General features: G+C 46.8%; 1 pseudogene across 1 annotated transcript; it reads right to left on the reverse strand.

The window, feature by feature from the left end:
• Positions 1 to 21,096: 21,096 nt before the first annotated feature.
• LOC311105779 (olfactory receptor 11A1-like) lies at positions 21,097 to 45,219 on the reverse strand (annotated as a pseudogene). The gene is made up of 3 exons: positions 44,385 to 45,219; positions 21,361 to 21,437; positions 21,097 to 21,212 (listed from the first exon to the last, which is right to left on the reverse strand). The product of its transcript is annotated as an olfactory receptor 11A1-like (transcript).
• Between the last annotated feature and the right edge of the window lie 26,870 nt (positions 45,220 to 72,089).

Here is a 72,089-nt window from a genome sequence, read left to right on the forward strand (position 1 = left end):
GCCAGAGAATTACAAATCCCCTGCGTGAAATGCCCCATCCCTCTGCAGATTCAAGCCCTCAGTGAACGCTCCATCAGCTCCTGCCAGGTGGAATACCAGACCAAGCCCATTCTACAGCAGATCGGGGGGGACCACTCAGAGACTCTTAGCTTTCTTTTGATCACTGCCCCCGAATCACATAACCGAATACGAGTACAGACCAGAGGGTGTAATAAAGGCAGCGATTTCATGTGCCCTACTCATCAGTGGCACCTGCCAATAGCCCTTTAACAGGTCAACCTTGCTCACAAACTTAGCTGCTCCGACCTGATCAACGCAGTCCTCCATCCGAGGAAGAGGAAATGAATCTGGCTTAGTGACACTGTTTACCTTACGGTAATCCGTACAAAATCTGGTTGTCCTATCCGGTTTACTGACCAAGATACAGGGAGAAGCCCTGCTTGAGAAAGAAGGTTATGCAAAATCACTCTCCAGCATGTACCTTATCTCAGCATCCAGACAACGCCGTTTCTCTGAAGAAACTCTATAGAATCGCTGACGGATGGGGTCAGCATCCCCAACGTCAATATCGTGTTCTATTAAGTTTGTACGAGTAGGTGTATCAGAAAACAAAACTGGAAAACGCTGAATCAGACCAACCAACTCGTCTCTCCTATCAGCAGGTAGATGAGTGAGAAGGCTATCCCCCCAAAAAATTTCTATCTACCCTGCAGTACATAATCGTTTGGACCAGGGACATCCTCCTCACCATGCATGGACTTAGCATGACAAAAAGAAGAACCCAGCGATGTAACAATACTGGCCAAAAGAACAGGTTTACCGTCCTCTGCGTACTCACTCTTCGGCCCCAGAGGAACATGTGTAATTGGGTTTTAGCAGATTTACATGGCACAGTTGATGCGCTTTCCGCCATTACGGAGTGGCAATTAGATCGTTTTGCTCAGTGCACTGGTGCACAACCGTATATGGACCTTGAAACTTGCCGTGAAAAGGAGAACCAACAATTGGCAGCAGAGCAAGAACCTGGACTAAAGTGACGAGGCTCAGCTCGCCGATGAAATATGCCTTTCATCTCTTTAGCCATCTCACCAGCAGCGTACAGGCGTCACCGGAAATCAAATACATAAGATAAGAGACTGAGGTGGCTCAGGATACTTCCAGTCATCCTGGAGCACCGCTAGAAGTCCACGAACACTATGTCTGAACACTAGGTCATTTGGACTGAAACCTGTGCTCTCCTGTGAAAACTCCCTGGCGGCTAACAGTAACTAAAGCAGCCCCTCCTCCCAATCCTTATCCATCTCTGTACATTAAGCTCTCAACAAAAACTTAAGTGTTTGATGGAAATGTTCCAGTTCTCCTTGACTCTGCGCGTGATAGGCGCTAGCCAAATTATGTTTAATATGGACCTGTTCCAGAACCTGACCAAACAGATTAGAGGTGAAATTAGAACCTTGATCACTCTGAATGACCCGTTAATTGACAGGTGTGACAGGTTTTGATGAACGCAGAAACATCCCTCTTTAACCTAGGCCAAAAGAAATGTCTCAGTATGCGATTGTAGGTGTTCTTCACACCCAGATGTCCAGCAACATTGTTGTGGGAAGTTTTCTGCACCAACTCACAAAGCTTAACTGGTACCACAACCTGACTAATTGCCTCCCCCACAAAACTACTACCATGAGGCACCCATTTTCTCATCAGGCCATCATCCTGGAGAAAATAGCCATGGACGACATCTCCCAACTGTTCCACAGGCACAATTTTGTCACGCAACTCTTCTAATGTAGGGTCAGCCCATTGATCTTTGATTAGATCAGAGCGAGGCACACATAATGGGATAACAGGGAAAGTAATGACAGATTTCTTTGTACCATCATCATTAGCCGGCGCTGTGACCAGGTCACCACGGCTCATGGAACACGTCACTACACACGCAGAGAACACCTCTGGGAAACTCTGCGCGCAAACATCAGGAATCCCTACAAATGACGGCTTACAGGAAACCACTAGAGATAGACACGACAGGCCATGCACGTTCACCAGCCAAGTTATTCCCAAGGATAACGTCGATACCCTCAATAGGCAACGAAGGATGCACCTCTACAACTACCTCGCCTTTCACCAGTTCAGAATCCAGCATCAGTTTATGCAATGGAACTGACAGTGTTCAAACCGATTCCCCTAATTAAAACACTATTCCCTGAATCAGTCTCAGCAGAGAAGGCACCTATGTCCCTTATGATCTTCACTGGCACTAGGTCATTACTTCCTAACATAGACACAAAACCGTCCATAATGAAAGGTAAATAATCTGGGTCAATTGGGACTTTCACATGCACCTGGGCATGAGACGGAGCGACAGGAGTGAACTGATGTGGGACAGGTGCTGCTAACGCCTTAGGCCTAGGTTTAACGTTAGCACGATTATTAAATGTACTCTTATCCTTAAGAGGCAGAACACCAGTGATTAAACTGTGAAGATAACTCTCGCGCAAACTCAACATGAGTCTGTCGGCCCTTTTTAAAGTTCTATATCATTGGCGGTAAGCCTCAGGAACCAATTCGTAAATCTGTAACACAGCCATTTTAACCTTATCATAGCTGACACTGTCGGCTACAGCAAGAGATGAATATGCTTCCTGCGCTTTACCAGTCAACACACAGTGCCACATTAAAGTGCGATCAGAGTCAGGCTAACTCCAAGCATCAGCAACATGCTCAAACAACGAAAATAACATCTCAGGGTCCTTCTCATTAAAGTTTGGCAACAGCCGTAAGTTTCCAACAATATCAAATGTGTCCGGGGTACGACCGAGGGAGGAGCGACCCCTAGGTAAATCAGGGTCACCTTCCCAGAGCAAACTCTCCCCCAAGAGCATTCCTTCCCTAACCAATTCTAACCGCTCTTGTTGCAGCTTGATTTTAGCACGCTCCAAATCCTGTTTAAATTCCAATTCCTTTTCATACTTAACACGATCATGCTCTAGCTTAACACGATCATGCTCTAGCTGTAACAGAAGCAGTTATTTCTGCTGTTCAAAATAAACACAACTAGGGCTAACAGACGGAGCGGCCATTGTAAAAAAACGGGGAGACGACGAGTCCTCGCCAGAGGCTGCCCCAGTGGTAACTTCCAGTATACCACTCTCCATCAGATTGGCCTTCAATATCAACTTAACAGAATTTTAGACGTTTATCACCCATTTCAACCCTGTAGTGTTCAGCGATCTTCAACAGCTGTTCTTTAGTACATAATTCTAACAGTTCCTCTGATGCAATGTGAATGATCTCGTCTACATTAGATGCCATAGTCACAAAGAAATACTAAAAAGAATCTCGCTCTTCCCTTCTGCTTAGCACACCAGACCGGACCACAACAAGAGAAAAGCCAATCACACTGGACACCACAGGAGAGAGATATATATGAGAGATATATAAGGAGCTTCCCCAAATCCTACAATAACTCAACCCTAGTCTTCATGCGGATTCGCGGTGGGTAATTACGCACTGTAGCCCGCTGGCATGGGAGAAAAAAAAACAGCACGCTGGCGGATTCCACCCAAGCCATGGATGTGCCCCCGAGACAATTGCTCCGTCCACGGACACCACACAAAAATAACAAACAAAATAACCATGCCCAACGTATTCCAAAGTGGAACACATTGCTAAGCCTAACAGGGGAAAGAAAGGCTAAAGCTCCGGGTAGCAAATAGCACTACCCTACCCAAATCTCCCACTGAGGTACACAGCCGATTGTACTCACCTCCTCGGACCAATGTCCCAACAGCGAGTAGAGCAAGAGTTTCCAGCCTGGGCAGGGGCCTGGAAACTAACCAATGTACTCTCTCCAATGCAGCACACAAAACTATTCACCACAGTGGCTAGTTTAACAAACAAAAGGCAACCAACACTGGGCCTACCAAACATCACAACTCAAAAGTTGTACCAAAATATGCAAACAAAGCACCTAAAGAGTTTATCGAACACTAACTCCACATTTTCTCTCAAACAAAATACTCTAACCAGTTAGCCAAACATTAGTATTAGGCCTACTGGCATACTTTACCAAGCAATGCACCGTTTGATAACGTCACCGGACAACCAAAATCCCTCTAAGGCACTATACCAAACACTTATAAGACTATGCAGTGAATAGCAACCAAAGTGCATCCCAAGTAACATTAACCCATCATAATACAACAAAATACTGTACACCAAAATGTCTAGGAACCAACCTTATGATGATGATCCCAGACGAGCCTCCACTTGTCACGAACTGGCTCGCAGCCCTTATCAAATAGGGAGACAACATGGAGATAAGGAATAACAAAATATATCTATTAACTAAAGCAAACTATATACAATTAACAATGGTGTGTGTAGTCAGTAATCAGTAGTGTGAGTGGATGCGTGCATAGATGTGATAATGACTGTTGAAAGGTACCAAAGCAAGCAAACAAACAATGCAGCCACAACCAAAATCCAACAGTGTCTGCATGGAGAGAGTCTCCACAATGAAAGGGGGAAAGGTATATTTATCCCGGGACACACCCGAGCCCAGGTGTGTCCCATTTCTCTGATGACACTCCCAGCTCCGCCCACCGACATCCTATTAAGGAAAACAAGAACAAAGAGAGAATTTGGCAGACAGAGTGGGAGGGTCGTCACACCCGGGCCTTACTGAATACCTCCCGGATGTCCTGGTACTCCGTGGGAATGGCGGAGAGGTCCGAGGCAACTTCCGAGCCCCACGAAAATGTCCCGGGGAAGGCTGCGCTGACTTCAGGCAATGAGCGTGGCATAACGGGCTCCAGCCCATGATGCACCAGTAGACCAGTCAATAAAGGGGTTGTGTCGCTGGAGCCAAGAGAAACCCAATACCACGGGAACCTGACGAGATTTAATTTGCAGGGATTGGATTGTCTCACTGTGGTTCCCTGATACTTGTAGGTTGATGGGGGTGGTATTGTGGGTGACCCGGCCTACAGAGCGCCCGTCCAGCACTCTAACGTCCATGGGAATGGAGAGGGGCTGAGTGGGGATGCCCAGCTCGGACGCCAGGGTATCGTCCATAAAGCTCTCATCGGCCCCAGAGTCGATGAGTACCCGGAGAAATTGCCTGGTTCCCCCACAGCAAGATGGCATGAAAAGGGGTGCGAGTAAGGGGAGAGGAAAAGTTCACCATATGGCCCACCAGAGTACTCGTTCCTACCGGTGAGCCTGGTCTTTTAGTGGACAGGTGGACCCAAAATGACCAATATTCCCGCAATACAGGCAACTCTTCGTGTGAAGCCTGTATTGCCATTTGGCTGGAGACAGCCTAGCTCTGCCTAGTTGCATCAGCTCGTGAAGAGGTGGATCGGCAGACTTCTGAGACTCTCGGGGGAACTCGAGTAGCCTTGGGTTCTCTCGGCAATGGAGCCGTCGGGGTCTTCCGGGATGCCTCGGAGGTGAGGTGGAATCGGACTTCCTCTCCTTCCTACATTCCCGTAGTTGCCTATCGATCCGAATGTTCAAGGCGATGAGCGAGTTGAGATCTGTCGGTAGTTCCCGGGCTGCAAGCTCGTCCTTTACTTCCTCCGAAACTCCATGTAGGAACGTGTCGAACAGCGCTTCCGGGTTCCAGACACACTCAGCTGCCAACATGCGGAAATCCACTGCATAGTCTGCCTCACTGCGGTATTCTTGCCAAAGCTGGAGTAACATCTGGGCAGCCTCTCTCCCGGACAATGAAGCATCGAAAACCTTTACCTCCTGCATGAACTCCTCCAGACTGAAGCATACGGCCGACTGTTGTTCCCACACTGCCATAGCCCAGGCGAGAGCCCTCTCGGACATCAGCGTAATGAGGTACTCTATCTTAGAGCGGTTCGAGGGGAAGGAGGAGGGCTGCAGCTCGATAATGAGCGAACACTGAGCAAGAAATGCCAGACAGGTTCCTGACTCTCCAGCGAAGCGTTCCGGGGAGGTAAGCGGGGTTCTCGGGAAACCGGGGTTGCCGCGCTGCTAACAGCCATTACTGAGGGGCTGGGTGGTTATCGTCGTGGTAGGCTGCCTAACAGACAACCCACGGAATTGCTCCAGCAATGTGTTAAACACTTGGTCATGGCTTTCGGCCTAGGTCTGGAACCCTTCAATGAGACCACGAAGCAACTCCTCATGCCTTCCAATGGTGGCTCCTTGGGAGGAGATGGCTTTGTGGAATGGCCCAAGTCTGCTGGGTCAATCATGGCCAGTTCGTACGCTAACGTTTCAGGAGAAGACCCAGATGCAGACAGTGTCGAAGTAACAAAAGTTTATTACAAAAACAGGGGGAAGGCAAACAACAGGTCAAGGGCAGGCAGAGGTCAGTAATCCAGATCAGAGTCCAAAAGGTACAGAATGGCAGGCAGACTCGGGGTCAGGGCAGGCAGAGGTCAATAATCCAGGGTGGTGTGACAAGGTACAGAACGACAAGCAGGCTTAGGGTCAGGGCAGGCAGAATGGTCATAACCGGGAAAACAGGAACTTGAAAAAGACAGGCGCAAGGGGAAAAATGCTGGTAGGCTTGATGAAACAAAATGAACTGGCAACAGACAAACAGAGAACACAGGTATAAATACACTGGGGATAATGGGGAAGATGGGCGACACCTGGTAGGGGGTGGAGACAATCACAAAGACAGGTGAAACAGATCAGGGTGTGACAGCATCCAGACAAACAACAACACTGCCTGTTCAATCTGAAAGAAACAAATTAGAATAACAAATCAAAATAGAATTACAACTCTTGATAACTCCATATGGAAATAATTGTATCCCATAGGTAATGCTAAAATAGGCTAGAGACAGGTGTCCCTCATTCAGGGGCAGCGCTCTCTCTGTCCTTCTCGTGGTCCAAATCACACATAGGACTATTGATAAATGATAAACTTCTTCTAATTATTAGTGTTTACATTGCCAATTTAAATCTCACCCAATGTCTCCAGTCTTTCTAGTGAGGATGATCAGGCCAGAACAGAAGTCAGAGGTCAGTCAGCCCTATTAAGTGAGTGTTTGTTTTCCTGTACATCAGACATTATTTAAAGATATTTTGTGTATTGGGTTTACATTGGGTTTTTCAGTACATTTCTTCTAATCAAGAGAATTTACGTGTGCACCCAAAACTCTGAAAATAGAAACTTTCATTTTTGTACAGCATCCTTTCTAACGTGAAAAACCCACAAAAAAACACTAACAAATATTCATTCATGTGTGTATTCAAACCAAATGGCCAGGACTTACTTGATTTGGGAACTCCCTTGACAGCTGGATCCAGGTACCTTTAACTGCTCTCCTAAGGCACTTGCCTTAGGAAGCCTTTCAAAGGAAGAGATACAGAATAATTGATACATAAAAAAAAAACTTGGTAGCGGACATTCCATCAGTCGTACACAGAATTATACTTCAAACACATCAGATGATACAGTATCTCGTCAAGATGAATAGGCACCTTCCAAAGTAAACATTCCCAGAGCTCCTCTCTTGTAATCATTGTCATTTTGACCTGTTGCATGTTCTGTACAAACTGTCCCTGGGCTATAAACTAGTCAAAATATGAAACCTGTTGTTTAACAAATCTGTTAGGACCTTCAAAAAGTTGGTGCTGGCTTATCAGCTCAATATTCGGTACTTAAAACATTTACTTGGATCTACTTCATTCTGGACACAATTCCACATAATGGAAACATATTATTGTTTTAGATGACATTACCTTCTTACTTAAATCCCTGGTGCTACCCAAACTATAGAATTGAGAAATAGTAATTGGAAATGGTCAAAAACGTGTCTTATTCAATTATTCATACCTCTGTCCCAAATTTCCCCACTGTCTCTCTTACAGCCTGTTTGAGTTCAGTGTGTACTGGCAGCTGTCTATTTTTCCACAGTTAGCTTATCTCTTAACCCAAACACCAGATGGCTTAAACACGAGAGCAGTGGACCAGGCCTTGAAGAGTGAGCGGCCTCTAATTTAAATTGCAATGCTCAATCCCTCTGTCTTATTTCTTGAAATTACTAAGATATTGCATTATTGGGCTATCTGAAAGCCAATTACCACTCAATTGTTACTTTCACTAGTCTCCATATCTGTTTCCCTCAACTTGGACTTCCTTCCCAATAGCAAGACATCAATCACTACTGCTTAAACACATGGATCACTCTCAAACAACATTCTGCTTTTCCCCCTATTGCAAGGTTTAAAACAAAACAAACATGGTAACTTTCTCCATATTGGAAGGCATTGTCTTCATCTTGGTATACCTTTAAAGGTTACTCTATAGTTATTTCAAATGGCTGTTGGATATTCACTTTCTGCTTAAAAATTTATTAAATTTTTATTATTTTAAGATTCATATTTCATGCTTTGGAGGGATCAACATGCATTAACTGGGTTGCACTGTCTATCAGTCCCCTGTAGATGGCATGCTCTGTCCATAATAAGTATCTATACTCTCTACAGTATCTATAGTCTCCGTGTCATACTGGCCCTCCTGTAGCTCAGTTGGTAGAGCATGGTGCTTGCAACGCCAGGGTTTTGGGTTTGATTCCCACGGGGGGCCAGTTTGAAAAATGTATGCACTCACTAATTGTAAGTCGCTCTGGATAAGAGCGTCTGCTAAACGACCCAAAAAAAAATAGTCTCAGTAGTATATGTTACGTTCCCCAGTTTCTGTGTTGTAGGTTGTGTATTTTCATGTATGTATTTCAGGAAATGGGTTCCTGAAATTCCCCAACAAGCAGCTGATTGGTCAAAACATTGATGATTGGAGAGCTGACACCGCACCCTCGTCAGGACGCAGCTGTCTCCAATTTACCAACTCCTCCTGAAGCTATATAAGCCCCAGTTGCTCAGAAAAGGCAGGAAAGAGGGGAACCAGAATTGCTGAGAGTTATAGCATGTTGGTTGTTGCTAAGACATTTGGTATGTACTGTGTAGTTGTTGCTGTGAGAGCTGATTGAAATGTTTTGTGTTAGTTTGTTGCTCAGATAGTATCTTTAATGTCCTGAGTTAGTTTTTTTCTCAGGTTTTGTTGTGAACCAGTTTGTATTATTCTGTTTCATTTGTTCCCAAGGGGGGAAGGGGAATGCACCTAGGGAGTGCTTAGGCAAGAGGCCCGCGGGCATACATTACCTGTAGAAGTTGACTGTCTATGCACACTAGGAAAGACCTGGGCGGACCATCCCTTGTATTTTGGTTAGTGCTCCAGGTGGTTCTAGTTAAGTAAGTAGTGGGTAGGCAGGTAAGGTAGGAGAGGGGGCTTTGATATTTACTTTCTTTGCTTTGGTTCTGTCCAGCCCCTTTTCCCCAAACTTACCGTGCGAAGGAATAAATTCCCTGTTAACGGTATTCTCTGCCTTTTGTCATCCTTACTCACACCTACAGTCCCATACCTCTTTCACACCACGGAGAGTTGAGTTGTAGCAGGGTGTTGCGTTCCCTCTTCCGAGAGGCGTGCGTAACATAATGGGGGCTCGTCCGGGATTTCATTAAACCCACCGGACCCTGCTGCACTGAGCTCTCTGAGTTGTGATTGAGGTGTGATGGTAGGTTGTGAGTTTGGGTGACTTGTTTAGTTTGTGTCTATTCAGGAGGCTGCTGTATACAAGATGGCTGCCTCAGCCATCTCCAAGTTCATTGAAGCGCCCTCTGTTGATAGTTTGGTGAGGTTTCGGAAAACAGATATTTTCGCTATTGCTCACCATTATGGAATTGTTGTCCCTGAGAAAGCCCTAAAGGCAGAGCTTTTGGTGCTAGTCAGGGAGGGTTTAATGAGAGAGCGAATTCTCTCATTTCAAGATGAGGAGCGGGAGGCTTCAGGAGAGGAGACGGGTAGACTTTCCGATGCCAAGTCGGAGAACAGGACGGAGGAAGGGGTTGCTCGTACCCCCTTTACATTGCCCCGATTCGATCCTTTATCTTCTGCTTCAGGTCGTTCAAGCGGGACCGCTAGGCTTAAGGTGAGGCTGGCCCGGTTAGAAATGGAGCAAAAAGATAAAGAGAGACAGATGCAGTTTGAACTTGAAATAAGGAAAATGGAAATTGAAAAGGAAAAGGAGGTGAGAATCAGACTGTCTTTGGTGCGCCTCGTTTTGAAGACCGAACGATTAAATCATCAGTGCCTCGTTCAGGTCACTTTTCCTCTGACAACCCTAAGCCTTTTCATGAAAACCGTGAATGTTTTTACTGTCACCAAAAGGGTCATGTGATTGCGGACTGCCCGGTTTTGAAAAATAAACCGAAACAGTCCCGGTCACTGACCCCAAAAATGAAAAGTATGGGTTTAGTCAAGTCTTTGGCTCGTCCGTTGGACCGAGTTATTGATTCAGCATTTGAGAAACCGGATCCTGTCTATGCTCTGTTTATATTTGCCGGTTGTGTTTCCTTAACTGGAGAACAAGCTGATCAAAAGCCCATTCAAATCTTGCGAGACACCGGGGCGGCACAGTCAGTAATGGTTACTGATGCTTTACCCTGGTCTCATGAAACATATTGTGGCTCGCATGTCATATTACAGGGGATCGAGACAAAAACAGTACATGTACCATTACACTGGGTCCACTTAGTGTCAGACTTGGTATCAGGATGTTTCCGAGTTGGTGTAGTGTCTACGCTGCCAGTAAAAGGAGTTACATTGTTACTAGGGAATTATATTGCTGGTGGTAACGTCACTCCTGTGTTAGAGGTAGTAGACAACCCAGAAATCAGAATTGCAGATGATAAGCTGGTTCAAGCATTTCCACATGTTTTTCCAGCTTGTGTGTTAACGAGGGCACAATCTCGCAAGCTAGGAGATGTGGTGGATTTGGCTAGTTCCATTTTTGAGAAGGTTGAGGTAGAAGACAATGCACTGAGTATTCCTTCTGCTATGCTGACAGTTTCTACTCCCGTAAAAACTAAGGCAGGGGAAAGTGAAATCGTGCCCCAATTACATGACATTCTTTTGTCTGCCACCCCTGAGAAGGTGATTGAATGTCAAAAGAGAGACACCAGTCTTTGCAAGTGTTTTACTTCGGTAATGTCCATTGAGGAAGCTAAAACTAAGGAGACTGCCTACTTTATGGAAGCAGGAGTTTTGATACATAAATGGGCAGCTCATGACACCGTTAGTGACTGGAGTGAAGTGTGTCAAGTGGTTGTTCCTACACCGTTCCGACCGCAGGTGCTGTCACTCGCCCATGACCAGGCTTGGTCCGGACACTTGGGGATCACGAAGACTTATAACCGAGTCCTTCAAAAAAAAAATTGGCCAGGTTTGAAGTCTGACGTTGTCCAATATTGTAAAACATGTCACGTATGTCAACTCACTGGGAAAGCGAATCAAACAGTTCCTCGTGCGTCCCTCTGCCCGATTCCTGTGGTGGGGGAACCGTTTGAAAAAGTGATAATTGATTGTGTAGGTCCGTTGCCGAAAACCAGGTCAGGTAACCAGTTCTTACTAACAATAATGTGCAGTGCTACTTGATACCCAGAGGCTATTCCTCTCCGTACAATAACGGCTAAGACTGTTGTGAAGGCACTGGTAAAGTTCTTCTCTACGTTTGTACTCCCTAAAGTAATCCAAACTGATCAGGGATCCAATTTTATGTCAAAGCTGTTCTCAAATGTGTTGAAGATGCTGTGTATTTCCCATCAGGTCTCCAGTCCGTATCATCCGGAGAGTCAAGGGGCTCTCGAACGCTGGCATCAGACGCTGAAGGCAATGCTACGCAAGTATTGCATGGATACCAGTACCGATTGGGATGAGGGGGTGCCCTTTGTCCTATTTGCTAGTAGGGAAGCAATACAAGAGTCCTTAGGGTTCAGCCCTGCTGACCTTGTGTTTGGACACACCCCACGGGGTCCGCTGAAAGTGTTGAAGGAGCATATCTTATCTCCTACACCCAGTAGTGCCCCTAGAAATGTGTTGGATTATGTCAGTAAGATGCGGGAGAGACTGCACACTGCATGTGCGTTAGCCCAAAAGTCTCTCTCCTCTACTCAAAAACGCATGAAGTTGCATTATGACAAAAAGGCTGTTGGCCGTTCTTTTGCACCAGGGGATCAAGTTTTAGTTTTGTTGCCAATCCCTGGATCATCTCTGTCAGCACATTTTTCTGGACCATATCTAGTGGAAAAGAAGCTGAGTGACACCAATTATGTAATAAAGACCCCAGATCGGAGGCGTTCTTCCCGAGTGTGTCATGTTAACATGCTGAAAGCATATTATGTGCGTGATTTTCCCAACAGTTCCTCAGGTAAGCCGGTCCAGGCCACCGTCTCCAGTGTGGCTGCGGTTGTGCTAAAGCCTGGCTTGGACCTAGAGGAGGATAAAGAGGATGGGTTGGAGTTGCGCCATACGTTACAGCAGTGTGAACGCTTATGTAATTCAGAGATCTTGAAAAAGTTACCCTCTCAAATGGAACATTTTGATAACGAGCAAACTAAGCATCTTATCCTATTGATAAACAGTTTTCTCAATGTGTTTCAGGACGTTCCAAGTCGCACGTCTATCTTGGAACATGACGTGGATGTGGGGAACGCGGCTCCCATAAGACAGCATCCGTACTGAGTTAATGCAAAGAAAAGGGAGGTAATGAAAAGTGAAGTAGCTTATTTATTACAGAATGACATGGCAAAACCCAGTTACAGCTCCTGGAGTTCTCCGTGTATTCTTGTTCCTAAGCCTGACGGTACGTCTCGCTTATGTACGGACTATCGTCGAGTAAATGCCGTTACAAAGTCTGATTCTTTTCCTCTACCTCGCTTAGAAGACTGCATTGATAGAATTGGCTCTGCTGCTTATGTTAGCAAGTTAGATTTGCTAAAAGGTTATTGGCAGGTGCCTCTGACCTCTCGAGCTTCTGACATCTCGGCTTTCATTACGCCAGATAACTTCGTACAATACATTGTGATGCCCTTTGGAATGTGTAATGCACCTGCTACCTTTCAGCGGCTAGTTAACATTGTGTTCGCCGATGTGCCAAATTGTACTGCTTACCTTGATGATGTGGTGATTCATTCGTCTACTTGGTCTGATCATCTCGCCACCTTGAAAAGTGTGTTTCAGCGGTTGGAGAATGCTTCTTTAACCCTCAATTTGGCCAAGTGTGAGTTTGGGAAGGCTACTGTGACTTACTTAGGGAAACAACTCGGACGAGGTCAAGTGCGCCCAGTAACTGGCAAAGTGGAAGCAATTGTTGCTTTTCCTGCTCCCACGAATCGCCGCCAGTTGCGCAGATTCCTGGGGATGGTAGGGTACTATCGTACATTCTGTAAGAATTTCTCGACGGTAGTAGCTCCCCTTACATCTCTGCTTAGTCCTAAGGTACCATTTATGTGGTCCCAGGACTATAACTATGCTTTTGAGTCCGCTAAAGCGCTACTTTGTAGTGCCCCAGTGCTTGCCGCCCCCAACTTTGACAAACCTTTTAAGTTGGAGGTAGACGCTAGTATAGTGGGGGTGGGTGCGGTTCTCTTGCAGGAAGATGAAGATGGAGTGGATCGACCCGTCAGTTTCTTCTCCCGTAAGTTCAACTCGTGTCAGTCAAGGTACTCCACAATTGAACAGGAGACGCTGGCTTTATTGCTAGCCTTACAGATCTTTGAGGTATATGTGGGCTCCAGTGCCTTGCCTGTTATGGTCTTCACGGACCATAATCCGTTAGTGTTCTTAAAGCAAATGTACAATCAGAACCGCCGCCTTATGCGGTGGGCTCTGATTGTACAAGGATATAATGTACAGATAGCCTATGTGAAGGGCTCGGCAAATGTGGTTGCCGACGCCCTATCACGGGTTTAATAACTGGGGATGCGTTGGTTTTTGTTATTACAAACTGTCTGTTTGCATTTTTTGTGGTGGGCGTGTTACGTTACCCAGTTTCTGTGTTGTAGGTTGTGTATTTTCATGTATGTATTTCAGGAAATGGGTTCCTGAAATTCCCCAACAAGCAGCTGATTGGTCAAAACATTGATGATTGGAGAGCTGACACCGCGCCCTCGTCAGGACGCAGCTGTCTCCAATTTACCAACTCCTCCTGAAGCTATATAAGCCCCAGTTGCTCAGAAAAGAGGGGAACCAGAATTGCTGAGAGTTATAGCATGTTGGTTGTTGCTAAGACATTTGGTATGTACTGTGTAGTTGTTGCTGTGAGAGCTGATTGAAATGTTTTGTTAGTCTGTTGCTCAGAGAGTATCTTTAATGTCCTGAGTTAGTTTTTTTTCTCAGGTTTTGTTGTGAACCAGTTTGTATTATTCTGTTTAATTTGTTCCCAAGGGGGGAAGGGGAAGGCACCTAGGGAGTGCTTAGGCAAGAGGCCCGCGGGCATACATTACCCGTAGAAGTTGACTGTCTATGCACACTAGGAAAGACCTGGGCGGACCATCCCTTGTATTTTGGTTAGTGCACCAGGTGGTGCTAGTTAAGTAAGTAGTGGGTAGGCAGGTAAGGTAGGAGAGGGGGCTTTGGTTCCGTCCAGCCCCTTTTCCCCAAACTTACTGTGCGAAGGAATAAATTCCCTGTTAACGGTATTCTCTGCCTTTTGTCATCCTTACTCACACCTACAGTCCCATACCTCTTTCACACCACGGAGAGTTGAGTTGTAGCAGGGTGTTGCGTTCCCTCTTCCGAGAGGCGTGCGTAACAGTATATATAATCATAAATGCTATGGTCTCTATAGTCTTGCCGCTTCCCATACATGTAAATAACACCCTGTCGTAATGTGACTTTCCTTAATATGATGACAGTTATTTATCGAATCAACTAAATATGTTTAATTGTCACTCAATTAAATTAATCATGTAACAATTAACTCATTAGGATTTTGGGGCACCACGGAATAAGTTGTTTAACGAGTTCCCATCTCCCGAATTAAACTCTTAGAAGATATATAGACATACACTATTGGTCAAAAGTTTTAGAACATCTACTCATTCAAGGATTTTTCTTTATTTTTACTATTTTCTACATTGTAGAATAATAGTGAAGACATCAAAACTATGAAATAACACATATCTAATCATGTAGTAACCATAAGTGTTAAACAAATCAAAATATATTTGAGATTCTTCAAAGTAGCCAGCCTTTGCCTTGATGACAGCTTTGGACACTCTTTGCATTCTCTCAGCCAGATTCACCTGGAATGCTTTTCCAACAGTTTTGAAGGAGTTCCCACATATGCTGAGCACTTGTTGGCTGCTTTTCCTTCACTCTGCGGTTCTACAAAGGGAATACTTGCATATGGTGTGTTTGAGTGTGCAGTGAGGTGTTTGGAGTCGAATTTCAGTTGGCGGTGTGCACTAGCATTCAATCGGTCACATCATGTCACAGCAAGCTTCTGCCTCCAAAATGGACCCAGCAGAGATTGACCATATCAAGAACGCTATAACCCGCAATGGAGCACTGCTGGGGTGGCAGCAAGAACAACTCTCCCAAATATCAGACACTCTCCGGGCACTTACCGACTCCCTCCAACCACTGCACACCCCCAACCCAGGAGGAGCCACTGCCCAAGTCTCAGCGCCCAGTGCTCAAGTCGTCGCTGTAGATCCCCCAGGAACCTGTACCGTGAATCCAAGATCCCAGCCCCCGAGCGGTTTGACGGCCACCCGGGAAGATGTAAAGGGTTCCACAATCAGTGCTCTCAGGTGTTCGAGCTACAGCCCTCCTCGTTCCACACCAATAAGGCCAAGATCGCCTACATCATCTCTCTACTCTCGGGCAAAGCCCTGGCGTGAGCAACGGCGGTGTGAGAACAGCAGCCACCATTCTGCAGTTCCATATCGGCCTTCACTTCTGAGTTGCAACGAGTCTTCGACCACCAAGTCGAAGGACGAGAAGCGTCGAGCCAGCTATTCTACCTCCGCCAAGGGACAAGACCAGTGGTCGACTTTGCCATTGAGTTCAGCACCCTTGCCACCGAGAGTGGGTGGAATACTGAGGTACTGGTCACCGCCTTCCACCAGGGTCTGTCTAACTCTGTCAAGGATTAATTGGCCTCTCGGGAACTGGGAGAGGACCTCGAGTCCCTGATAACGCTGGAAATCAAGATCGACAACCGCATCCGAGAACGAGTGAGACAGCACCCCTTTGACACCACCCCAGTATCCCGGATCCCCGAGCACCCCAAGCCCCCAGAGCCCAGCACTCAGGAGCCCATGCAGCTGTGACGCACACGTCTTAGCTCACAGGAACGCGAAGGCTGCTGCCTCTACTGCGGAGGTCTCGGCCATCTCCGTTCTACATGCCCAGAGCTGACGGGAAACGCTGGGGCTCGCCAGGACAAGGGGAGGCCCTGATGAGCTGTGCAGTGACCCCCAGGCTACTCAGTCACCGTCTGTCACTACCCACAACCCTCCACTGGGACAACTGTCAGCACCATATTCAAGCATTTGTGGACTCTGGGGCCGCGGATAATTTCATCGATCAGGACCTCGCCAGAGAATTACAAATCCCCTGCGTGAAATGCCCCATCCCTCTGCAGATTCAAGCCCTCAGTGAACGCTCCATCAGCTCCTGCCAGGTGGAATACCAGACCAAGCCCATTCTACAGCAGATCGGGGGGGACCACTCAGAGACTCTTAGCTTTCTTTTGATCACTGCCCCCGAATCACATAACCGAATACGAGTACAGACCAGAGGGTGTAATAAAGGCAGCGATTTCATGTGCCCTACTCATCAGTGGCACCTGCCAATAGCCCTTTAACAGGTCAACCTTGCTCACAAACTTAGCTGCTCCGACCTGATCAACGCAGTCCTCCATCCGAGGAAGAGGAAATGAATCTGGCTTAGTGACACTGTTTACCTTACGGTAATCCGTACAAAATCTGGTTGTCCTATCCGGTTTACTGACCAAGATACAGGGAGAAGCCCTGCTTGAGAAAGAAGGTTATGCAAAATCACTCTCCAGCATGTACCTTATCTCAGCATCCAGACAACGCCGTTTCTCTGAAGAAACTCTATAGAATCGCTGACGGATGGGGTCAGCATCCCCAACGTCAATATCGTGTTCTATTAAGTTTGTACGAGTAGGTGTATCAGAAAACAAAACTGGAAAACGCTGAATCAGACCAACCAACTCGTCTCTCCTATCAGCAGGTAGATGAGTGAGAAGGCTATCCCCCCAAAAAATTTCTATCTACCCTGCAGTACATAATCGTTTGGACCAGGGACATCCTCCTCACCATGCATGGACTTAGCATGACAAAAAGAAGAACCCAGCGATGTAACAATACTGGCCAAAAGAACAGGTTTACCGTCCTCTGCGTACTCACTCTTCGGCCCCAGAGGAACATGTGTAATTGGGTTTTAGCAGATTTACATGGCACAGTTGATGCGCTTTCCGCCATTACGGAGTGGCAATTAGATCGTTTTGCTCAGTGCACTGGTGCACAACCGTATATGGACCTTGAAACTTGCCGTGAAAAGGAGAACCAACAATTGGCAGCAGAGCAAGAACCTGGACTAAAGTGACGAGGCTCAGCTCGCCGATGAAATATGCCTTTCATCTCTTTAGCCATCTCACCAGCAGCGTACAGGCGTCACCGGAAATCAAATACATAAGATAAGAGACTGAGGTGGCTCAGGATACTTCCAGTCATCCTGGAGCACCGCTAGAAGTCCACGAACACTATGTCTGAACACTAGGTCATTTGGACTGAAACCTGTGCTCTCCTGTGAAAACTCCCTGGCGGCTAACAGTAACTAAAGCAGCCCCTCCTCCCAATCCTTATCCATCTCTGTACATTAAGCTCTCAACAAAAACTTAAGTGTTTGATGGAAATGTTCCAGTTCTCCTTGACTCTGCGCGTGATAGGCGCTAGCCAAATTATGTTTAATATGGACCTGTTCCAGAACCTGACCAAACAGATTAGAGGTGAAATTAGAACCTTGATCACTCTGAATGACCCGTTAATTGACAGGTGTGACAGGTTTTGATGAACGCAGAAACATCCCTCTTTAACCTAGGCCAAAAGAAATGTCTCAGTATGCGATTGTAGGTGTTCTTCACACCCAGATGTCCAGCAACATTGTTGTGGGAAGTTTTCTGCACCAACTCACAAAGCTTAACTGGTACCACAACCTGACTAATTGCCTCCCCCACAAAACTACTACCATGAGGCACCCATTTTCTCATCAGGCCATCATCCTGGAGAAAATAGCCATGGACGACATCTCCCAACTGTTCCACAGGCACAATTTTGTCACGCAACTCTTCTAATGTAGGGTCAGCCCGTTGATCTTTGATTAGATCAGAGCGAGGCACACATAATGGGATAACAGGGAAAGTAATGACAGATTTCTTTGTACCATCATCATTAGCCGGCGCTGTGACCAGGTCACCACGGCTCATGGAACACGTCACTACACACGCAGAGAACACCTCTGGGAAACTCTGCGCGCAAACATCAGGAATCCCTACAAATGACGGCTTACAGTAAACCACTAGAGATAGACACGACAGGCCATGCACGTTCACCAGCCAAGTTATTCCCAAGGATAACGTCGATACCCTCAATAGGCAACGAAGGATGCACCTCTACAACTACCTCGCCTTTCACCAGTTCAGAATCCAGCATCAGTTTATGCAATGGAACTGACAGTGTTCAAACCGATTCCCCTAATTAAAACACTATTCCCTGAATCAGTCTCAGCAGAGAAGGCACCTATGTCCCTTATGGCACTGGCACTAGGTCATTACTTCCTAACATAGACACAAAACCGTCCATAATGAAAGGTAAATAATCTGGGTCAATTGGGACTTTCACATGCACCTGGGCATGAGACGGAGCGACAGGAGTGAACTGATGTGGGACAGGTGCTGCTAACGCCTTAGGCCTAGGTTTAACGTTAGCACGATTATTAAATGTACTCTTATCCTTAAGAGGCAGAACACCAGTGATTAAACTGTGAAGATAACTCTCGCGCAAACTCAACATGAGTCTGTCGGCCCTTTTTAAAGTTCTATATCATTGGCGGTAAGCCTCAGGAACCAATTCGTAAATCTGTAACACAGCCATTTTAACCTTATCATAGCTGACACTGTCGGCTACAGCAAGAGATGAATATGCTTCCTGCGCTTTACCAGTCAACACACAGTGCCACATTAAAGTGCGATCAGAGTCAGGCTAACTCCAAGCATCAGCAACATGCTCAAACAACGAAAATAACATCTCAGGGTCCTTCTCATTAAAGTTTGGCAACAGCCGTAAGTTTCCAACAATATCAAATGTGTCCGGGGTACGACCGAGGGAGGAGCGACCCCTTTGTAAATCAGGGTCACCTTCCCAGAGCAAACTCTCCCCCAAGAGCATTCCTTCCCTAACCAATTCTAACCGCTCTTGTTGCAGCTTGATTTTAGCACGCTCCAAATCCTGTTTAAATTCCAATTCCTTTTCATACTTAACACGATCATGCTCTAGCTTAACACGATCATGCTCTAGCTGTAACAGAAGCAGTTATTTCTGCTGTTCAAAATAAACACAACTAGGGCTAACAGACGGAGCGGCCATTGTAAAAAAACGGGGAGACGACGAGTCCTCGCCAGAGGCTGCCCCAGTGGTAACTTCCAGTATACCACTCTCCATCAGATTGGCCTTCAATATCAACTTAACAGAATTTTAGACGTTTATCACCCATTTCAACCCTGTAGTGTTCAGCGATCTTCAACAGCTGTTCTTTAGTACATAATTCTAACAGTTCCTCTGATGCAATGTGAATGATCTCGTCTACATTAGATGCCATAGTCACAAAGAAATACTAAAAAGAATCTCGCTCTTCCCTTCTGCTTAGCACACCAGACCGGACCACAACAAGAGAAAAGCCAATCACACTGGACACCACAGGAGAGAGATATATATGAGAGATATATAAGGAGCTTCCCCAAATCCTACAATAACTCAACCCTAGTCTTCATGCGGATTCGCGGTGGGTAATTACGCACTGTAGCCCGCTGGCATGGGAGAAAAAAAAACAGCACGCTGGCGGATTCCACCCAAGCCATGGATGTGCCCCCGAGACAATTGCTCCGTCCACGGACACCACACAAAAATAACAAACAAAATAACCATGCCCAACGTATTCCAAAGTGGAACACATTGCTAAGCCTAACAGGGGAAAGAAAGGCTAAAGCTCCGGGTAGCAAATAGCACTACCCTACCCAAATCTCCCACTGAGGTACACAGCCGATTGTACTCACCTCCTCGGACCAATGTCCCAACAGCGAGTAGAGCAAGAGTTTCCAGCCTGGGCAGGGGCCTGGAAACTAACCAATGTACTCTCTCCAATGCAGCACACAAAACTATTCACCACAGTGGCTAGTTTAACAAACAAAAGGCAACCAACACTGGGCCTACCAAACATCACAACTCAAAAGTTGTACCAAAATATGCAAACAAAGCACCTAAAGAGTTTATCGAACACTAACTCCACATTTTCTCTCAAACAAAATACTCTAACCAGTTAGCCAAACATTAGTATTAGGCCTACTGGCATACTTTACCAAGCAATGCACCGTTTGATAACGTCACCGGACAACCAAAATCCCTCTAAGGCACTATACCAAACACTTATAAGACTATGCAGTGAATAGCAACCAAAGTGCATCCCAAGTAACATTAACCCATCATAATACAACAAAATACTGTACACCAAAATGTCTAGGAACCAACCTTATGATGATGATCCCAGACGAGCCTCCACTTGTCACGAACTGGCTCGCAGCCCTTATCAAATAGGGAGACAACATGGAGATAAGGAATAACAAAATATATGTATTAACTAAAGCAAACTATATACAATTAACAATGGTGTGTGTAGTCAGTAATCAGTAGTGTGAGTGGATGCGTGCATAGATGTGATAATGACTGTTGAAAGGTACCAAAGCAAGCAAACAAACAATGCAGCCACAACCAAAATCCAACAGTGTCTGCATGGAGAGAGTCTCCACAATGAAAGGGGGAAAGGTATATTTATCCCGGGACACACCCGAGCCCAGGTGTGTCCCATTTCTCTGATGACACTCCCAGCTCCGCCCACCGACATCCTATTAAGGAAAACAAGAACAAAGAGAGAATTTGGCAGACAGAGTGGGAGGGTCGTCACACCCGGGCCTTACTGAATACCTCCCGGATGTCCTGGTACTCCGTGGGAATGGCGGAGAGGTCCGAGGCAACTTCCGAGCCCCACGAAAATGTCCCGGGGAAGGCTGCGCTGACTTCAGGCAATGAGCGTGGCATAACGGGCTCCAGCCCATGATGCACCAGTAGACCAGTCAATAAAGGGGTTGTGTCGCTGGAGCCAAGAGAAACCCAATACCACGGGAACCTGACGAGATTTAATTTGCAGGGATTGGATTGTCTCACTGTGGTTCCCTGATACTTGTAGGTTGATGGGGGTGGTATTGTGGGTGACCCGGCCTACAGAGCGCCCGTCCAGCACTCTAACGTCCATGGGAATGGAGAGGGGCTGAGTGGGGATGCCCAGCTCGGACGCCAGGGTATCGTCCATAAAGCTCTCATCGGCCCCAGAGTCGATGAGTACCCGGAGAAATTGCCTGGTTCCCCCACAGCAAGATGGCATGAAAAGGGGTGCGAGTAAGGGGAGAGGAAAAGTTCACCATATGGCCCACCAGAGTACTCGTTCCTACCGGTGAGCCTGGTCTTTTAGTGGACAGGTGGACCCAAAATGACCAATATTCCCGCAATACAGGCAACTCTTCGTGTGAAGCCTGTATTGCCGTTTGGCTGGAGACAGCCTAGCTCTGCCTAGTTGCATCAGCTCGTGAAGAGGTGGATCGGCAGACTTCTGAGACTCTCGGGGGAACTCGAGTAGCCTTGGGTTCTCTCGGCAATGGAGCCGTCGGGGTCTTCCGGGATGCCTCGGAGGTGAGGTGGAATCGGACTTCCTCTCCTTCCTACATTCCCGTAGTTGCCTATCGATCCGAATGTTCAAGGCGATGAGCGAGTTGAGATCTGTCGGTAGTTCCCGGGCTGCAAGCTCGTCCTTTACTTCCTCCGAAACTCCATGTAGGAATGTGTCGAACAGCGCTTCCGGGTTCCAGACACACTCAGCTGCCAACAAACGGAAATCCACTGCATAGTCTGCCTCACTGCGGTATTCTTGCCAAAGCTGGAGTAACATCTGGGCAGCCTCTCTCCCGGACAATGAAGCATCGAAAACCTTTACCTCCTGCATGAACTCCTCCAGACTGAAGCATACGGCCGACTGTTGTTCCCACACTGCCATAGCCCAGGCGAGAGCCCTCTCGGACATCAGCGTAATGAGGTACTCTATCTTAGAGCGGTTCGAGGGGAAGGAGGAGGGCTGCAGCTCGATAATGAGCGAACACTGAGCAAGAAATGCCAGACAGGTTCCTGACTCTCCAGCGAAGCGTTCCGGGGAGGTAAGCGGGGTTCTCGGGAAACCGGGATTGCCGCGCTGCTAACAGCCATTACTGAGGGGCTGGGTGGTTATCGTCGTGGTAGGCTGCCTAACAGACAACCCACGGAATTGCTCCAGCAATGTGTTAAACACTTGGTCATGGCTTTCGGCCTAGGTCTGGAACCCTTCAATGAGACCACGAAGCAACTCCTCATGCCTTCCAATGGTGGCTCCTTGGGAGGAGATGGCTTTGTGGAATGGCCCAAGTCTGCTGGGTCAATCATGGCCAGTTCGTACGCTAACGTTTCAGGAGAAGACCCAGATGCAGACAGTGTCGAAGTAACAAAAGTTTATTACAAAAACAGGGGGAAGGCAAACAACAGGTCAAGGGCAGGCAGAGGTCAGTAATCCAGATCAGAGTCCAAAAGGTACAGAATGGCAGGCAGACTCGGGGTCAGGGCAGGCAGAGGTCAATAATCCAGGGTGGTGTGACAAGGTACAGAACGACAAGCAGGCTTAGGGTCAGGGCAGGCAGAATGGTCATAACCGGGAAAACAGGAACTTGAAAAAGACAGGCGCAAGGGGAAAAATGCTGGTAGGCTTGATGAAACAAAATGAACTGGCAACAGACAAACAGAGAACACAGGTATAAATACACTGGGGATAATGGGGAAGATGGGCGACACCTGGTAGGGGGTGGAGACAATCACAAAGACAGGTGAAACAGATCAGGGTGTGACAGCATCCAGACAAACAACAACACTGCCTGTTCAATCTGAAAGAAACAAATTAGAATAACAAATCAAAATAGAATTACAACTCTTGATAACTCCATATGGAAATAATTGTATCCCATAGGTAATGCTAAAATAGGCTAGAGACAGGTGTCCCTCATTCAGGGGCAGCGCTCTCTCTGTCCTTCTCGTGGTCCAAATCACACATAGGACTATTGATAAATGATAAACTTCTTCTAATTATTAGTGTTTACATTGCCAATTTAAATCTCACCCAATGTCTCCAGTCTTTCTAGTGAGGATGATCAGGCCAGAACAGAAGTCAGAGGTCAGTCAGCCCTATTAAGTGAGTGTTTGTTTTCCTGTACATCAGACATTATTTAAAGATATTTTGTGTATTGGGTTTACATTGGGTTTTTCAGTACATTTCTTCTAATCAAGAGAATTTACGTGTGCACCCAAAACTCTGAAAATAGAAACTTTCATTTTTGTACAGCATCCTTTCTAACGTGAAAAACCCACAAAAAAACACTAACAAATATTCATTCATGTGTGTATTCAAACCAAATGGCCAGGACTTACTTGATTTGGGAACTCCCTTGACAGCTGGATCCAGGTACCTTTAACTGCTCTCCTAAGGCACTTGCCTTAGGAAGCCTTTCAAAGGAAGAGATACAGAATAATTGATATACATAAAAAAAAACTTGGTAGCGGACATTCCATCAGTCGTACACAGAATTATACTTCAAACACATCAGATGATACAGTATCTCGTCAAGATGAATAGGCACCTTCCAAAGTAAACATTCCCAGAGCTCCTCTCTTGTAATCATTGTCATTTTGACCTGTTGCATGTTCTGTACAAACTGTCCCTGGGCTATAAACTAGTCAAAATATGAAACCTGTTGTTTAACAAATCTGTTAGGACCTTCAAAAAGTTGGTGCTGGCTTATCAGCTCAATATTCGGTACTTAAAACATTTACTTGGATCTACTTCATTCTGGACACAATTCCACATAATGGAAACATATTATTGTTTTAGATGACAATACCTTCTTACTTAAATCCCTGGTGCTACCCAAACTATAGAATTGAGAAATAGTAATTTGAAATGGTCAACAACGTGTCTTATTCAATTATTCATACCTCTGTCCCAAATTTCCCCACTGTCTCTCTTACAGCCTGTTTGAATTCAGTGTGTACTGGCAGCTGTCTATTTTTCCACAGTTAGCTTATCTCTTAACCCAAACACCAGATGGCTTAAACACGAGAGCAGTGGACCAGGCCTTGAAGAGTGAGCGGCCTCTAATTTAAGTCGCAATGCTCAATCCCTCTGTCTTATTTCTTGAAATTACTAAGATATTGCATTATTGGGCTATCTGAAAGCCAATTACCACTCAATTTGTTACTTTCACTAGTCTCCATATCTGTTTCCCTCAACTTGGACTTCCTTCCCAATAGCAAGACATCAATCACTACTGCTTAAACACATGGATCACTCTCAAACAACATTCTGCTTTTCCCCCTATTGCAAGGTTTAAAACAAAACACACATGGTAACTTTCTCCATATTGGAAGGCATTGTCTTCATCTTGGTATACCTTTAAAGGTTACTCTATAGTTATTTCAAATTTTCACTTTCTGCTTCAAAATTTAGTAAATGTTTATTATTTTAAGATTCATATTTAATGCTTTGGAGGGATCAACATGCATTAACTGGGTTGCACTGTCTATCAGTCCCCTGTAGATGGCATGCTCTGTCCATAATAAGTATCTATACTCTCTACAGTATCTATAGTCTCCGTGTCATACTGGCCCTCCTGTAGCTCAGTTGGTAGAGCATGGTGCTTGCAATGCCAGGGTTGTGGGTTTGATTCCCACGGGGGGCCAGTTTGAAAAATGTAGGTTGAACGCTCGCCAGGCTAGGTGGGCTCTGCCTTTTAACAGGTTAAACTTCACACTAGCCTATCGCCCGGGATCCAAGAACCAGAAAGCAGACACCCTGCTCCGGCAACACAATGTCTCTAATGAGGACAAGGACCCCGAGCCCATCATCCCCAGTTCCCGCATTGTTCCCACGTTCCGACAAGCCCAGACCTGAGAACCTGACCCCAGTGGGGGTCCCACTAAGACTTTATGTTCCACACTCAGCCTGTTCTCAAGTACTACAATGGGGAAACTCCTCTAAATTAACTGGGCATCCAGGGGTTAATCAGACACTGGAGTTCCTGATGCGGAAATTCTAGTGGCCCAACATGATTCAGGATGTGAGATCCTTCATAACGGCCTGCTCCACCTGTGCCCAAAGCAAGTCCTCATGACAGCAACCGGCTGGGTTGCTCCAACCTCTGTCCATCCCCAGCCGGCCTTGGTCCCACCTGTCCCTGGACTTTATCACAGGGTTACCTCCATCCCAAGGGCTTACCACTATCCTGGTGGTCGTCGATTGGTTCTCGAAGGCAACCCATTTCATCGCCCTACCCAAGTTCCCTTGGCCAAGGAAACAGCCGATCTCATGATTAACCATGTCTTTCAAGTATACGGACTCCCCCAGGACATTGTCTCGGATCGTGGCCCCCAGTTCGTCGCGCGATATTGAAAGCCTTCTGATCCCTGTTGGGGGCATAGGTGAGTCTCTCCTCTGGGTTCCACCCACAGTTGAATGGGCGGGTCAACCAGGAGCTGGAGAAGGTCCTCCGCTGTTTTGCCTGCCCTCAGGCTACTAACTGGAGCAAGTTCCTCGTCTGGGCCGAATATGCTCACAACACACTGCCGAACTCGTCCACTGGACTGTCACCGTTCAAGTGTCAGTTCGGGAGACGGAAGCAAAGCTGTTACAGTACACATGGTCAGAGGGACATTCTTAAATAAAGAGAGTAGTTTGGTAGGATAGTGCAGCACATTAGAAGAATACACATCTTTAATGTTATGTTGACCATCTAGCCTGGTAGTCTACACTGTAGAAAAGGTATGCGACATCACCAATGGGCTGGGCAGGCAACGCTATCAGATCTCTCAATAACATTTTAGCAGGAATTTGTGTGCTATGTATCGTGCACCATGTACAATAAAGCATTAGTTCAGTCAAACCAATCCAAAGCCTCTGACAAAGGGACGGTTGCCTGGCCCATATTGAGTCTACTTCTGGACATTTTAGTCCAGAAATAGACTCAATCTGGGTTCCAGGCAACCATCCCTTTGACAGGGAATGGAGATTCTCCATTGAGAATATTTTTTTTCTAGGACCAGTCTTCATCTGGGTCCTGTAATCCTTCCCTTAGTCCTTGTTCCCGACAACTGTAGGCAGGTATCTGAGGACTGTTGAGGGGCTACCTTGCTAGCTTCAGTCTGAATGAGGGTGCAACACAACAGTCTGAGGAGAGGTCATCGTTGGTAGCCTGGCCCCAGATCTGTTTGTGCTATCATTCTAACTCCTTGTCATGTTTGGCATGACAAGGTGTGGAATAATAGCACAAACAGACTGGTACCCATGCTACATAGTTAGGGCACTGTAGTTTTTCCTGACCATATGATCTAACCAGGGAAAACAGATAATAACTCTGGACCCTGAGTCCTAGCTATAGTCTAAAACTAGGCCCAGAGCTTTTCCTGCTCAGGTAAAAGTGAGGACCCTTATTATCACTCTGGGCTTCCCTGGGCCTACTGTACACTTTCATGGCCTACCCTCCCAGAGGGGATAACAGAAGGTGTGTGTCCCAAATGGCACCCTACAACTTGTTTTCATACTTTTTACAGGATGGATGGAATACATTGACCAATGTGTCTTATACATACATCATGACCCTTACTGGATTATTTGGGTCAAACATATCTCACACAGTGACCCTGGACAAACAAGATGCCTTATCTCAAGAAAGGAATCTGTCAGATAGCTGGCACACAGATATCATGTTACATTGAACAGTTGACCCTCAGAAAAACATGACATGCATCCAGATTCTAGACAGATTGTGGGAGCTGATTTGCTGGACTTCAGTGCGGCTTTTGACATTTTCGATCATAGTATGCTGCTGGAAAAACGTACATATTATGGCTTTACATCACTTGCTATATTGTGGATTGAGAGTTAACTGTCTAACAGAACACAGAGGGTGTTCTTTAATGGTAGCCTCTCCAACATAATCCAGGTAGAATCAGGCATTCCCCAGGCCCCTTCCTTTTTACAATCTTTACTAATGACCTGCCACTAACTCTGTATGCGGATGACTCAACACTATACACGTCAGCTACTACAGCGAGTGAAATCACTGCAACACTTAACAAAGAGCTGCAGTCAGTTTCAGAATGGGTGGCAAGAAATAAGTTAGTCCTAAATATTTCAAAAACTAAAATCATTGTATTTCGGACAAATCACTCACTAAACCCTAAACATAAACTAAATATTCTAATGAATCATGTGGAAATTGAGCAAGTTGATGAGACTAAACTGCTTTGAGTAACCCTGGATTGTAAACTATTATGGTCAAAACATATTGATGCAACAGTAGCTATGATCAGGAGAGGTCTGTCCATCATAAAGCGCTGTTCTGCATTCTTAACAACAATATCAACAAAGCAGGTCCTACAGGCCATAGTTTTGTCGCTCCTGGACTACTGCCCAGTCGTGTGGTCAGGTATCACAAAGAGGGACTTGGGAAAATTACAACTGGTCCTGAACACAGCAGCACGGCTGGCCCTTAAATGTACATGTAGAGCTAACATTAATAATATACATGCCAATCTCTCATGGCTCAAAGTAGAGGAGAGATTGACTTCATCACTACTTGCTTTTGTAAGAAGTATTGACATGTTGAATGAACCGAGCTGTCTGTTTAAACGACTAGCACACAGCTCGGACACCCATGCATACCCCACAAGTCATGCCACCCGAGGTAAAAATACACCTTATGGAAGAGCGAGGACTGTGAAGAGTCATACACACAGGTACAAACACACACACAAACACACATAACATACACACTATACAAACACGTACACCTGGATTGTGTGTTGTAGTAGAGTAGTGGCTGGAGGGCACACACTTAATGTATTGTGAAATCTGTTGTAAAATATATTTTAATGTTTAAAATTTTTATTATAATGCATATTACTGCCTTAATTTTTGCTTGACCCCAGGAAGAGTAGCTGCTGTCTTGGCAGCAGCTAATGGGGATCCATAATAAATACAAATACAAAACTGTAGAGTCCATAGATGTTATTAACTGTCATGTCTGAAGGTGAACAGGCAAGTTTCACTACCAGGTAGTTGTCACAATACACCTTTGTCTATTACATTTCCACACAATTGCAAACTAATAATTAAAGACAGCATTATGAGGAATTTTGCAAAAGAGTACAACCATATTACACAAATACACACCCTGTTAGGTGTCATGATGACGTTATACTGTAGTGGATAACATAAAGCAAGGTACCTGTTGTAGGACATGGCTGCTAAATTACTGAATTCAAGAGATCCATATGTGTACATACAAAATATCTGTAGGTAACAGTACACAGGGGAAACTGCATGGACATCTGTAACCAAATTAGTCATAAGAGCAGGAAACAAACCAGTGCTGCCATACAACTCATTCACAAACAAACTGCACAGAAACAGATACACTACATGGCCAACAGTATGTGGACACCTGCTCATCAAACATCTTATTCCAAAATCATGGACATTAATATGGAATTGGTCCTTTTCTGCTATAACAGCCTCCACTTTTCTGGAAAGGCTTTCCACTAGATGTTGGAACATTTCTTCAGGGACTTGCTTCCATTCAGCCACAAATGCATTTGTAAGGTCGGGCACTGATGTTGGGCGATTAGGCCTGGCTAGCAGTAGGCATTCCAATTCATCCCAAAGGTGTTCATTCGATGGGGTTGAGACCAGTGCTCTGTGCAGGCCAGTCAAGTTCTTTCACACTGATTTCGACAAACCATTTCTGTATTGACCTCGCTTTGTGCACTGGGGCTTTGTCATGCTGAAACATGAAAGGGCCTTCCCCAAACTGTTGCCACAAAGTTGGAAGCACAGAATCATCTAGAATGTCATTGTATGCTGTAACGTTAAGATTTCCTTTCACTGGAACTTGCCTGAACCATGAAAAACAGCCCCTGACCATTATTCCTCCTCCAGCAAACTTTACAGTTGGCACTATGCATTCGGGAAGGTAGTGTTCTCCTGGCATCCGCCAGACTGCCAGACGGTGAAGCGTGATTCATCACTCCAGAGAACACGTTTCCATTGCTCCAGATTCCAATGGCGGCAAGCTTTACACCACTCCAGCCAACGCTTGGCATTGCACATGGTGATCTTAGGGTTGCTCATTTCATGAAGCTTCGGTGACGAACAGTTGTGTGCGGCTGCTCGGTGACGTTGCTTACAGAGGCAGTTTGGAACTCGGTAGTGAGTGTTGCAACAGAGGACCGACAATTTTTATGCGCTACGCGCTTCAGCACTCGGCGGCCCCATTCTGTGAGCTTGTGTGGCCTACCACTTCGCAGCTGAGCCGTTGTTGCTCATAGACGTTTCCACTTCACAATAACAGCACTTACAGTTGACTGGGCCAGCTCTAGCAGGGCAGAAATTTGATGAACTGACTTGTTGGAAAGGTGGCATCCTACGACGGTGCCACATTGAAAGTCACTGAGCTCTTCAGTAAGGCCATTCTACTGCCAATGTTTGTCTATGGAGCAGTTGCCATACCAGGCAGTGATGCAACCATTCAGGATGCTCTCAATGGTGCAGCTGTAGAACCTTTTTAGGATATGACCCATGCCAAATCTTTTCAGTGTCCTTATGGGGAATATGTTTTGTCGTGCCCTCTTCATGACTGTCTTGGTGTGCTTGGACCATGTTAGTTTGTTGGTGATGTGGACACCAAGGAACTTGAAGCTCTCAACCTGCTCCACTACAGCCCCGTCAATGAGAATGGGGGCGTGCTCGGTCCTCTTCTTTTTCCTGTAGTCCACAATCATCTCCTTTGTTTTGATCACGTTGAGGGAGAGGTGGTTATCCTGGCACCACACGGCCAGGTCTCTGTCCTCCTCCCTATAGGCTGTCCCGTCGAGCTTTGTACGCGTGTCTGTGTGTGGAGTAAAGGTACTCTAGAGTTTTCTTCCCTCTAGTTGCACATTTAAGATGCTGGTAGAAATGAGGTAAAACGGATTTAAGTTTCCCTGCATTAAAGTCCCCGGCCACTAGGAGCGCCGCCTCTGGATGAGCGTTTTCCTGTTTGCTTGTGGCCGTATACAGTTCATTGAGTGCGGTCTTAGTGCCAGCATCGGTTTGTGGTGGTAAATAGCCAGCTACGAAGAATATAGATGAAAACTATCTTGGTAGATAGTGTGGTCTACAGCTTATCATGAGACTTCCTTAGATATCGTGCACCAGCTATTATTTACAAATATACAGTTGACGTCGGAAGTTTACATACACCTTAGCCAAATACATTTAAATTCAGTTTTTCACAATTCCTGACATTTAATCCTAGTAAAAATTCCCTGTCTTAGGTCACTTTATTTTAAGAATGTGAAATGTAAGAATAATAGGAGAGAGAATGATTTATTTAAGCTTTTATTTCATTCATCACATTCCCAGTGGGTCAGAAGTTTACATACACTCAATTAGTATTTGATCGGCTTAATGATCGGCTATGAAAAGCCAACTGAGAGACCTGAGCCCTAGGACCATACGCCGGGACTACCGGCCGTGGTGACTCCTTGCTGTCCCCAGTCCGCCTGGCCTTGCTGCTATTCCAGTTTCAACTGTTCTGCCTGCGGTTATGGAACCCCTACCTGTCCCAGACCTGCTGTTTTCAACTCTTAATGATCGGCTATGAAAAGCCAACTGAGATTTATTCCTGATTATTATTTGACCATGCTTGTCACTTATGAACATTTTTGAACATCTTGGCATGGTTCTGTTATAATCTCCACCCGGCACAGCCAGAAGAGGACTGGCCACCCCTCATAGCCTGGTTCCTCTCTAGGTTTCTTCCTAGGTTTTGCCTTTCTAGGGAGTTTTTCCTAGCCACCGTGCTTCTACACCTGCATTACTAGCTGTTTGGGGTTTTAGGCTGGGTTTCTGTACAGCACTTCGAGATATTAGCTGATGTAAGAAGGGCTATATAAAATAAAATTGATTGATTGATTGATTGATTTGGTAGCATTGCCTTTAAATTGTTTAACTTGGGTCAAACGTTTCGGGTAGCCTTCCACAAGCTTCCCACAATAATTTGGGTGTATTTTGGCTCATTCCTTCTGACAGAGCTGGTGTAACTGAGTCAGGTTTGTAGGCCTCCTTGCTCGCACACGCCTTTTCAGTTCTGCCCACAAATTTTCTATAGGATTGAGGTCAGGGCTTTGTGATGGCCACTCCAATACCTTGACTTTGTTGTCCTTAAGCCATTTGCCACAACTTTGGAAGTATGCTTGGGGTCATTGTCCATTTGGAAGATCCATTTGCGACCAAGCTTTAACTTCCTGACTGATGTCTTGAGATGTTGCTTCAATATATCCACACCATTTTCCTTCTTCATGATGCCATCTATTTTGTGAAGTGCACCAGTCCCTCCTTCAGCAAAGCACCCCCACAGCATGATGCTGCCACCCCTGTGCTTCACGGATGGGATGGTGTTCTTGGGCTTGCAAGAACCCCCTTTTTCCTCCAAACATAACGATGGTCATTATGGCCAAACAGTTCTATTTTGTTTCATCAGACTAAAAAGTATGATCTTTGTCCCCATGTGCGAACCGTAGTCTGGCTTTTTATGGCGGTTTTGGAGTAGTGGCTTCTTCCTTGCTGAGCGGCCTTTCAGGTTATGTCGATATAGGACTCGTTTTACTGTGGATATAGATACTTTTGTACCTGTTTCCTCCAGCATCTTCACAAGATCCTTTGCTGTTGTTCTGGGATTGATTTGCACTTTTCGGACCAATGTATGTTCATCTGTAGGAGACAGAACGTGTCTCCTTCCTGAGCGATATGATGGCTGCGTGATTCCATGGTGTTTATACTTGTGTACTATTGTTTGTACAGATGAACATGGTACCTTCAGGCGTTTGGAAATTGCTCCTAAGGATGAACCAGACTTGTGGAGGTCTACAATTATTTTGGCTGATTTCTTTTGATTTTCCCTTGTTGTCAAGCAAAGAGGCACTAAGTTTGAAGGTAGGCCTTGAAATACATCCACAGGTACACTTCCAACTGACTCAAATGATGTCAATTAGCCTTTCAGAAGCTTCTAAAGCTATGAAATCATTTTCTGGAACTTTCCAATGTCACGCCCTGGCTCTGGGGACTCTGAAATGTTGAGCCAGGGTGTGTAGTTTTTGTGTTATATTTTCTATGTTGATGTTCTAGATCATTTAGTTCTATGTTGGCCAGGGTGGTTCCCAATCAGAGGCAGCTGTATCTCGTTGTCTCTGATTGGGGATCATACTTAGGCAGCCTGTTTGGCACTAGTCGGTGTGGGATCTTGTTCCGTTAAGGTTTGTTTTGTGTAACCTAGGACTTCACGTTTCGTTTGTTTGTTGTTTTGTCTTGAGTTAAGTACTAAATAAAATGTACGCTTATCACGCTGCGCCTTGGTTCCACGAGTCATTAAACGATCGTGACAGAAGATCCCACCAAAAGAGGACCAAGCAGCGTGTCCAGGAACAGACAGCCTGGACCTGGGAGGAGATCCTGGATGGGAAGGGATCCTGGACTTGGGAGGAGATTCAGGCCGGAATGGATCGCCGTCCTTGGGAGGAGACTGTGGAGGCGCGCTATAGAGAGGAGCAGCGGCAACGCAGAGGGTACCGGCCGAGGAGGAAGCCCGAGAGACAGCCCCAAGAAAGTTTTTGGGGGGGGCTAAAAGGGTGGTTGGCGGAGCCTAGGGTTAGAGCAGAGCCAACTCCCCGTACTCAGGCTAGGAAGCGTGTGACTGGGCAGGCTCCGTGTTATGCGGAGCCACGAACTGTGCCGCGAGTGTTCCGGCACAGTCCTGTACGTCCTGTGCTAGCACCACGCACGTGTCATGCAAAGATGGGCATTCAGCCAGTACGGGGTGTGCCGGCTCAACGCTCGTGGTCTCCACTACGCCTCCTCGGTCCCGTATATCCTGCCCCAGTGCCACGTGCTGTAGCACCAGTACGAGTGCACAGCCCCGTACGTCCTGTGCTGATGCCTCACACGTATTGTGTGGAAGAAGGCATTCAGCCAGGGTGGGTTGTGTCAGCTCTTCGCTCCAGACCTCCAGTCCGCCTCCACAGTCCGGCCCGGCCCGTTCCGGCTCCCCGCACCAAGCCAGTGGTGCGTGTTCCCAGTCCAGCCCGGCCTGTTCCTGCTCCCCGCACCAAGCCAGTGGTGCGTGTTCCCAGTCCAGCCCGGCCTGGTCCTGTCCCTCGCACCAAGCCAGTGGTGCGCATCGTCAGCCCGGTGCGGCCCGTTCCTGCTCCCCGCACCAAGCCAGTGGTGCGTGTCGCCAGCCCAGTCCGGCCTGTTCCTGCCCCTCGCACCAAGCCAGTGGTGCGCGTCGCCAGCCCGGTCCGGCCCGTTCCTGCCCCTCGCACCAAGCCAGTGGTGCGCGTCGCCAGCCCGGTCCGGCCCGTTCCTGCCCCTCGCACCAAGCCAGTGGTTCGCGTCGCCAGCCCGGTCCGGCCCGTTCCTGCCCCTCGCACCAAGCCAGTGGTTCGCGTCGCCAGCCCGGTCCGGCCTGTTCCTGCCCCTCGCACCAAGCCAGTGGTGCGCGTCGCCAGCCCGGTCCGGCCCGTTCCTGTCCCTCGCACCAAGCCAGTGGTGCGCGTCGTCAGACCGGTCCGGCCCGTTTCTGCTCCCCGCATCAAGCCAGTGGTGCGCGTCGTCAGTCCGGCACGGCCCGTCAGCTGCTCCACTCCGGAGCCAGACCAATCCGCTCCACCGGGGTCCGGTCCAACTCCAGTCAGCGGATCCACTCCGGAGCCAGAGCAATCCGCTCCACCGGTGTCCAGTCCAGCTTCGGCCAGCGGGACCAGACCAGGGGCGCAATGGGGGGGTGGAGAGAGAATGGTGGTCACGCCCTGAGCCGGATCCGCCTCCGAGGCGGAATGCCCACCCGGCCTCTACCCTGTTGTGTTTGGTTGGCGCGGTCGCAGTCCGCGCCTTTGGGGGGGGGGGGTACTGTCACGCCCTGGCTCTGGGGACTCTTAAATGTTGAGCCAGGGTGTGGATTTTCTTTGTTATATTTTCTATGTTGTGTTTTCTAGATCGTGTAGATCTATGTTGGCCAGGGTGGTTCCCAATCAGAGGCAGCTGTAGCTCGTTGTCTCTGATTGGGGACCATACTTAGGCAGCCTTTTGGCATGTTAGGTTGTGGGATCTTGTTCCGTTAAGGTTTGTGTTGTAACCTAGGACTTCACGTATCGTTTGTTTGTTGTTTTGGTTCGTGTGTGTACTTAATAAAAATGTACGCTTATCACGGTGCGCCTTGGTCCGTCTCATCATCAGTCAACGATCGTGACAGAAGATCCCACCTTAAGAGGACCAAGCAGCGTGCCCAGGAGGAGAAGATGGCGATGTCACAGGTGGGCAAATGGTGGTCTTGGGAGGAGATATTCGCGGGGAAAGGGCCATGGGCAAAGGTGAATGCCCAGGCAGGAAAGGAGACTGTGGAGGCGCGCTACAGAGAGGAGCAGCGGCAACGCAGAGGGTACCGGCCGAGGAGGAAGCCAGAGAGACAGCCCCAATATTTTTTTTTGGGGGGGGCTAAAAGGGCAGGCTCCATGTTATGCGGAGCCACGTACTGTGCTGCGAGTGTTCCGGCACAGTCCTGTACGTCCTGTGCTAGCACCACGCACGTGTCGTGCTAAGGTGGGCATGCAGCCAGGACGGGGTGTGCCGGCTCAACGCTCGTGGCCTCCAGTACCCCTCCTCGGTCCCGTATATCCTTCGCCAGTGCCACGTGCTGTAGCGCCAGTACGAGTGCACAGCCCTGTACGTGTTGTGCTGATGCCTCACACATATTGTGTGGAAGTAGGCATTCAGCCAGGACGGGTTGTGTTAGCTCTCCGCTCCAGACCTCCAGTCCGCCTCCACAGTCCGGCCCGGCCCGTTCCAGCTCCTCGCACCAAGCCTATGGTGCGTGTTCCCAGTCCAGCCCGGCCTGTGCCTGCTCCCCGCACCAAGCCTGTGGTGCGCGTCGCCAGCCCGGTCCGGCCTGTTCCTGCTCCCCGTACCAAGCCAGTGGTGCGCGTCGCCAGCCCGGTCCGGCCTGTTCCTGCTCCCCGCACCAAGCCTATGGTGCGTGCTCCCAGTCCAGCCCGGCCTGTTCCTGCTCCCCGCACCAAGCCTGTGGTGCGCGTCGCCAGCCCGGTCCGGCCTGTTCCTGCTCCCCGCACCAAGCCTATGGTGCGTGCTCCCAGTCCAGCCCGGCCTGTTCCTGCTCCCCGCACCAAGCCAGTGGTGCGCGTCGCCAGCCCGGTCAGGCCTGTTCCTGCTCCCAGCACCAAGACAGTGGTGCGCGTCGCCAGCACAGTCCGGCCTGTTCCTGTCCCTCACACCAAGTCTGTGGTGCACGTCGCCAGCCCGGTCCGGCCTGTTCCTGCTCCCCGCACCAAGCCAGTGGTGCGCGTCGCCAGCCCGGTCCGGCCTGTTCCTGACCCTCTCACCAAGCCAGTGGTGCGCGTCGTCAGCCCGGTCCGGCCTGTTCCTGCTCCCCGCACCAAGCCAGTGGTGCGCGTCGTCAGACCGGTCCGGCCCGTTCCTGCTCCCCGCACCAAGCCAGTGGTGCGCGTCGTCAGACCGGTCCGGCCCGTTTCTGCTCCCCGCATCAAGCCAGTGGTGCGCGTCGTCAGTCCGGCACGGCCCGTCAGCTGCTCCACTCCGGAGCCAGACCAATCCGCTCCACCGGGGTCCGGTCCAACTCCAGTCAGCGGATCCACTCCGGAGCCAGAGCAATCCGCTCCACCGGTGTCCAGTCCAGCTTCGGCCTGCGGGGCCAGACCAGACCAAGGGCGCAATGGGGGGGTGGAGAGAGAATGGTGGTCACGCCCGGAGCCGGATCCGCCTCCGAGGCGGAATGCCCACCCGGCCTCTACCCTGTTGTGTTTGGTTGGCGCGGTCGCAGTCCGCGCATTTGGGGGGGGGGGTACTGTCACGCCCTGGCTCTGGGGACTCTTAAATGTTGAGCCAGGGTGTGGATTTTCTTTGTTATATTTTCTATGTTGTGTTTTCTAGATCGTGTAGATCTATGTTGGCCAGGGTGGTTCCCAATCAGAGGCAGCTGTAGCTCGTTGTCTCTGATTGGGGACCATACTTAGGCAGCCTTTTGGCATGTTAGGTTGTGGGATCTTGTTCCGTTAAGGTTTGTGTTGTAACCTAGGACTTCACGTATCGTTTGTTTGTTGTTTTGGTTCGTGTTTGTACTAAATATAAATGTACGCTTATCACGGTGCGCCTTGGTCCGTCTCATCATCAGTCAACGATCGTGACAGAAGATCCCACCTTAAGAGGACCAAGCAGCGTGCCCAGGAGGAGAAGATGGCGATGTCACAGGTGGGCAAATGGTGGTCTTGGGAGGAGATATTCGCGGGGAAAGGGCCATGGGCAAAGGTGAATGCCCAGGCAGGAGAGGAGACTGTGGAGGCGCGCTACAGAGAGGAGCAGCGGCAACGCAGAGGGTACCGGCCAAGGAGGAAGCCCGAGAGACAGCCCCAATAATTTTTTTTTTGGGGGGGGCAAAAAGGGCAGGCTCCATCTTATGCGGAGCCACGTACTGTGCCGCGAGTGTTCCGGCACAGTCCTGTACGTCCTGTGCTAGCACCACGCACGTGTCGTGCTAAGGTGGGCATGCAGCCAGGACGGGGTGTGCCGGCTCAACGCTCGTGGCCTCCAGTACCCCTCCTCGGTCCCGTATATCCTTCGCCAGTGCCACGTGCTGTAGCGCCAGTACGAGTGCACAGCCCTGTACGTGTTGTGCTGATGCCTCACACATATTGTGTGGAAGTAGGCATTCAGCCAGGACGGGTTGTGTCAGCTCTCCGCTCCACACCTCCAGTCCGCCTCCACAGTCCGGCCCGGCCCGTTCCGGCTCCCCGCACCAAGCCTATGGTGCATGTTCCCAGTCCAGCCCGGCCTGTGCCTGCTCCCCGCACCTAGCCTGTGGTGTGCGTCGCCAGCCCGGTCCGGCCTGTTCCTGCTCCCCGCACCAAGCCAGTGGTGCGCGTCGCCAGCCCGGTCCGGCCTGTTCCTGCTCCCCGCACCAAGCCTATGGTGTGTGCTCCCAGTCCAGCCCGGCCTGTTCCTGCTCCACGCACCAAGCCTGTGGTGCGCGTCGCCAGCCCGGTCCGGCCTGTTCCTGCTCCCCGCACCAAGCCAGTGGTGCGCGTCGCCAGCCCGGTCCGGCCTGTTCCTGCTCCCCGCACCAAGACAGTGGTGCGCGTCGCCAGCCCGGCCTGTTCCTGTCCCTCGCACCAAGTCTGTGGTGCGCGTCGCCAGCCCGGTCCGGCCTGTTCCTGCTCCCCGCACCAAGCCAGAGGTGCGCGTCGCCAGCCCGGTCCGGCCTGTTCCTGACCCTCGCACCAAGCCAGTGGTGCGCGTCGTCAGCCCGGTCCGGCCTGTTCCTGCTCCCCGCACCAAGCCAGTGGTGCGCGTCGTCAGCCCGGTCCGGCCTGTTCCTGCTCCCCGCACCAAGCCAGTGGTGCGCGTCGTCAGCCCGGTCCGGCCCGTTCCTGCTCCCCGCACCAAGCCTATGGTGCGTGTTCCCAGTCCAGCCCGGCCTGTTCCTGCTCCCCACGCCAAGCCTGTGGTGCGCGTCGCCAGCCTGGTCCGGCCTGTTCCTGCTCCCTGCACCAAGCCAGTGGTGCGCGTCGCCAGCCCGGTCCGGCCTGTTCCTGCTCCCCGCACCAAGCCTATGGTGCGTGCTCCCAGTCCAGCCCGGCCTGTTCCTGCTCCACGCACCAATCCTGTGGTGCGCGTCGCCAGCCCGGTCCGGCCTGTTCCTGCTCCCCGCACCAAGCCAGTGGTGCGCGTCGCCAGCCCGGTCCGGCCTGTTCCTGCTCCCCGCACCAAGACAGTGGTGCGCGTCGCCAGCCCGGTCCGGCCTGTTCCTGTCCCTCGCACCAAGCCTGTGGTGCGCGTCGCCAGCCCGGTCCGGCCTGTTCCTGCTCCCCGCACCAAGCCAGTGGTGCGCGTCGCCGGCCCGGTCCGGCCTGTTCCTGACCCTCGCACCAAGCCAGTGGTGCGCGTCGTCGTCCCGGTCCGGCCTGTTCCTGCTCCCCGCACCAAGCCAGTGGTGCGCGTCGTCAGCCCGGTCTGGCCTGTTCCTGCTCCCCCCACCAAGCCAGTGGTGCGCGTCGTCAGCCCGGTCCGGCCCGTTCCTGCTCCCCGCACCAAGCCAGTGGTGTGCGTCGTCAGACCGGTCCGGCCCGTTTCTTCTCCCCGCATCAAGCCAGTGTTGCGCGTCGTCAGTCCGGCACGGCCCGTCAGCTGCTCCACTCCGGAGCCAGACCAATCCGCTCCACCGGGGTCCGGTCCAACTCCAGTCAGCGGATCCACTCCGGAGCCAGAGCAATCCGCTCCACCGGTGTCCAGTCCAGCTCCGGCCAGCGGGACCAGACCAGGGGCGCAATGGGGGGGTGGAGAGAGAATGGTGGTCACGCCCGGAGCCGGATCCGCCTCCGAGGCCGAATGCCCACCCGGCCCCAACCCTGTTGTGTTTGGTTGGCGCGGTCGCAGTCCGCGCCTTTGGGGGGGGTGTACTGTCACGCCCTGGCCCTGGGGACTCTTAAATGTTGAGCCAGGGTGTGGATTTTCTTTGTTATATTTTCTATGTTGTGTTTTCTAGATCGTGTAGATCTATGTTGGCCAGGGTGGTTCCCAATTAGAGGCAGCTGTAGCTCGTTGTCTCTGATTGTGGACCATACTTAGGCAGCCTTTTGGCATGTTAGGTTGTGGGATCTTGTTCCGTTAAGGTTTGTGTTGTAACCTAGGACTTCACGTATCGTTTGTTTGTTGTTTTGGTTCGTGTGTGTACTTAATAAAAATGTACGCTTATCACGCTGCGCCTTGGTCCGTCTCATCATCAGTCAACGATCGTGACAGTATTGCTGTCCATCAATGATTCCCAACTAAATGTAATGAGCTTGAGCAACTTTTATATATGTTGCTCTAAGAGTTCCTTCCCTCTGTGTGTGTGTGCGCGTGCGTGTTAGTAAGCCATGAACAAAAACGTTTATTAAATAAATGTACCATTGCTTCTTGCATCATTAAAGGATCAATTTAATTTTAGAATACTTCATGGTCGAATTGCTGCAAAGAAACCACTACTAAAGGACACCCATAAGAAGAAGAGACTTGCTTGGGCCAAGAAACACGAGCAATGAACATTAGACCGGAGGAAATCTGTCCTTTGGTCTGATGAGTCCAAATTTTAGATTTTTGGTTCCAACCGCCGTGTCTTTGTGAGAGGCAGAGTAGGTGAATGGATGATCTCTGCATGTGTGGTTCCCACCGTGAAGCGTGGAGGAGGAGGTATGATATGGGGGTGCTTTGCTGGTGACACTGTCAGTGATTTATTTAGAATTCAAGCCACACTTAACTTTTCAGATCTGCAGCCAGATAATGAAACCTCTGCGCCACCAAGGGATAGCTGTGGTATTGCAGGTTTTTTTCAGTCTATGTATACTGAACAAGAATATAAATGCAACATATAAAGTGTTGGTCCCATGTTTTATGAGCTGAAATAAAAGTTCCCAGAAATGTTCCATACGCACAAAATGCTTATTTCTATCAAACTGTGTGCACAAATTTGTTTACATCCCTGTTAGTGAGCATTTCTCCTTTGCCAAGATAATCCATCCACCTAACAGGTGTGGCATATCAAGAAGCTGATTAAACAGCACAATCATTTACAGGTGCACCTTATGCTGGGGACAATAAAAGGCCACTCTGAAATGTGCAGTTTTGTCACATAACACAATGCCACAGATGTCTCAAATTTTAAGGGAGCGTGCAATTGTCATGCTGACTGCAGGAATATCCACCAAAGCTGTTGCCAGAGAATTGAATGTTCATTTCTTTACCTCCACATCCGGCTTCTTCTGGAATTCAATATAATGGAGTGAATGGAACGGTATCAAACACATGATGTGTTTGATACCATTCCATTTACTCCATTCCAGCCATTATTATGAGCCATTCTCCCCTCAGCAGCCTCCACTGGTTTGCAGAATTTCTGCACACACTGTCAGAAACTGTCTCAGGGAAGCTCATCTGCGTGCTCGTCGTCCTCACCAGGGTCTTGACCTGACTGCAGTTCAGTGTAGTAACCGACTTCAGTGGGCAAATGCTCACCTTCGATGGCCACTGGCACGCTGGAGAAGTGTGCTCTTCACAGATTAATCCTGTACCGGGCAGATGGCGAGCGACGCTCTGGCGTCTGGGCGAGCGGTTTGCTGATGTCAACGTTGTGAACAGAGCGCCCAATGTTGGCAGTGGGGTTATGGTATGGGCAGGCATAAGCTACAGGCAATTAAAATTGCATTTTATCTATGGCAATTTTAATGCACAAAGATACCGTGACGAGAGCCTGAGGCCTATTGTCGTGCCATTCATCCGCCGCCATCATCTAATGTTTCAGCGTGATAATGCACGGCCCCATGTCGCAAGGATCTGTACACAATTCCTGGAAGCTGAAAATGTCCCAGTTCTTCCATGGCCTGCATACTCACCAGACATGTCACCCACTGAGCATGTTTGGGATACTCTGGATCAACGTGTACAAGAGCGTGTTCCAGTTCCCGCCAATTTCCAGAAACTTCACACAGTCATTGAAGAGGAGTGGGCCACATTCCACAGGTACTAATCAACAGCCTGATGAACTCTATGTGAAGGAGATATGACGCGCTGCATGAGGCAAATGGTGGTCACACCAGATACTGACTGGTTCTGATCCATGCCCATACCATTTTTTAAAAAGGAATCTGTGACCAACAAATGTACAGTGGGGAGAACAAGTAATTGAAACACTGCCGATTTTGCAGGTTTTCCTACTTACAAAGCATGTAGAGGTCTCTAATTTTTATCATAGGTACACTTCAACTGTGAGAGACCAGAAATTCACATTGTATGATTTTTAAGTAATTAATTTGCATTTTATTGCATGACATTAGTATTTGATACATCAGAAAAGCAGAACTTAATATTTGGTACAGAAACCTTTGTTTGCAATTACAGAGATCATACGTTTCCTGTAGGTCTTGACCAGGTTTGCACACACTGCAGCAGGGATTTTGGCCCACTCCTCCATACAGACCTTCTCCAGATCCTTCCGTTTTCGGGGCTGTCGCTGGGCAATGCGGACTTTCAGCTCCCTCCAAAGATTTTCTATTGGGTTCAGGTCTGGAGACTGGCTAGGCCACTCCAGGACCTTGAGATGCCTCTTACAGAGCCACTTCTTAGTTGCACTGGCTGTGTGTTTCGGGTCGTTGTCATGCAGGAAGACCCAGCCACGACCCATCTTCAATGCTCTTACTGAGGGAAGGAGGTTGTTGGCCAAGATCTCGCAACACATGGCCCCATCCATCCTCCCCTCAATACGGTGCAGTCGTCCTGTCCCCTTTGCAGAAAAGCATCCCCAAAGAATGATGTTTCCACCTCCATGCTTCACGGTTGGGATGGTGTTCTTGGGGTTGTACTCATCCTTCTTCTTCCTCCAAACAAGGCGAGTGGAGTTTAGACCAAAAAGCTCTATTTTTGTCTCATCAGACCACATGACCTTCTCCCATTCCTCCTCTGGATCATCCAGATGGTCATTGGCAAACTTCAGACGGGCCTGGACATGCGCTGGCTTGAGCAGAGGGACCTTGCGTGCGCTGCAGGATTTTAATCCATGACGGCGTAGTGTGTTACTAATGGTTTTCTTTGAGACTGTGGTCCCAGCTCTCTTCAGGTCATTGACCAGGTCCTGCTGTGTAGTTCTGGGCTGATCCCTCACCTTCCTCATGATCATTGATGCCCCACGAGGTGAGATCTTGCATGGAGCCCCAGTCCGAGTGTGATTGACCGTCATCTTGAACTTCTTCCATTTTCTAATAATTGCACCAACAGTTGTTGCCTCCTCACCAAGCTGCTTGCCTATTGTCCTGTAGCCCATCCCAGCCTTGTGCAGGTCTACAATTTTATCCCTGATGTCCTTACACAGCTCTCTGGTCTTGGCCATTGTGGAGAGGTTGGAGTCTGTTTGATTGAGTGTGTGGACAGGTGTCTTTTATACAGGTAACGAGTTCAAACAGGTGCAGTTAATACAGGTAATGAGTGGAGAACAGGAGGGCTTCTTAAAGAAAAACGAACAGGTCTGTGAGAGCCGGAATTCTTAATGGTTGGTAGGTGATCAAATACTTATGTCATGCAATACAATGCAAATTAATTACTTAAAAATCATACAATGTGATTTTATGGATTTTTGTTTTAGATTCCATCTCTCACAGTTGAAGTGTACCTATGATAAAAATTACAGACCTCTACATGCTTTGTAAGTAGGAAAACCTGCAAAATCGGCAGTGTATCAAATACTTGTTCTCCCCACTGTATATTCGTATTCCCAGTCATGTGAACTCCATAGATTAGGGCCTAATTAATTTATTTCAATTGACTGATTTCCTTTTATGGACTGTAACTCAGTCAAATTGTTGCATGTTGAATAAATTTAAAAAATCTGTGTATTTTTGGGGGGAACAAATAGTTACTTTGGAGGTGACTACAACTACACTGAACAAAAACATATATTTGCAACTCAATATTAGGAAGGTGTTCTTAATGTTTTTGGAATAAGGAACAGTCAGTATTCCTGTTGTTCACAGGAGTTACAAAAACTCAGCTCATTGCTATGCAATGAAAATGCAATTATCAAAGTATTATGTAACATACTAATAAAATGTTGCTCCAAAAGTAATTACAGTTTTATTACACAGGCAAAAGAACAGTTCAATGTTAAGTGTAGCTGAGAATACTAACAGTAACAAAATATGGCTATTAAGTGTTGAAATGGCACCCTTTTATCTTTAAAGGATGGATGGAATACATTGACCCTTACTGGATTATATGGGTCAAACATATCTCACAGTGACCCTGGACAAACATGACGCCTTACCTCAAAAAAGGTATCTGGCCATCTGTCAGCTAGCTAGCACACATATATCATGTTACATTAAACAGTTGGCCGTCAGATAACATGACATGCATTCAGATTCATGACCGAATTTTGTTTGTTTTCATTTTACAGTATTTCCCGAGATTTCTCTTTCAAAATGTCAAACAATCATCATGCTTGTACTGTATGTACCGTACAGACCCATTTTCCATTAGTGATGGATGTAATGGTGCCATGTCGGGTATAAGTTGGGCTTATCTTTTACACATTTACATCACATTCATTCACTGTTGTCAATCAATCCAGAAGGTTTTGTATGTCTTGATTTGTTACATACTTGGATAAGGCAGAAGTGTCAATTTAAGTAATGAAGAGGAAGTCATGAACTTCTTGTTTTTATTTATTTAACTACAACTACTACTACTACTACTACTACTACTAATAATAATAATAATAATAATATACAACATTTGTAAAGTACTTTTCATTACAAGAATGATCTCAAAGTGCATAAAATAAAAGATGAACTAAAAACATTTTGAAAAAATAATATTGATTTATAACCATATAATGAACCAATCAAAGTCAAGGAGGAAGGGAAGGCCAGCCGATAACTGTCTGAGGAGCCCTGAGATTGTCAGGAAGGGAGTTCCAAAGATGTGGTGCTTGGGAGGAAAATAAACAGTCCTCCATTCTGTGGAGCCAGGTCCTGGGTGCATGGAGCAGTTTGGCGTGGCTTGAACTTAGGGTGCGTGGAGGTTCATAGGGGAGAGTACGTCTGATAGGTAGGAGGGTTTGATGCCATTTAGGGCTTTGTACACAAGGATCATTTTAAGTCAATTCTTTGAGAGACATGGAACCAATGGAGATCAGCAAGTGAATAGAAGGTAAATGACAATATTTCACAAATTAGCAAATTATTTCTGCCGTCCTCACCCCCATTCATTATTGCAACTAGCCTATAAGTAACAAAACACACAAGTCAACAATACAAAAATCTAACAATCAGGACAGAAAAGGTCACACTAATGTTTGGTTAATCTTTTAGGGTAGAGACCTACAGGTAGTATGTTTTTAAAAGCCTGTCTGATTTTAGCCATCCTAACTCCATACATGATAGGATTAAAAAGTGGCTGGCACATCAGAAAGTACACTGATAAAATAGTGTGAAGCACAGTTGGAACATTTCTCATAGGCCTATCAAATCTACTCTGGAGCAGAGTTAAGAAACAGCCGAAAGTGAAGTTGAGCATTGAGGCCAGATGAGGAATACAGGTGCTGAAAGCTTTCTGTCTGGCGTTGATGGAATATTTCAAACAAATAGTCAGAATTTTAATATAAGAGGACATAATAGTAATTAAAGTGACAACGACATTCAACACAATTACACAGAGTCCATAGATGTTATTAACTGTCGTGTCTGAAGTTGAACAGGCAAGTTTCACTACCAGGTAGTTGTCACAATATACTTTGTCTATAACGTTTCCACACAATTGCAAACGAATAGTTAAAGACAGTGCTGTGGTAATTGTTACAAAAGGGTACAACCATATTACACAAACTAAAATACACACCCTGTTGGGTGTCATGATGACATTATATTGCAGTGGATAACATATAGCAAGGTACCTGTCATAGGACATGACTGCTAAATTGCTGAATTCAATAGATATATATGTGTATATGCAAAAGATCTGTAGGTAACAGTACACAGGGGAAACTGCATGGACATCTGTAACCAAATTAGTCATAAGAGCAGGAAAAAACCAGTGCTGCCATACAACTCATTCACAAACAAACTGCACAGAAACAGATACATGGGTTCATGAAGGCTTCTCTCCATACATATAACCACAATAAGCACTGTGTTCGCAAAAACTATGGAGACGTATAACACAGTTACTAAAATGAAATACAAGTACTTTAAGTGTCCACTATCACTATATCCAGCTAGTATAAATGACGTGAATTGCGTTGAGTTCTCCATTTTCCTAATAGTACCTATAGAAGTATTTGTAGATATATTTGCTTCACAAGACAAGGATAACAGTGTCTATTAGGTGAAACCATCAATTTCTTATTGACATTGCATAATTGCATCATTCTTAGAATTGCCATCAATTATCAAGACTGTTTTCATTATTGCAACAGTATTACTCTTCAAAGTGATTCCATAGGCATCACCATGGAAAAAAAGTGTTACCTGTGGCTGTAATGGACATTGAGTAGACCATACAGCAAAATAATTTATCCCTAGAGTAGTTCAATAATTTTCATATTTTTGACACTCAGTTTACCAGTCTTTCCTCTACTGTTACACTTACAAACACTCCAATCATAGTGTGAGAATCAAACAGGAAGCGAGTCGTGCAGAGATGTGGTGTGGTAACACTCATCATAAATCACAAACATCTCCCCACCAGAGACCAGGGTTCAATCCCTGTGTCCATGTTTCTCCCACTTGCCTGTGTCCCACTTTGATTTTCTTACTGTCTGAAAAAATAATCAAAACACCAATACAAATATATACATACATATACATATATTTTAAAACAGTATGTAAGTCTATATCACCTGGTATCTTTCTTCACACTGCTGTGGTGTAGACAGGTCTACTGTATGTTGTGTCAGTGGGCTATTCCACATAAACTACTGTCACATCACTGACCTTTTATACCTTTTAAAGGAAGAACAAAAACTGTATACAGCAGTGTGTTTACTTGAACTCCAATGACACCAACAATTAAATTGTCATGGTTTGACTCTCAGCCTCCCGTGGGTGGTTAGGTTAGTGCAGTGCCAGCTCAGCCAATAAGTGACATAATTCCCCCCGTCCCCCCTGGCAACCAAAAAACAACTGCTAAATGTTCTCCCTGCCCCACTGCAAAATGTGCATAACTGCACATTTCTCTCATGAACAATAATACCTGAAAATACAAAGGGATCAACAACATTGCATTCACTCCATATTACTGTATGACAAAGTGAAAAGAAAGAAGCCTGTGTTAAAAAATCCACTCCAAACCATCCATTCTGTTTGCAACAAGGCTGTTAAGTAATACCGCAAGACAACATAGCAAATAAATAAATGTTTTCGCCTAAATTAAAAACTACAGGGTTGGGTCAAATATAACACAACACAGAGTGAAACACTATTTTCAATTGTGGTATGGGTATGCTTGTCATCAGAATGGACTGGGGAGTTTGTCATGATCAAAATAAATATGAAAGGAGCAAAGCCCAGGTAAAAAGATAGAGGAAACCCCACTTCAGTCTTCTGAAAATCTAACCCTGAGATCGTTTTATTTTTCAGTTTAACTTTTAATACCAAAGACACACAAGAATGGCTTTCCAATAGCGGTTTAGTGTTCCTGAGTGGTATAGTCTCAGTCCTGACTGACATTTTGCTTGAAAATCAGAGACAAGGTTTGAGTATTGCTGTCCATCAATGATTCCCAACGAAATGTAATGAGGTTGAGCAACTTTTATATATGTTGCTCTAAGAGTTCCTTCCCTCTGTGTGTGTGTGTGTGTGTGTGCGTGTTAGTAACCCATGAACAAACAAGTGTATTAAATAAATGTACCATTGCTTCTTGCATCATTAAAGGATCAATTTAATTTTAGAATACTTCATGGTCGAATTGCTGCAAAGAAACCACTACTAAAGGACACCCATAAGAAGAAGAGACTTGCTTGGGTCAAGAAACACGAGCAATGAACATTAGACCGGAGGAAATCTGTCCTTTGGTCTGATGAGTCCAAATCTTAGGTTTTTGGTTCTAACCGCCGTGTCTTTGTGAGAGGCAGAGTAGGTGAACGGATGATCTCCGCATGTGTGGTTCCCACCGTGAAGCGTGGAGGAGGAGGTATGATATGGGGGGGTGCTTTGCTGGTGACACTGTCAGTGATTTATTTAGAATTCAAGGCACACTTAACCAGCATGTCTACCACAGCGATACGCCATCCCATCTGGTAGGGCTATTTGACCAAGAAGGAGAGTGATGGAGTGCTGCATCAGATGACCTGGCCTCCACAATCACCCTACTTCAACCCAATTCAGATGGTTTGGGATGAGTTGGACCGCAGAGTGACGGAAAAACAGCCAACAGGTGCTCAGCATGCAGTGGGGAGAACAAGTATTTGATACAGTTGAGCGGTCTGTAATTTTTATCATAGGTACACTTCAACTGTGAGAGACGGAATCTAAAACAAAGATCCAGAAAATCACATTGTATGATTTTTAAGTAATTCATTTGCATTTTATTGCATGACATAAGTATTTGATACTTCAGAAAAGCAGAACTTAATATTTGGTACAGAAACCTTTGTTTGCAATTACAGAGATCATATGTTTCCTGTAGGTCTTGACCAGGTTTGCACACACTGCAGCAGGGATTTTGGCCCACTCCTCCATACAGACCTTCTCCAGATCCTTCAGGTTTTGGGGCTGTCGCTGGGCAATACGGACTTTCAGCTCCCTCCAAATATTTTCTATTGGGTTCAGGTCTGGAGACTGGCTAGGCCACTCCAGGACCTTGAGATGCTTCTTACGGAGCCACTCCTTAGTTGCCCTGGCTGTGTGTTACGGGTCGTTGTCATGCTGGAAGACCCAGCCACGACCCATCTTCAATGCTCTTACTGAGGGAAGGTATTTGTTGGCCAATATCTCGCGATACATGGCCCCATCCATCCTCCCCTCAATACGGTGCAGTCGTCCTGTCCCCTTTGCAGAAAAGCATCCCCAAAGAATGATGTTTCCATCTCCATGCTTCACGGTTGGGATGTTGTTCTTGGGGTTGTACTCATCCTTCTTCTTCCTCCAAACACGGCGAGTGGAGTTTAGACCAAAAAGCTCTATTTTTGTCTCTTCAGACCACATGACCTTCTCCCATTCCTCCTCTGGATCATCCAGATGGTCATTGGCAAACTTCAGACGGGCCTGGACATGCTCTGGCTTGAGCAGGGGGACCTTGCGTGCGCTGCAGGATTTTAATCCATGACGGCGTAGTGTGTTACTAATGGTTTTCTTTGAGACTGTGTTTCCCAGCTCTCTTCAGGTCATTGACCAGGTCCTGCCGTGTAGTTCGGGGCTGATCCCTCACCTTCCTCATGATCATTGATGCCCCACAAGGTGAGATCTTGCATGGTGATTGACCGTCATCTTGATCTTCTTCCATTTTCTAATAATTGCGCCAACAGTTGTTGCCTTCTCACCAAGCTGCTTGCCTATTGTCCTGTAGCCCAGCCCAGCCTTGTGCAGGTCTACAATTTTACCCCTGATGTCCTTACACAGCTCTCTGGTCTTGGCCATTTTGGAGAGGTTGGAGTCTGTTTGACTTAGTGTGTGGACAGGTGTCTTTTATACAGGTAACGAGTTCAAACAGGTGCAGTTAATACAGGTAATGAGTGGAGAACAGGAGGGCTTCTTAAAGAAAAACTAACAGGTCTGTGAGAGCCGGAATTCTTACTGGTTGGTAGGTGATCAAATACTTATGTCATGCAATAAAATGTAAATGAATTACTTAAAAATCATACAATGTGATTTTCTGTATTTTTCAGTCTCTCACAGTTGAAGTGTACATATGATAAAAATTACAGACCTCTACATGCTTTGTAAGTAGGAAAACCTGCAAAATCGGCAGTGTATCAAATACTTGTTCTCCCCACTGTATGTGGGAACTCCTTCAAGGCTGTTGGAAAAGCATTCCAGGTGAAGCTGGTTGAGAGAATGCCAAGCGTGTGCAAAGCTGTCTTCAAGGCAAAGGGTGGCTACTTTGAAGAATCTAAAATATATTTTGATTTGTTTATTTTGAATACTTTTTTGGTTACTACGTGATTCCATATTTGTTATATCATAGTTTTGATGTCTTCGCTATTATTCTAAAATGTAGAAAATAGTAAAAATAAAGAAAAGCCCTTGAATGAATAGGTGTGCATAAACGTTTGACTGGTAGTGTATATATTAAAACAGGATGTAAGTCTATATCACCTGGTGTCTTTCTCCAGACTGCTGTGGTGTAGGACTACTGTATGTTCTGTGTCATAGAACATGACTGCTAAATTGCTGAATTCAAGAGATCCATATGTGTACATGCAAAAGATCTGTAGGTAACAGTACACAGTGGAAACTGCATGGACATCTGTAACCAAATGAGTCATAAGAGCAGGAAATAAAGAAGGTATGATATGGTACTGTATATTTCTTATTTTATAGGCAGGCATGTGAACAAAATTGATTAGCTTTTTTACCAAAGGGCCAGGGCCCCAGGGGACTGGCAATTCCCCTTTTGGACACGACTCATATCATGATTAATGCGTCTATCACATTTCAGGAGAAGACCCAGATGCAGACAGTATCAAAGTAACAAAAGTTTATTACAAAAACAGGGGGCAGGCAAACAACAGGTCAAGGGCAGGCAGAGGGCCGTAATCCAGATCAGATTCCAAAAGGTACAGAACGGCAGGCAGTCTCAGGGTCAGGGCAGGCAGAGGTCAATAATCCAGGTTGGTGTGACAAGGTACAGAACGGCAGGCAGGCTCAGGGTCAGGGCAGGCAAAATGGTCAAAACAGGTACTTGAGAAAGACAGGAGCAAGGGGAAAAGCGCTGGTATGCTTGACGAAACAAAACGAACTGGCAACAGACAAACAGAGAACACAGGTATAAATATACTGGGGATAATGGGAGAGACACCTGGAGGGGGGTGGAGCCAATCACAAAGACAGGTGAAACCGATCAGGGTGTGACAGTACCCCCTCCCCCCCCAATGTCTCGGATTCCGGGGGTGTAGCCGCGGGGCTATAGTGGCGTGACAGCGCATCTGGCTTGACATTCTTGGATCCCGGTCGGTATGAGAGGGAGAAGTTGAACCGGGTGAAAAGCAGGGCCCACCTAGCTTGCCTGGAATTGAGGTGCTTGGCGGTGCGGAGATATTCCAAGTTATTGTGGTCTGTCCACACAATGAATGGATGTTGTGCCCCCTCCAGCCAGTGCCTCCACTCCTCCAATGCCATCTTCACCACGAGAAGCTCACGATTCCCCATGTCGTGATTCCTCTCCGTGGTGTTGAGGCGATGGGAGAAGAAGGCACAGGGATGTAACTTGAGGTCCAGGGCCAAATGCTGGGACAGGACCGCCCCGACTCTGTCATCCGAAGCATCGGCCTCCACCACGAACTGGCGGGATGGGTCAGGATGAACCAAGATGGGAGCAGTGGTGAAATGATGTTTGAGGTCCCGGAACGACTGGTCAGCAGCTGGGGACCATGTGAACGGAACCTTCGGAGAGGTGAGTGCAGACAGGGGGGAAGCCAGGGTACTGTAACCCTGGATAAAGTTGGCGAACCCCAGGAATAGTTGCAGCTGCACTCTGGACGTAGGCTGGGGCCAATCCACCACCACTCTCACCTTCCCGGGATCCATCTGTACACTCTCTGCTGCGATGATGTAGCCCAGGAAGGGGATAGTGGAGCGATGGAATTTGCATTTCTCCGCTATCACAAAAAGCTGGTTCCCCAGGAGGCGTTGGAGGACCTGTCGGACGTGAAGCACGTGTTCTTGGGCGGAGCGGGAGAAGACGAGGATGTCATCGAGGTAGATGAAGACGAACTGGTTCAACATGTCGCAGAGAACATAATTAACCAGGGCCTGAAACATAGCTGGAGCATTGTAAGGCCAAATGGCATGACCAGATACTCGTAGTGACCGCTGGCCGTGTTGAAGGTAGTCTTCCACTCATCCCCCTCCCGTATCCGCACCAGGTGGTAGGCATCCCGTAGGTCCAGCTTGGAAAACACGTTGGCCCTCAGGAGGCAGAAGGACGGATGAACCCGGCAGCTAGGAAGTCTTCAATGTAGGTCTCCATAGCCTTGGTCTCCAGTCCCGACAGCGAGTACAGTCATCCCCGGGGCGGAGTGGTGCCTGGGCGAAGGTCGATTCCGCAGTTGTAGGGCTCGTAGCCCGTAACAAATAGGGAGACAACGTGAAGATAAAGAATAACAAAATATATTTATTAACTAAAGCAAACTATATACAATTAACAATGGTGTGTGTGTAGTCAGTAATCAGTAGTGTAAGTGAGTGGATGCGTGCATAGATGTGATAATGAGGAGTGTTGAAAGGTGCCAAAGCAAACAAACAAAAACAGCCAAAGCCCGCCCACCCCCCCACCCCACCACCACACATAAAACCGGGGACCACCAAGGACCCCGGAACACCACACCAGCCACACATAAAACCGGGGACCACCAAGGATTCCGGAACACCACACCAGCCATACATACATACAACAAACAAAATACTGCTCTGGTTACCCCGATCCCACTGCCCCAGCCAACCTTGTTCTCCCCAGACCTCAGCAACCTTTGCGCACAAGAAGCAACCTTTAAGAGGAAAGAAGAAAACGAGAACACCAGGGAACAGAAAACAGGAGCAACATGACAACCCAAAATATACAAAATAAACAGTAGTCAGTCACGTGGACGACACGCATACGCTCGAGGACCACACATATGAGAAAACGAATCTGGTCCTATTGATTGGTGGACATGATTCGTTCAGGACCAGGGCGCACGAGAGAGCGTGTCAGCAACAACATTATCAGTGCCCCTGATGTGCCACACATCGAGATGGAAGGCCTGTAAAAACAAACACCATCTCATTATCCTCTGGTTGGGACACATCATAGACCTCAAGAAGGTGAGAGGGTTATGGTCAGTGTAGACCACAATAGGTACTACACCTGACCCGACATTCACCTCGAAGTGTTTTAGCGTCTATATGAGTACTAGCGCTTCTTTTACCCCCACAGATTAGTACTGATAATGGTTAAATTTCTTGGAAAAGAAACAGGCCTATCAATGCTGGACACATCTGCTTGCAGCAGGACTTGGACTTGCTTGGACAGGACAAATCCACGCAAGGAGCAGCCAGCACCGGAGTTGAAATAAGCAACCTCTTTGCATCCAGACCAGATATAAACCGCCTTAGCTTTCAGCAAATCTGTCAGGGGAGTGACTACGGTAGAGAAGTTCTTACAGAAACTACGGTAATAACCAATGATTCCCAAGAAACGCATCAGTTCCTTTTTAGTAGTTGGCGGTGGAAAAGCATCAATAGCTACTACTTCAGCCCGAACAGGACACACTTCACCCTGCTCAACCACCTTAACAAGGTACGTAATGGTCGCCTGAGCAAACTCACACTTAGCCAGATTGATAGTGAGGCGACCCGCCGCCAGGCGGTCGAACAAGGTTTGAATACGGGACAGATGCTCCTATTCATAAGACGTTGAAAAGTGGCAGGTGCATTACGCAGGCCAAAACTCATAACCGAATACGAGTACAGACCAGAGGGTGTAATAAAGGCAGCGATTTCATGTGCCCTACTCGTCAGTGGCACCTGCCAATAGCCCTTTAACAGGTCAACCTTGCTCACAAACTTAGCTGCTCCGACCTGATCAACGCAGTCCTCCATCCGAGGAAGAGGAAATGAATCTGGCTTAGTGACACTGTTTACCTTACGGTAATCCATACAAAATCTGGTTGTCCTATCCGGTTTACTGACCAAGATAAAGAGAGAAGCCCAGCTAGAGAAAGAAGGTTCTGCAAAATCACTCTCCAGCATGTACCTTATCTCAGCATCCAGACAACGCCGTTTCTCTGAAGAAACTCTATAGAACCGCTGACGGATGGGGTCAGCATCCCCAACGTCAATATCGTGTTCTATTAAGTTTGTACGAGTAGGTGTATCAGAAAACAAAACTGGAAAACGCTGAATCAGCACAGTTGATGCGCTTTCCGCCATTCCGGAGTGGCAATTAGATAGTTTTGCTCAGTGCACTGGTGCACAACCTTATATGGACCTTGAATCTTGGCGTGAAAAGGAGAACCAACAATTGGCAGCAGAGCAAGAACCTGGTCCCCTGGACTAAAGTGACGAGGCTCAGCTCGCCGATCAAATATGCCTTTCATCTCTTTAGCCATCTCACCAGCAGCGTACAGGAGTCACCGGAAATCAAATACATAAGATAAGAGACTGAGGTGGCTCAGGATACTTCCAGTCATCCTGGAGCACCGCTAGAAGTCCACGAACACTATGTCATTTGGACTGAAACCCGTGCTCTCCTGTGAAACCTCCCTGGCGGCTAACAGTAACTAAGGCAACCCCTCCTCCCAATCCTTATCCATCTCTGTACATTAAGCTCTCAACAAAAACTTAAGTGTTTGATGGAAATGATATTTCCAACAATATCAAATGTGTCCGGGGCACGACCGAGGGAGGAGCGACCCCTAGGTAAATCAGGGTCACCTTCCCAGAGCAAACTCTCCCCCAAGAGCATTCCTTCCCTAACCAATTCTAACCGCTCTTGTTGCAGCTTGATTTTAGCACGCTCCAAATCCTGTTTAAATTCCAATTCCTTTTCATACTTAACACGATCATGCTCTAGCTTAACATGATCATGCTCTAGCTGTAACAGAAGCAGTTATTTCTGCTGTTCAAAATAAACACAACTAGGGCTAACAGACGGAGCGGCCATTGTAACAAAACGGGGAGACGGCGAGTCCTCGCCAGAGGCTGCCCCAGTGGTAACTTCCAGAATACCACTCTCCATCAGATTGGCCTTCAATATCAACTTAACAGAATTTTAGACGTTTATCACTCATTTCAACCCTGTAGTGTTCAGCGATCTTCAACAGCTGTTCTTTAGTACATAATTCTAACAGTTCCTCCGATGCAATGTGAATGAACTCGTCTACATTAGATGCCATAGTCACAAATAAATAATAAAAAGAATCTCGCTCTTCCCTTCTGCTGAGCACACCAGACCGGACCACAACAAGAGAAAAGCCAATCACACTGGACACCACAGGAGATAGATATATATGAGAGATACATAAGGAGCTTCCCCAAATCCTACAATAACTCAACCCTAATCTTCATGCGGATTCGCGGTGGGTAATTACGCACTGTAGCCCGCTGGCATGGAGAAAAAAAAACCAGCACGCTGGCGGATTCCACCAAAGCCATGGATGTGCCCCCGAGACAAATGCTCCGTCCACGGACACCACACAAAAATAACAAACAAAATAACCATGCCCAACGTAAAAAAAACTTGAATTATACTTCAGACACATCAGATGATACAGTATCTCGTCAAGATGAATAGGCACCTTCCAAAGTAAACATTCCCAGAGCTCCTCTCTTGTAATCATTGTCATTTTGACCTGTTGCATGTTCTGTACAAACTGTCCCTGGGCTATAAACTAGTCAAAATATGAAACCTGTTGTTTAACAAATCTGTTAGGACCTTCAAAAAGTTGGTGCTGGCTTATCAGCTCAATATTCGGTACTTAAAACATTTACTTGGATCTACTTCATTCTGGACACAATTCCACGTAATGGAAACACATTATTGTTTTAGATGACATTACCTTCTTACTTAAATCCCTGGTGCTACCCAAACTATAGAATTGAGAAATAGTAATTGGAAATGGTCAAAAACGTGTCTTATTCAATTATTCATACCTCTGTCCCAAATTTCCCCACTGTCTCTCTTACAGCCTGTTTGAGTTCAGTGTGTACTGGCAGCTGTCTATTTTTCCACAGTTAGCTTATCTCTTAACCCAAACACCAGATGGCTTAAACACGAGAGCAGTGGACCAGGCCTTGAAGAGTGAGCGGCCTCTAATTTAAGTCGCAATGCTCAATCCCTCTGTCTTATTTCTTGAAATTACTAAGATATTGCATTATTGGGCTATCTGAAAGCCAATTACCACTCAATTGTTACTTTCACTAGTCTCCATATCTGTTTCCCTCAACTTGGACTTCCTTCCCAATAGCAAGACATCAATCACTACTGCTTAAACACATGGATCACTCTCAAACAACATTCTGCTTTTCACCCTATTGCAAGGTTTAAAACAAAACAAACATGGTAACTTTCTCCATATTGGAAGGCATTGTCTTCATCTTGGTATACCTTTAAAGGTTACTCTATAGTTATTTCAAATGGCTGTTGGATATTCACTTTCTGCTTCAAAATTTATTAAATTTTTATTATTTTAAGATTCATATTTCATGCTTTGGAGGGATCAACATGCATTAACTGGGTTGCACTGTCTATCAGTCCCCTGTAGATGGCATGCTCTGTCCATAATAAGTATCTATACTCTCTACAGTATCTATAGTCTCCGTGTCATACTGGCCCTCCTGTAGCTCAGTTGGTAGAGCATGGTGCTTGCAACGCCAGGGTTTTGGGTTTGATTCCCACGGGGGGCCAGTTTGAAAAATGTATGCACTCACTAATTGTAAGTCGCTCTGGATAAGAGCGTCTGCTAAACGACCCCAAAAAAAAATAGTCTCAGTAGTATATGTTACGTTCCCCAGTTTCTGTGTTGTAGGTTGTGTATTTTCATGTATGTATTTCAGGAAATGGGTTCCTGAAATTCCCCAACAAGCAGCTGATTGGTCAAAACATTGATGATTGGAGAGCTGACACCGCACCCTCGTCAGGACGCAGCTGTCTCCAATTTACCAACTCCTCCTGAAGCTATATAAGCCCCAGTTGCTCAGAAAAGGCAGGAAAGAGGGGAACCAGAATTGCTGAGAGTTATAGCATGTTGGTTGTTGCTAAGACATTTGGTATGTACTGTGTAGTTGTTGCTGTGAGAGCTGATTGAAATGTTTTGTGTTAGTTTGTTGCTCAGAGAGTATCTTTAATGTCCTGAGTTAGTTTTTTTTCTCAGGTTTTGTTGTGAACCAGTTTGTATTATTCTGTTTCATTTGTTCCCAAGGGGGGAAGGGGAATGCACCTAGGGAGTGCTTAGGCAAGAGGCCCGCGGGCATACATTACCTGTAGAAGTTGACTGTCTATGCACACTAGGAAAGACCTGGGCGGACCATCCCTTGTATTTTGGTTAGTGCACCAGGTGGTGCTAGTTAAGTAAGTAGTGGGTAGGCAGGTAAGGTAGGAGAGGGGGCTTTGATATTTACTTTCTTTGCTTTGATTCCGTCCAGCCCCTTTTCCCCAAACTTACCGTGCGAAGGAATAAATTCCCTGTTAACGGTATTCTCTGCCTTTTGTCATCCTTACTCACACCTACAGTCCCATACCTCTTTCACACCACGGAGAGTTGAGTTGTAGCAGGGTGTTGCGTTCCCTCTTCCGAGAGGCGTGCGTAACATAATGGGGGCTCGTCCGGGATTTCATTAAACCCACCGGACCCTGCTGCACTGAGCTCTCTGAGTTGTGATTGAGGTGTGATGGTAGGTTGTGAGTTTGGGTGACTTGTTTAGTTTGTGTCTATTCAGGAGGCTGCTGTATACAAGATGGCTGCCTCAGCCATCTCCAAGTTCATTGAAGCGCCCTCTGTTGATAGTTTGGTGAGGTTTCGGAAAACAGATATTTTCGCTATTGCTCACCATTATGGAATTGTTGTCCCTGAGAAAGCCCTAAAGGCGGAGCTTTTGGTGCTAGTCAGGGAGGGTTTAATGAGAGAGCGAATTCTCTCATTTCAAGATGAGGAGCGGGAGGCTTCAGGAGAGGAGACGGGTAGACCTTCCGATGCCAAGTCGGAGGACAGGACGGAGGAAGGGGTTGCTCGTACCCCCTTTACATTGCCCCGATTCGATCCTTTATCTTCTGCTTCAGGTCGTTCAAGCGGGACCGCTAGGCTTAAGGTGAGGCTGGCCCGGTTAGAAATGGAGCAAAAAGATAAAGAGAGACAGATGCAGATTGAACTTGAAATAAGGAAAATGGAAATTGAAAAGGAAAAGGAGGTGAGAATCAGACTGTCTTTGGTGCGCCTCGTTTTGCCAGTAAAAGGAGTTACATTGTTACTAGGGAATGATATTGCTGGTGGTAACGTCACTCCTGTGTTAGAGGTAGTAGACAACCCAGAAATCAGAATTGCAGATGATAAGCTGGTTCAAGCATTTCCACATGTTTTTCCAGCTTGTGTGTTAACGAGGGCACAATCTCGCAAGCTAGGAGATGTGGTGGATTTGGCTAGTTCCATTTTTGAGAAGGTTGAGGTAGAAGACAATGCACTGAGTATTCCTTCTGCTATGCTGACAGTTTCTACTCCCGTAAAAACTAAGGCAGGGGAAAGTGAAATCGTGCCCCAATTACATGACATTCTTTTGTCTGCCACCCCTGAGAAGGTGATTGAATGTCAAAAGAGAGACACCAGTCTTCGCAAGTGTTTTACTTCAGTAATGTCCATTGAGGAAGCTAAAACTAAGGAGACTGCCTACTTTATGGAAGCAGGAGTTTTGATACGTAAATGGGCAGCTCATGACACCGTTAGTGACTGGAGTGAAGTGTGTCAAGTGGTTGTTCCTACACCGTTCCGACCGCAGGTGCTGTCACTCGCCCATGACCAGGCTTGGTCCGGACACTTGGGGATCACGAAGACTTATAACCGAGTCCTTCAAAAAAAAATTTGGCCAGGTTTGAAGTCTGACGTTGTCCAATATTGTAAAACATGTCACGTATGTCAACTCACTGGGAAAGCGAATCAAACAGTTCCTCGTGCGTCCCTCTGCCCGATTCCTGTGGTGGGGGAACCGTTTGAAAAAGTGATAATTGATTGTGTAGGTCCGTTGCCGAAAACCAGGTCAGGTAACCAGTTCTTACTAACAATAATGTGCAGTGCTACTCGATATCCAGAGGCTATTCCTCTCCGTACAATAACGGCTAAGACTGTTGTGAAGGCACTGGTAAAGTTCTTCTCTACGTTTGTACTCCCTAAAGTAATCCAAACTGATCAGGGATCCAATTTTATGTCAAAGCTGTTCTCAAATGTGTTGAAGATGCTGTGTATTTCCCATCAGGTCTCCAGTCCGTATCATCCGGAGAGTCAAGGGGCTCTCGAACGCTGGCATCAGATGCTGAAGGCAATGCTACGCAAGTATTGCATGGATACCAGTACCGATTGGGATGAGGGGGTGCCCTTTGTCCTATTTGCTAGTAGGGAAGCAATACAAGAGTCCTTAGGGTTCAGCCCTGCTGACCTTGTGTTTGGACACACCCCACGGTGTCCGCTGAAAGTGTTGAAGGAGCATATCTTATCTCCTACACCCAGTAGTGCCCCTAGAAATGTGTTGGATTATGTCAGTAAGATGCGGGAGAGACTGCACACTGCATGTGCGTTAGCCCAAAAGTCTCTCTCCTCTACTCAAAAACGCATGAAGTTGCATTATGACAAAAAGGCTGTTGGCCGTTCTTTTGCACCAGGGGATCAAGTTTTAGTTTTGTTGCCAATCCCTGGATCATCTCTGTCAGCACATTTTTCTGGACCATATCTAGTGGAAAAGAAACTGAGTGACACCAATGATGTAATAAAGACCCCAGATCGGAGGCGTTCTTCCCGAGTGTGTCATGTTAACATGCTGAAAGCATATTATGTGCGTGATTTTCCCAACAGTTCCTCAGGTAAGCCGGTCCAGGCCACCGTCTCCAGTGTGGCTGCGGTTGTGCTAAAGCCTGGCTTGGACCTAGAGGAGGATAAAGAGGATGGGTTGGAGTTGCGCCATACGTTACAGCAGTGTGAACGCTTATGTAATTCAGAGATCTTGAAAAAGTTACCCTCTCAAATGGAACATTTTGATAACGAGCAAACTAAGCATCTTATCCTATTGATAAACAGTTTTCTCAATGTGTTTCAGGACGTTCCAAGTCGCACGTCTATCTTGGAACATGACGTGGATGTGGGGAACGCGGCTCCCATAAGACAGCATCCGTACTGAGTTAATGCAAAGAAAAGGGAGGTAATGAAAAGTGAAGTAGCTTATTTATTACAGAATGACATGGCAAAACCCAGTTACAGCTCCTGGAGTTCTCCGTGTATTCTTGTTCCTAAGCCTGACGGTACGTCTCGCTTATGTACGGACTATCGTCGAGTAAATGCCGTTACAAAGTCTGATTATTTTCCTCTACCTCGCTTAGAAGACTGCATTGATAGAATTGGCTCTGCTGCTTATGTTAGCAAGTTAGATTTGCTAAAAGGTTATTGGCAGGTGCCTCTGACCTCTCGAGCTTCTGACATCTCGGCTTTCATTACGCCAGATAACTTCGTACAATACATTGTGATGCCCTTTGGAATGTGTAATGCACCTGCTACCTTTCAGCGGCTAGTTAACATTGTGTTCGCCGATGTGCCAAATTGTACTGCTTACCTTGATGATGTGGTGATTCATTCGTCTACTTGGTCTGATCATCTCGCCACCTTGAAAAGTGTGTTTCAGCGGTTGGAGAATGCTTCTTTAACCCTCAATTTGGCCAAGTGTGAGTTTGGGAAGGCTACTGTGACTTACTTAGGGAAACAACTCGGACGAGGTCAAGTGCGCCCAGTAACTGGCAAAGTGGAAGCAATTGTTGCTTTTCCTGCTCCCACGAATCGCCGCCAGTTGCGCAGATTCCTGGGGATGGTAGGGTACTATCGTACATTCTGTAAGAATTTCTCGACGGTAGTAGCTCCCCTTACATCTCTGCTTAGTCCTAAGGTACCATTTATGTGGTCCCAGGACTATAACTATGCTTTTGAGTCCGCTAAAGCGCTACTTTGTAGTGCCCCAGTGCTTGCCGCCCCCAACTTTGACAAACCTTTTAAGTTGGAGGTAGATGCTAGTATAGTGGGGGTGGGTGCGGTTCTCTTGCAGGAAGATGAAGATGGAGTGGATCGACCCGTCAGTTTCTTCTCCCGTAAGTTCAACTCGTGTCAGTCAAGGTACTCCACAATTGAACAGGAGACGCTGGCTTTATTGCTAGCCTTACAGATCTTTGAGGTATATGTGGGCTCCAGTGCCTTGCCTGTTATGGTCTTCACGGACCATAATCCGTTAGTGTTCTTAAAGCAAATGTACAATCAGAACCGCCGCCTTATGCGGTGGGCTCTGATTGTACAAGGATATAATGTACAGATAGCCTATGTGAAGGGCTCGGCAAATGTGGTTGCCGACGCCCTATCACGGGTTTAATAACTGGGGATGCGTTGGTTTTTGTTATTACAAACTGTCTGTTTGCATTTTTTGTGGTGGGCGTGTTACATTACCCAGTTTCTGTGTTGTAGGTTGTGTATTTTCATGTATGTATTTCAGGAAATGGGTTCCTGAAATTCCCCAACAAGCAGCTGATTGGTCAAAACATTGATGATTGGAGAGCTGACACCGCGCCCTCGTCAGGACGCAGCTGTCTCCAATTTACCAACTCCTCCTGAAGCTATATAAGCCCCAGTTGCTCAGAAAAGAGGGGAACCAGAATTGCTGTGAGTTATAGCATGTTGGTTGTTGCTAAGACATTTGGTATGTACTGTGTAGTTGTTGCTGTGAGAGCTGATTGAAATGTTGTGTTAGTCTGTTGCTCAGAGAGTATCTTTAATGTCCTGAGTTAGTTTTTTTTCTCAGGTTTTGTTGTGAACCAGTTTGTATTATTCTGTTTCATTTGTTCCCAAGGGGGGAAGGGGAAGGCACCTAGGGAGTGCTTAGGCAAGAGGCCCGCGGGCATACATTACCCGTAGAAGTTGACTGTCTATGCACACTAGGAAAGACCTGGGCGGACCATCCCTTGTATTTTGGTTAGTGCACCAGGTGGTGCTAGTTAAGTAAGTAGTGGGTAGGCAGGTAAGGTAGGAGAGGGGGCTTTGTTTGCTTTGGTTCCGTCCAGCCCCTTTTCCCCAAACTTACCGTGCGAAGGAATAAATTCCCTGTTAACGGTATTCTCTGCCTTTTGTCATCCTTACTCACACCTACAGTCCCATACCTCTTTCACACCACGGAGAGTTGAGTTGTAGCAGGGTGTTGCGTTCCCTCTTCCGAGAGGCGTGCGTAACAGTATATATAATCATAAATGCTATGGTCTCTATAGTCTTGCCGCTTCCCATACATGTAAATAACACCCTGTCGTAATGTGACTTTCCTTAATATGATGACTGTTATTTATCGAATCAACTAAATATGTTTAATTGTCACTCAATTAAATTAATCATGTAACAATTAACTCATTAGGATTTTGGGGCACCACGGAATAAGTTGTTTAACGAGTTCCCATCTCCCGAATTAAACTCTTAGAAGATATATAGACATACACTACTGGTCAAAAGTTTTAGAACATCTACTCATTGAAGGATTTTTCTTTATTTTTACTATTTTCTACATTGTAGAATAATAGTGAAGACATCAAAACTATGAAATAACACATATCTAATCATGTAGTAACCATAAGTGTTAAACAAATCAAAATATATTTGAGATTCTTCAAAGTAGCCAGCCTTTGCCTTGATGACAGCTTTGGACACTCTTTGCATTCTCTCAGCCAGATTCACCTGGAATGCTTTTCCAACAGTTTTGAAGGAGTTCCCACATATGCTGAGCACTTGTTGGCTGCTTTTCTACAAAGGGAATACTTGCATATGGTGTGTTTGAGTGTGCAGTGAGGTGTTTGGAGTCGAATTTCAGTTGGCGGTGTGCACTAGCATTCAATCGGTCACATCATGTCACAGCAAGCTTCTGCCTCCAAAATGGACCCAGCAGAGATTGACCATATCAAGAACGCTATAACCCGCAATGGAGCACTGCTGGGGCGGCAGCAAGAACAACTCTCCCAAATATCAGACACTCTCCGGGCACTTACCGACTCCCTCCAACCACTGCACACCCCCAACCCAGGAGGAGCCACTGCCCAAGTCTCAGCGCCCAGTGCTCAAGTCGTCGCTGTAGATCCCCCAGGAACCTGTACCGTGAATCCATGATCCCAGTCATCCTGGAGCACCGCTAGAAGTCCACGAACACTATGTCTGAACACTAGGTCATTTGGACTGAAACCCGTGCTCTCCTGTGAAACCTCGCTGGCGGCTAACAGTAACTAAAGCAGCCCCTCCTCCCAATCCTTATCCATCTCTGTACATTAAGCTCTCAACAAAAACTTAAGTGTTTGATGGAAATGTTCCAGTTCTCCTTGACTCTGCACGTGATAGGCGCTAGCCAAATTATGTTTAATATGGACCTGTTCCAGAACCTGACCAAACAGATTAGAGGTGAAATTAGAACCTTGATCACTCTGAATGACCCGTTAATTGACAGGTGTGACAGGTTTTGATGAACGCAGAAACATCCCTCTTTAACCTAGGCCAAAATAAATGTCTCAGTATGCGATTGTAGGTGTTCTTCACACCCAGATGTCCAGCAACATTGTTGTGGGAAGTTTTCTGCACCAACTCACAAAGCTTAACTGGTACCACAACCTGACTAATTGCCTCCCCCACAAAACTACTACCATGAGGCACCCATTTTCTCATCAGGCCATCATCCTGGAGAAAATAGCCATGGACGACATCTCCCAACTGTTCCACAGGCACAATTTTGTCACGCAACTCTTCTAATGTAGGGTCAGCCCGTTGATCTTTGATTAGATCAGAGCGAGGCACACATAATGGGATAACAGGGAAAGTAATGACAGATTTCTTTGTACCATCATCATTAGCCGGCGCTGTGACCAGGTCACCACGGCTCATGGAACACGTCACTACACACGCAGAGAACACCTCTGGGAAACTCTGCGCGCAAACATCAGGAATCCCTACAAATGACGGCTTACAGGAAACCACTAGAGATAGACACGACAGGCCATGCACGTTCACCAGCCAAGTTATTCCCAAGGATAACGTCGATACCCTCAATAGGCAACGAAGGATGCACCTCTACAACTACCTCGCCTTTCACCAGTTCAGAATCCAGCATCAGTTTATGCAATGGAACTGACAGTGTTCAAACCGATTCCCCTAATTAAAACACTATTCCCTGAATCAGTCTCAGCAGAGAAGGCACCTATGTCCCTTATGATCTTCACTGGCACTAGGTCATTACTTCCTAACATAGACACAAAACCGTCCATAATGAAAGGTAAATAATCTGGGTCAATTGGGACTTTCACATGCACCTGGGCATGAGACGGAGTGACAGGAGTGAACTGATGTGGGACAGGTGCTGCTAACGCCTTAGGCCTAGGTTTAACGTTAGCACGATTATTAAATGTACTCTTATCCTTAAGAACAGGACATTCATTTTTCCAATGACCTGAACCCTGACAGTAGTGACACATTTGACCGAAGTCAGCTTTACCACGGGAGCCAGGCTCAACTCTAGAAAAATGAAACTCTGCCCATGAACCAGAGTATCTCGGTGGGCGAGATCCAAATCTTTCCGAACATCGCCACACACTCTGAATACAGGAATCTGCAAAGCCAGTTTTGTGAGTCAAAACATACTCGTCCGCCAAAACCACAGCTTCAGAGACAGTCTTCACTTTTCGTTCATTAATGTACGTGGCTATTCGATCAGGGATTGTGTCCTTAAATTTCTCTAGCATAATCAGATCACACAGCCCTGGAAAGTTGTAACCGCAGAGGCAGAACACCAGTGATTAAACTGTGAAGATAACTCTCGCGCAAACTCAACATGAGTCTGTCGGCCCTTTTTAAAGTTCTATATCATTGGCGGTAAGCCTCAGGAACCAATTCGTAAATCTGTAACACAGCCATTTTAACCTTATCATAGCTGACACTGTCGGCTACAGCAAGAGATGAATATGCTTCCTGCGCTTTACCAGTCAACACACAGTGCCACATTAAAGTGCGATCAGAGTCAGGCTAACTCCAAGCATCAGCAACATGCTCAAACAACGAAAATAACATCTCAGGGTCCTTCTCATTAAAGTTTGGCAACAGCCGTAGGTTTCCAACAATATCAAATGTGTCCGGGGTACGACCGAGGGAGGAGCGACCCCTAGGTAAATCAGGGTCACCTTCACAGAGCAAACTCTCCCCCAAGAGCATTCCTTCCCTAACCAATTCTAACCGCTCTTGTTGCAGCTTGATTTTAGCACGCTCCAAATCCTGTTTAAATTCCAATTCCTTTTCATACTTAACACGATCATGCTCTAGCTTAACACGATCATGCTCTAGCTGTAACAGAAGCAGTTATTTCTGCTGTTCAAAATAAACACAACTAGGGCTAACAGACGGAGCGGCCATTGTAAAAAAACGGGGAGACGACGAGTCCTCGCCAGAGGCTTCCCCAGTGGTAACTTCCAGTATACCACTCTCCATCAGACGTTTATCACCCATTTCAACCCTGTAGTGTTCAGCGATCTTCAACAGCTGTTCTTTAGTACATAATTCTAACAGTTCCTCTGATGCAATGTGAATGATCTCGTCTACATTAAATGCCATAGTCACAAAGAAATACTAAAAAGAATCTCACTCTTCCCTTCTGCTTAGCACACCAGACCGGACCACAACAAGAGAAAAGCCAATCACACTGGACACCACAGGAGAGAGATATATATGAGAGATATATAAGGAGCTTCCCCAAATCCTACAATAACTCAACCCTAGTGTTCATGCGGATTCGCGGTGGGTAATTACGCACTGTAGCCCGCTGGCATGGGAGAAAAAAAAACAGCACGCTGGCGGATTCCACCCAAGCCATGGATGTGCCCCCGAGACAATTGCTCCGTCCACGGACACCACACAAAAATAACAAACAAAATAACCATGCCCAACGTATTCCAAAGTGGAACACATTGCTAAGCCTAACAGGGGAAAGAAAGGCTAAAGCTCCGGGTAGCAAATAGCACTACCCTACCCAAATCTCCCACTGAGGTACACAGCCGATTGTACTCACCTCCTCGGACCAATGTCCCAACAGCGAGTAGAGCAAGAGTTTCCAGCCTGGGCAGGGGCCTGGAAACTAACCAATGTAGTCTCTCCAATGCAGCACACAAAACTATCCACCACAGTGGCTAGTTTAACAAACAAAAGGCAACCAACACTGGGCCTACCAAACATCACAACTCAAAAGTTGTACCAAAATATGCAAACAAAGCACCTAAAGAGTTTATCGAACACTAACTCCACATTTTCTCTCAAACAAAATACTCTAACCAGTTAGCCAAACATTAGTATTAGGCCTACTGGCATACTTTACCAAGCAATGCACCGTTTGATAACGTCACCGGACAACCAAAATCCCTCTAAGGCACTATACCAAACACTTATAAGACTATGCAGTGAATAGCAACCAAAGTGCATCCCAAGTAACATTAACCCATCATAATACAACAAAATACTATACACCAAAATGTCTAGGAACCAACCTTATGATGATGATCCCAGACGAGCCTCCACTTGTCACGAACTGGCTCGCAGCCCATATCAAATAGGGAGACAACATGGAGATAAGGAATAACAAAATATATGTATTAACTAAAGCAAACTATATACAATTAACAATGGTGTGTGTAGTCAGTAATCAGTAGTGTGAGTGGATGCGTGCATAGATGTGATAATGACTGTTGAAAGGTACCAAAGCAAGCAAACAAACAATGCAGCCACAACCAAAATCCAACAGTGTCTGCATGGAGAGAGTCTCCACAATGAAAGGGGGAAAGGTATATTTATCCCGGGACACACCCGAGCCCAGGTGTGTCCCATTTCTCTGATGACACTCCCAGCTCCGCCCACCGACATCCTATTAAGGAAAACAAGAACAAAGAGAGAATTTGGCAGACAGAGTGGGAGGGTCGTCACACCCGGGCCTTACTGAATACCTCCCGGATGTCCTGGTACTCCGTGGGAATGGCGGAGAGGTCCGAGGCAACTTCCGAGCCCCACGAAAATGTACCGGGGCAGGCTGCGCTGACTTCAGGCAATGAGCGTGGCATAACGGGCTCCAGCCCATGATGCACCAGTAGACCAGTCAATAAAGGGGTTGTGTCGCTGGAGCCAAGAGAAACCCAATACCACGGGAACCTGACGAGACTTAATTTGCAGGGATTGGATTGTCTCACTGTGGTTCCCTGATACTTGTAGGTTGATGGGGGTGGTATTGTGGGTGACCCGGCCTACAGAGCGCCCGTCCAGCACTCTAACGTCCATGGGAATGGAGAGGGGCTGAGTGGGGATGCCCAGCTCGGACGCCAGGGTATCGTCCATAAAGCTCTCATCGGCCCCAGAGTCGATGAGTACCCGGAGAAATTGCCTGGTTCCCCCACTGCAAGATGGCATGAAAAGGGGTGCGAGTAAGGGGAGAGGAAAAGTTCACCATATGGCCCACCAGAGTACTCGTTCCTACCGGTGAGCCTGGTCTTTTAGTGGACAGGTGGACCCAAAATGACCAATATTCCCGCAATACAGGCAACTCTTCGTGTGAAGCCTGTATTGCCGTTTGGCTGGAGACAGCCTAGCTCTGCCTAGTTGCATCAGCTCGTGAAGAGGTGGATCGGCAGACTTCTGAGACTCTCGGGGGAACTCGAGTAGCCTTGGGTTCTCTCGGCAATGGAGCCGTCGGGGTCTTCCGGGATGCCTCGGAGGTGAGGTGGAATCGGACTTCCTCTCCTTCCTACATTCCCGTAGTTGCCTATCGATCCGAATGTTCAAGGCGATGAGCGAGTTGAGATCCGTCGGTAGTTCCCGGGCTGCAAGCTCGTCCTTTACTTCCTCTGAAACTCCATGTAGCAACGTGTCGAACAGCGCTTCCGGGTTCCAGACACACTCAGCTGCCAACGTGCGGAAATCCACTGCATAGTCTGCCTCACTGCGGTATTCTTGCCAAAGCTGGAGTAACATCTGGGCAGCCTCTCTCCCGGACAATGGAGCATCGAAAACCTTTACCTCCTGCATGAACTCCTCCAGACTGAAGCATACGGCCGACTGTTGTTCCCACACTGCCATAGCCCAGGCGAGAGCCCTCTCGGACATCAGCGTAATGAGGTACTCTATCTTAGAGCGGTTCGAGGGGAAGGAGGAGGGCTGCAGCTCGATAATGAGCGAACACTGAGCAAGAAATGCCAGACAGGTTCCTGACTCTCCAGCGAAGCGTTCCGGGGAGGTAAGCGGGGTTCTCGGGAAACCGGGGTTGCCGCGCTGCTAACAGCCATTACTGAGGGGCTGGGTGGTTATCGTCGTGGTAGGCTGCCTAACAGACAACCCACGGAATTGCTCCAGCAATGTGTTAAACACTTGGTCATGGCTTTCGGCCTAGGTCTGGAACCCTTCAATGAGACCACGAAGCAACTCCTCATGCCTTCCAATGGTGGCTCCTTGGGAGGAGATGGCTTTGTGGAATGGCCCAAGTCTGCTGGGTCAATCATGGCCAGTTCGTACGCTAACGTTTCAGGAGAAGACCCAGATGCAGACAGTGTCGAAGTAACAAAAGTTTATTACAAAAACAGGGGGAAGGCAAACAACAGGTCAAGGGCAGGCAGAGGTCAGTAATCCAGATCAGAGTCCAAAAGGTACAGAATGGCAGGCAGACTCGGGGTCAGGGCAGGCAGAGGTCAATAATCCAGGGTGGTGTGACAAGGTACAGAACGACAAGCAGGCTCAGGGTCAGGGCAGGCAGAATGGTCATAACCGGGAAAACAGGAACTTGAAAAAGACAGGCGCAAGGGGAAAAATGCTGGTAGGCTTGATGAAACAAAATGAACTGGCAACAGACAAACAGAGAACACAGGTATAAATACACTGGGGATAATGGGGAAGATGGGCGACACCTGGTAGGAGGTGGAGACAATCACAAAGACAGGTGAAACAGATCAGGGTGTGACAGCATCCAGACAAACAACAACACTGCCTGTTCAATCTGAAAGAAACTAATTAGAATAACAAATCAAAATAGAATTACAACTCTTGATAACTCCATAAGGAAATAATTGTATCCCATAGGTAATGCTAAAATAGGCTAGAGACAGGTGTCCCTCATTCAGGGGCAGCGCTCTCTCTGTCCTTCTCGTGGTCCAAATCACACATAGGACTATTGATAAATGATAAACTTCTTCTAATTATTAGTGTTTACATAGCCAATTTAAATCTCACCCAATGTCTCCAGTCTTTCTAGTGAGGATGATCAGGCCAGAACAGAAGTCAGAGGTCAGTCAGCCCTATTAAGTGAGTGTTTGTTTTCCTGTACATCAGACATTATTTAAAGATATTTTGTGTATCGGGTTTACATTGGGTTTTTCAGTACATTTCTTCTAATCAAGAGAATTTACGTGTGCACCCAAAACTCTGAAAATAGAAACTTTCATTTTTGTACAGCATCCTTTCTAACGTGAAAAACCCACAAAAAAACACTAACAAATATTCATTCATGTGTGTATTCAAACCAAATGGCCAGGACTTACTTGATTTGGGAACTCCCTTGACAGCTGGATCCAGGTACCTTTAACTGCTCTCCTAAGGCACTTGCCTTAGGAAGCCTTTCAAAGGAAGAGATACAGAATAATTGATATACATAAAAAAAAACTTGGTAGCGGACATTCCATCAGTCGTACACAGAATTATACTTCAAACACATCAGATGATACAGTATCTCGTCAAGATGAATAGGCACCTTCCAAAGTAAACATTCCCAGAGCTCCTCTCTTGTAATCATTGTCATTTTGACCTGTTGCATGTTCTGTACAAACTGTCCCTGGGCTATAAACTAGTCAAAATATGAAACCTGTTGTTTAACAAATCTGTTAGGACCTTCAAAAAGTTGGTGCTGGCTTATCAGCTCAATATTCGGTACTTAAAACATTTACTTGGATCTACTTCATTCTGGACACAATTCCACATAATGGAAACATATTATTGTTTTAGATTACATTACCTTCTTACTTAAATCCCTGGTGCTACCCAAACTATAGAATTGAGAAATAGTAATTGGAAATGGTCAAAAACATGTCTTATTCAATTATTCATACCTCTGTCCCAAATTTCCCCACTGTCTCTCTTACAGCCTGTTTGAGTTCAGTGTGTACTGGCAGCTGTCTATTTTTCCACAGTTAGCTTATCTCTTAACCCAAACACCAGATGGCTTAAACACGAGAGCAGTGGACCAGGCCTTGAAGAGTGAGCGGCCTCTAATTTAAGTCGCAATGCTCAATCCCTCTGTCTTATTTCTTGAAATTACTAAGATATTGCATTATTGGGCTATCTGAAAGCCAATTACCACTCAATTTGTTACTTTCACTAGTCTCCATATCTGTTTCCCTCAACTTGGACTTCCTTCCCAATAGCAAGACATCAATCACTACTGCTTAAACACATGGATCACTCTCAAACAACATTCTGCTTTTCCCCCTATTGCAAGGTTTAAAACAAAACAAACATGGTAACTTTCTCCATATTGGAAGGCATTGTCTTCATCTTGGTATACCTTTAAAGGTTACTCTATAGTTATTTCAAATGGCTGTTGGATATTCACTTTCTGCTTCAAAATTTATTAAATTTTTATTATTTTAAGATTCATATTTAATGCTTTGGAGGGATCAACATGCATTAACTGGGTTGCACTGTCTATCAGTCCCCTGTAGATGGCATGCTCTGTCCATAATAAGTATCTATACTCTCTACAGTATCTATAGTCTCCGTGTCATACTGGCCCTCCTGTAGCTCAGTTGGTAGAGCATGGTGCTTGCAACGCCAGGGTTTTGGGTTTGATTCCCACGGGGGGCCAGTTTGAAAAATGTAGGTTGAACGCTCGCCAGGCTAGGTGGGCTCTGCTTTTTAACAGGTTAAACTTCACACTAGCCTATCGCCCGGGATCCAAGAACCAGAAAGCAGACACCCTGCTCCGACAACACAATGTCTCTAATGAGGACAAGGACCCCGAGCCCATCATCCCCAGTTCCCGCATTGTTCCCACGTTCCGACAAGCCCAGACCTGAGAACCTGACCCCAGTGGGGGTCCCACTAAGACTTTATGTTCCACACTCAGCCTGTTCTCAAGTACTACAATGGGGAAACTCCTCTAAATTAACTGGGCATCCAGGGGTTAATCAGACACTGGAGTTCCTGATGCGGAAATTCTAGTGGCCCAACATGATTCAGGATGTGAGATCCTTCATAACGGCCTGCTCCACCTGTGCCCAAAGCAAGTCCTCATGACAGCAACCGGCTGGGTTGCTCCAACCTCTGTCCATCCCCAGCCGGCCTTGGTCCCACCTGTCCCTGGACTTTATCACAGGGTTACCTCCATCCCAAGGGCTTACCACTATCCTGGTGGTCGTCGATTGGTTCTCGAAGGCAACCCATTTCATCGCCCTACCCAAGTTCCCTTGGCCAAGGAAACAGCCGATCTCATGATTAACCATGTCTTTCAAGTATACGGACTCCCCCAGGACATTGTCTCGGACCGTGGCCCCCAGTTCGTCGCGCGATATTGAAAGCCTTCTGATCCCTGTTGGGGGCATAGGTGAGTCTCTCCTCTGGGTTCCACCCACAGTTGAATGGGCGGGTCAACCAGGAGCTGGAGAAGGTCCTCCGCTGTTTTGCCTGCCCTCAGGCTACTAACAGGAGCAAGTTCCTCGTCTGGGCCGAATATGCTCACAACACACTGCCGAACTCGTCCACTGGACTGTCACCGTTCAAGTGTCAGTTCGGGAGACGGAAGCAAAGCTGTTACAGTACACATGGTCAGAGGGACATTCTTAAATAAAGAGAGTAGTTTGGTAGGATAGTGCAGCACATTAGAAGAATACATATCTTTAATGTTATGTTGACCATCTAGCCTGGTAGTCTACACTGTAGAAAAGGTATGCGACATCACCAATGGGCTGGGCAGGCAATGCTATCAGATCTCTCAATAACATTTTAGCAGGAATTTGTGTGCTATGTATCGTGCACCATGTACAATAAAGCATTAGTTCAGTCAAACCAATTTTTAGTCCAGAAATAGACTCAATCTGGGTTCCAGGCAACCATCCCTTTGACAGGGAATGGAGATTCTCCATTGAGAATATTTTTTTTCTAGGACCAGTCTTCATCTGGGTCCTGTAATCCTTCCCTTAGTCCTTGTTCCCGACAACTGTAGGCAGGTATCTGAGGACTGTTGAGGGGCTACCTTGCTAGCTTCAGTCTGAATGAGGGTGCAACACAACAGTCTGAGGAGAGGTCATCGTTGGTAGCCTGGCCCCAGATCTGTTTGTGCTATCATTCTAACTCATTGTCATGTTTGGCATGACAAGGGGAGGAATAATAGCACAAACAGACTGGTACCCATGCTACATAGTTAGGGCACTGTAGTTTTTCCTGACCATATGATCTAACCAGGGAAAACAGATAATAACTCTGGACCCTGAGTCCTAGCTATAGTCTAAAACTAGGCCCAGAGCTTTTCCTGCTCAGGTAAAAGTGAGGACCCTTATTATCACTCTGGGCTTCCCTGGGCCTACTGTACACTTTCAGGGCCTACCCTCCCAGAGGGGATAACAGGAGGTGTGTGTCCCAAATGGCACCCTACAACTTGTTTTCATACTTTTTACAGGATGGATGGAATACATTGACCAATGTGTCTTATACATACATCATGACCCTTACTGGATTATTTGGGTCAAACATATCTCACACAGTGACCCTGGACAAACAAGATGCCTTATCTCAAGAAAGGAATCTGTCAGATAGCTGGCACACAGATATCATGTTACATTGAACAGTTGACCCTCAGAAAAACATGACATGCATCCAGATTCTAGACAGATTGTGGGAGCTGATTTGCTGGACTTCAGTGCGGCTTTTGACATTATCGATCATAGTATGCTGCTGGAAAAACGTACATGTTATGGCTTTACATCACTTGCTATATTGTGGATTGAGAGTTAACTGTCTAACAGAACACAGAGGGTGTTCTTTAATGGTAGCCTCTCCAACATAATCCAGGTAGAATCAGGCATTCCCCAGGCCCCTTCCTTTTTACAATCTTTACTAATGACCTGCCACTAACTCTGTATGCGGATGACTCAACACTATACACGTCAGCTACTACAGCGAGTGAAATCACTGCAACACTTAACAAAGAGATGCAGTCAGTTTCAGAAT

This window comes from Coregonus lavaretus (assembly GCF_964263955.1).
Source record: "Coregonus lavaretus genome assembly, chromosome: 30".
In the NCBI taxonomy this organism is placed as follows: domain Eukaryota; kingdom Metazoa; phylum Chordata; class Actinopteri; order Salmoniformes; family Salmonidae; genus Coregonus; species Coregonus lavaretus.